Source organism: Quercus suber, unplaced genomic scaffold (assembly GCF_002906115.3).
Source record: "Quercus suber isolate HL8 unplaced genomic scaffold, Cork oak 2.0 scaffold_419, whole genome shotgun sequence".
In the NCBI taxonomy this organism is placed as follows: Eukaryota; Viridiplantae; Streptophyta; class Magnoliopsida; order Fagales; family Fagaceae; genus Quercus; species Quercus suber.
This window is the reverse complement of record NW_027069870.1, coordinates 255,311-325,264: the sequence shown is the minus strand read 5'-3', so window position 1 is coordinate 325,264 and position 69,954 is coordinate 255,311. Positions and strand designations below refer to the sequence as shown.

Here is a 69,954-nt window from a genome sequence, read left to right as displayed (position 1 = left end):
AGTGGCTACAGATGTCAGTTTGTATGAAGGTGTGAATATTGGTGTGAAAAAGCGTTTTTGGGCCGACTAATGAGAGAAAAAATATAAAACAAAACAAAGAAGAGAAATACTGAAGTACATACCTCTGATCGCGATACCAAGCTAGAGGATTTGGGGATTCATATATATAGAGGTGAGTTCCACTAATAAAATATAAGATATATAATCTTGGAAATTGAGAATTCGGCGAGTTCTATTTAAAATAGAATTTCAAATTATATTGAAGTTAAATTATTTATCTATACTGTTTATAAGACAATTCTCATTTTTAGATTAGATTTTTTTAGTTCAAAAATACCACATAAATCTTAAGTTTAACAGAGAAAAAATTTGAGGACAGCCTCGTAAAAATATATCTCTAACTCCACTTAAAATGTCTACAAAATAGAACACTCTCCTAGTAATTTATGTCTTCAAAACAAATTTATCCAAAAAACTTTTTTTTAAAAAAAATTATGACACTAGACCACTCTTCAAAATAGGACATTCTTTAAAATGCCTACAAAATAAGACACTTTTCACAACAAACTTATCCTTTTTTTTTTTTAATTTAATAATACTGTGATTTTTTTTTTTTTTTTGCCTCGTAGGCTTTTTTTTTTTTTTTCTTCAGAGGTGTAAATAGACATCTGAACGGGTCGTTTGGAATTTAAAAAAGAAAATCATATGTGAAATTCTAATCAATTAGCTATATATGTGTATAGAGATAGCGTTTATTTTTTTTTTTTAAATAGTTTTTTTTTTTTATACCTCTTAATTTTGTTAAAATACTACTGGTTACCTGATAGTCCTAATCCAACTAAATCAGCTATCTTATCCATATTTTGATATGCACATTGCTTGTGTTTTTTTCCCAACTTTGGAAGTTTAACTCAAATCAATGAAAGAAGTGATAAAGTAGTTGGTGATAAGAACAAATAAATTGTTTGTTCTTATCTAAAAAATTGAAATTTGGTGAAGCTATTTGACGCAATCTCAACCTCTAAGCTCAGCTTTTATTATATAGTATAGTATATGATTATTATGTTCTTTTGATTACAAGCTTCAATTGTTTTAAAAAATAAATAAATTTAGGTATTTATGATATTTTATAGTTTTCACAAAAAGACACGTTAGGCTTGTTTTAAAGTAAAATATTTTTCAAAAAATTTTCTCATTTTCAGGTGTTTGTTTGCATGTAAAATGTGACCAAACTTGTAAAATATTTACCGCTAACTTTAAAATCCGTTATAAAAAAATTTTAAAACGTTTTACCTTTAAAATTGATAAAACATCTTACAAAAGCACATTGTGACTTTCCTTAACCCATTTGGTAGCTAGCTCACCAGTCGGTGGCCCAACCCACCGCTCCAGCAACTAATGTTGGGGGTCTGGTAGCCTGAATGACAATAACCGATGTTAAAGTCCAGTGGTAAACACTGCCATTTCGATGAACGATGTCGGTCGTCCAATCATTAAAGATGTCATTACAGCAGCCGATGTTGGAGATTTGATAACTAGATACACTGTTCCTACCACTAATGCTGGAGATCCAATGGCCAGAGACACCACTTAGGCAGCAATTGCTATGTCTAGTTGTTGGACTTCCAGCACTAGCAACTTCGATGATTGAGTCACCAATTTTGGTGATTTGCTTGACAAATTTTACTTGTCATACCAAATACCTAAAAATATTTTACTTCAAGATAAACAGAGGGCAAATAATCTAAAAAGAATGCTCACGTAAAAAGTAAAAATTTCAACAACAATGTTTCAAAACTAGTCTCATATAGTTTAGTCGGTACTTTAGTTGACTATTTGTTGCATTAGCATAATTTTTGACACTATTTTGTTAGACTAAATTAATGTCAATGTGTGAAAGATAAACTATTCTTTTGGTCCCTAAAATTTGGTACCGGAATGATTTTGGTTCCACAAATCTAAAAAGTTCAAATTTCATTCTTGAAATTTCAAAAGGGGAACACTTTGGTCCCTCAATCTATTTTTCTATTCATGTGACTAATGGGATGCTAAGGCACCCCATTTTATATATAGGGGCCAAACTCAAACCAACCACATATTCAAGGGATTAGAATTGAACCCACCACATATTTAAAGGATCATAATTAAACTGATACCATTGATGGAAGGAACTTTTCCCCTTTTTGAACCTTGAAAGACTGAAATTGAACTTACCCCAAATTAGAAGCATCAAAAGTATAATTTACCCTAAATTAAGAAACCCTAAGCAATAGTGAAAATAAAAATCACACAACTACCAAGAAAATTAATCACATAAGAACTAATTAATCACATAAGAACTAACCAAATTTACACGGAAAACCTCTTTAGTCTAGAAGGAAAAACCAAAGGCATATCCAACCAATCATCTAATAAAATAGAGATTACAACCATGGTTTTAAAAAACCAGACCGAACTGGCCAGTCTAATTGGCTCAACTGAGAACCGAGTACTAGTCCGGTCTAGTAAAAATGCCCAAAACTAGTAAAAAGCCAGCTAAAAATGAGAACCGGAAGCAAATCTAGTTTTGCCCCTAGTCCTGTTTTTAAAACCATGATTACAACACTCAAGTTTATGTCTAAAACTTGACTTTGCAATAAATTAGGAAAATGCAAGAATAACTTTATGGGAATAAATACAATCTCATTGCAAAAAACTGGAACCTAGTGAAACCAATAACAATACAAGATCCTATCAAAAATAAATAAATAACACAACAAGATTTTTTGTGTTGAATTCTTCAACTTTATATAGTTACAACACTCATAATCCCCCTCCTAAGAAAACCCCCCAATTTATTATCCTCATGACATACACAAAAATCGGGAGGGAAGGTGGTGTTGGGGCGGCGCGGGGGGGGCATTTTTTTTTTTTGGCATAGAATGAGGATATATTATTATATATAAAGCAGATAAAAAACTACAATGAGTTTCAAAGTTGTGAATACACACCAAACAACACAAACTGTCCAAAACATTAAATACACCTAAAACAAAATTTAGGAAGTACGCAGATGACCAACCCCATCTTGACCCAAATGTACATAGTTATTCAAAAAGGTTGGGCATTTGTCATTTAAAATCTCTCATTGCTTCCTTCCAATATCAACTAGTTTATCTACTATTGGATTTGCCTATCGGTAGATATGATTAAGCGAGAGGTTCCATGTTGGCTGGCGCATTAGGTACCAACAACCAAAGATTAAGTTTGTAAAGAGTAAGAGGAAAAATAGTATTGGAATTCAGCCATTTTGTTACTAAATGCGAATCTGTTTCTAGTTGGATTTGACTCATTTGAGCATATTAATATATTATCTGTTGGCCTTAGCAAGAAGTAAAGCAAATTAGCAAAACAGATTGCCCAAAGTTCCGCTATAATACTATAGTAATGTCAATAGTATGAGTAAGAGAGAATGTAATAACCCAATTGCCCCGCCCCATTCATCCCTAACTATCCCCTCAACATGGCATTTTTTGTTTTTTGCCAAATATTCAGTTTTTGTAAAAACTATTACTGATAAGCCTATGCTTGAAGTTACTTAGGTATATAGCACTTTTGAAACTTAAGTTTAGCAAACTTGAATTTAAAATGAAAATCAAGTTTAGCAAACTCGAGTTCTAAATAGGTATAATATTTTCAATTAAACGATTCATGTGAGCAACTGTCTACTTCGAACTTAAGTTCCAAAAAACATTACATAACAAAATAATTTCAGACATAAACTTCTCACTAATATATATATATATTTTTTTTTTGTAAAAATTAATATTTGAGGGGAAAAAAAAATGCCCCCAACACCGAATGGTCCTGGATGACCTTTTGCACTACCAATAATATTTAATTTGAGGTATTTGGTGAAGGTGGGTTCCAACTTATTTTATGGCCTTACTTTTGCTTAACTCTTACTTTTATTATATTCTTATTTTATTGCTTCTAATTAATAACATCCAGGTGTGATATCAGTGAATAATTTTAGATGGATAACTCTAGTTTTTGTTTCTTATCAGCCATTTCTGTTTGGTTTCATTTTCATCACATGGGTCACGAAACAAAACACCTTCAAATTCGTAAAAATGTGAGTTATTTTGTTCTTCACAGACAAGAACGTTGACGGTGTTTGTCTTTTTGCGGCTTTGCATTTTGTCTGTTTGCAGATTTTGTTGATGTTATCGCTGTGTTTTTTTTTTTTTTTTAATTGTTGTTTGTTCGGGTTGGTACAGGAAAGATAATCTTAAGGGACATGGTGGAGTGGCGGCACACTACGTTACAAATTGCCAGTGTGAACGCGTCATTCTTAAATACTTTCCAGAGAGAAATTGATGCTTTCTTGCGTCAATTTGGCCTAAATTCAATGATACCCATCCTAGGTTTAAAGTTTGATGGTTGCTTGTGGTTAAAAGATTTTTAGGGGGAGTAGGGTAGTGGCACGTGTCCAACTGATCTAGAAAGACATTTGACACTTTAATAGAGAAATTATAAGATTCACATTATGGATAAGTGATGTGGTCCACCATTCCACTAAAAAACTATCACTTATTTAAAATTGTTAGTTAGAAAAAAAATTTAAAACAGAAATTAATTACTGACTCAGCAATTTTAAACAAGTGGAAGTTTTTTAGTGGAATGGTGGACAAATGACGTAGTTCACAGGAGACTTTATAATTTCTCCATTAATGACATAATTTTATTATGAGTAATGACATGTTTTAAATTTACATTAAATTGAAAGTTTAGAAATTTGGGACATTGGACTAGAAGAGAAAGAAATAGAGGAATTAGGGGGGGGGGGGGGGGAGGGGGAAAAAAACAAGAGGCGTGATCCATTGGATCTTGGACTTTTTTTATTTATTTATTTATATAATAGATAAATAGTATTTCAAACCTATAACGTTTGCTCCATAATGATATCTTTTTATCATCAGATCAATATACCAATTGATTTTTAGTGTATGCGAAAAATTGAACCCTAAATATCGTATTTGATAATAAGAGATTTTATCAATTGAACTTAATTAAACCTAAGCGTGATCAATTGAATCTTGAATTGATAAAATTAAAAAAGAAAAAAAGAAAAAAGAAGAAGAAGGAAATCATTAGATTATCTTGGTAACTTGTTTTCATTTTCGGTATCACAACTAATGTTGGTTTTGGACCACTTATAGCATTTACATTAGCCTCAACAAGTGTTTAGTTAAATTAAACCCCCCAAAAATCTTCTTTTTCTATTTTAGCAAGTCAATTTTTCAATGCATGTACATTAGAGTTAATAGTCTACTTCTAATTTATTTAAATAATTATTTTCTCTCTCTCCAAGCAACAATTTTTTTTGCTCCCCATGCTTTCCCCAATTTCAACCCAAAAGCCATATCAACCCGTGGGGTCAAAAATGATGGAAGCCTTTAAGGAGGTTCCACGGATCTAATCGTCAGAACTAATTTGTTGATGAAGGGGTAATCCATAATAAGAAGACTGAACAAGTAAGATTAATGGTTGAAATGAAAAAATCTTGTATATTTATATAACGCAACTAAACTTTTGCCAAGATTACAAACAAGATAAGCCTAAGCAAGAACACTTTTCTTTTTACTCTAACTCTCTCTCTCCCTCTCCCTTTTCTCCTTCCACCCTCTATAAGTGAGAATAGGTTTATTTATACCCTCAGCTCATCCTTCTCCTTAATGAATTACTAGGCTGAATGTCAGCAAATCCTTATCCCATCAGGTGTCTTTTTCCCTAATTTCATAATGAAAATGGACTTTTGGAGCATCCGCCACTACTTAGGCCGATCATCCATAATTAAATGTAGCTTGCATTAAGTGAGAATACCTAATTAATGCGAAAATGATTGTTACTTGGATTCCATGCCACTTTGCATGGCCCCCTAGTTGTATTATGGGTAATTCCTCCCTCAATGGCTTTCTGGGTAATTCCTCCCTTGGCGGCTTTCCAGGTCAAGAATAATCGGGTGGGACCTTACCTCAGTTTAGCAAGTTTTCGCTATCTTTGCTCGGGTGTAGTGGATCCAAATTGACCTAGTGTTTCCATTTATCCTCGCCACAAGAACCTTCTATAGGCCCAATACCTCGGGTCGTGACCTAAGCCCGACATCTCAAGCATTACTTGGGTTGTTATATGGGCCCAACATCTCATGCCTAAGTCGGGCTTCAAAGGCCCAACATCCCTGGCTTACTTAACTCCTTGGTGGAGGGGATCATCCTCCCACACAACCCAAATCCAACGCCAGCAACCTAGATTAGCCCAAATCAAACATCAATTGATCAACAATCTATGAATCAGATCACACCCTCTGCCATTGCCAATCTCACACATCAATGGTACAATTATCACCATCCGTACCATGGTACTACATATAGAGCTTATGATAATCACTGATTAAAAATCAACAAATCGACAATCAAACCTAAATCGCACGGCCAATCACACAATTGCTAACCACAGTTGTTGCAGTTGCATTGATCTTCAGCTCTTGCACTTCAAAATTACATTTCTCAAGATTAAAATCATGTGGCACTTCGTGAACTAAGTTTAATTCTTCAGTTAGATTGCCAATGAAATTTTCACCACTCAACTTATCTTTATAAATTGGCATCAATTTCATTGGAATGATCATGACCTTTGTTAACAATTTTTTGTCCAATAAAATCATACTCTTCAGGGATTAGAATCATAGGGCATTTCATGCCCCCAAACTCTAATTCTTGAGTGTTGGTGGATCTTTCCGCAGTCTTTTCTTCATACTTTGATGATTGACCACTTCTATTTTGGTCTCGACATCGAGTTACTTCATAGAATTATTTCCATAGCATCTCTCTTCGTTCATATAAATTTTGAATGATGAAATTTATTCTATAAACTTTGTATGACTCAAAAGCATCACTTGAATCTATAGGTTGGTTCAACATAGCCATATTTTCTTTAATTCGATTCTCTATAGCTGCATTTTTACTTAACATTGGCAAAGTAATTTACAAGCGCAGTTGATATGATTTTTGCCATAGATTACGCACATTTCTCCATCTAGACCCATGCTTTTAGTTGAATTTTCTCATTCAACGACTTGTTACCAGTATGTGTTCCCATTGAGGTCGCCAATTTGTTTGAGCACAAACCAACTTTTATTTGATGTTGCTCAAAGTGATACAAAGTTTCTCGAGGTTAACGACTTGACTTTGCGAAAGAGGACATGGGTTCGGTTCGGTAACACCTAACTTGATAGGACTTTTTGTGAACTGAATCATGAGAGACCTATTAGGTAGTATTTGTACCCAAAATTTGTACCCAAAATTTGAACTCCACAAATTTTCTCTTAAACTTTATAGTTTAGTGGCATAATTTGTTTTCACCTTTAGGAGAATTGAGTTCAAATATTCCCTCCCCATTGCTGTCTTGAGGTTTCGTGAAAATTTAAATTATGCCTTTAATTTTGCTAAATTTATAATGATCAGTCCACAATATTTTCATAATAAATTTAAAGTAATGATTTGTGAAAATAATAATTTATTTCTCGAAATTTGTTGTAAAAATATTGTGAAAATAATATTTTTATAAATTATATATCGCATATAAAATTTAAAATAATAAATTTGCCCCCAGACTCCAACAAAAGTATGGCAGGCTCGCAGCCAATACACAGTTACTTCCAAGCTACAATTCACAGTCCCTGGATGCAGCAGTATCTTAATATCGAAACAAGAACTGCCATCTCGTAGAAATTTGATTTTTATTTTGGTTTTCTTAGAGGAAAAAATAATGTTTCCGCAACTGAATCCTTAGGATTTTTTGGCTGCTGTCAGCATTTTCTTATGGATTTTGCCCAGGAATAAGGGGGTGTTTGGTACATGTATTTGAAAACATGTGTGGGTGAAAAAGTATATAAAAATTCGTATAATGTTATTTAAAAACTAAAAATAGTTTGTCTACCTAAGGAGAAAATGGGCAAATGCCCCTTTCAAAAAAAAAAATTCAGTATTTTGCCCAATTTTTCAAACTAATTAGAAAAATACTAATCTTTTAAACCTCAATTTTCTTAAAATTGAGTTATAAAAAAAAAAAAATCTGAAACCGTATAACGGCGTTTTTAAGGAGCCTATAGTGACATTTTAAGGACCTATAGTAACATTTTGTAACTCAATTTCCATAAAGTCGAGTTACCTGCAAAATTTTTTCTTTTTTTACCTATAACTTGATTTCATTGAGATCAAGTTACAAAACGCTACTATAGGTCCTTAAAACGTCACTATAGGGCTTAACTCAATTTTTAGAAAATTATTTTAAAAAAAATGACATTTTTTCTAATTAGTTAAAAAAAAAAAAAGGCAAAATATTAGATTGAAAATTTTTTTTTTTTTTTTTTTCCGTTTCGGTTAAAAAAGGCACTACCTAATAGCCCCTAAGTTTTCAGAAGTCATAGTTAGGTAAGTAGAGTGATTGACACGACATAGCTTTAGCCCTTATCAAATAATTTTTGAATAGAAAGTTAATGCAAAGTGTCAATTCGAACTTTGCATTAAAGAAATACAAACTACTCTGGCTCTCCTGGCCTTCGGTTAATGATAAGTCTTAGTCTACACTCTTAAGCATGGTAGGTGGATTTCAACAAATAATAAATGAATGTTAAATTTTATTTTTTATAATTATTTGTTATTGAGAAGCACAGGCTTGTAAAGTTTATACAATACAATTTGTAATGTCCCTACTAAAGTTATTTATGTTTGAATATTTTCTATGATTCATGATATATTAGTTTGTAAAATTTGTTTAATAAAATTTGTAATATATTTAACATTATTTTTTTTAAATAAAATTGTTAATGTTTTTTATTGCTTCTAATCAAATTTTGTTACATTATCAAAAAGTATTTTTAGTTTGATAACTCAGTTTTCTTGAGATCTACGTTTTTTAATTTCATGGTCATGATCAGATCTTGATCTTTTACTTACCAATCAAAATCCTAAAACCTAGCAATATCTTAAGATTGAAACATAAACTTCCACTCATAAAACATGTTTTTTTTTTTTAATCGAAAAGCCTCGGATCGGAGGCTGTAAAAATAATTAAATAAACACAAAAAATTTCACCCCAACACCTTTTGCTGTTTTTACTGTGGTGCGGATAGGCTAATACAAACATCAAAGCCATTTGGTGATTATTTTACATTATTTACCTGAAAATAAAATTTTTTTGCTAAAAATATTGTAAATAAAACTAAAAAGTAGCTAAAATAATATAGTATGACCCATCAATAGTATCAAAAAATGCAGTAAACCTATAAATAGTAGCAAAAATAAACTGAATAGTAAAAAAAAGTTGGCTTTTTAAGCCATGCCAAATGCACACTAGGCCCTTTTTTCTATCCAATTCTTCTCCGCTTCCACAGTTAAGCAGCTTGCCATAAAATAATATGGGTCGTTGTGATTAAATTACATTATTTATATATGGGTCTATCATTGATTTTTTGTGAAATAATAATCCAATTCTCAATTGACATATGTGTAGGTTGGGATAAAGTATGCATCCCTAGACTTATCGTTCTTCCACACTTCCTCTTTAGATAAAAACGAATAATGTTTCATGCAGCAATCCAAATAGTTAAATCCAGCTGTTGAATTTACATTCGGTGAGGCATATTCCATCAAAATGCAAAACAGATTATTATATTGTTCACCAAAAGGCACAAAAACAAGCCTACATCGGAGGAGGCATTTTGCAAAATATTTTGCAACTTGCCACTCAATTCATAATTTTTTTTTTTTTTTAATCTTATTCTTTCTCTCCTTCTCTCCTCTGTAGTGTTATTTTTATAAGATGAATTGTAAAATTAAAATTAAAAAAAAAAAAGAAAAAGAAAAAGGGAGATGTAAAGTGTGTTGATAATTAATGTGATTATATAAAATAAATAAAGTGAGCTTTCAGTGATATAAATGCATTTTTTTTTTCAATGCTCTTAAGATTAAAACAAAAAGGCTCTCAGGCTGATAAAAATGAGTTTTACTATTCTTTTTTTAACTAATATTTTCTGCAACAACTTCTGTGTCTGTTGTTGTGTTTGCTCTCTTTTTTTTTTTTTTATTAAAAAAAAATAATGTTTGTCTTGGTTGGTACAGAGATAAATCTTTAAAGGCCAATATTTGGTTAATGTGAACGCATCATTAGAGGGCAAGTGAAATTGTGAATGCATGATTTTCACTTTTTCAGAGCATAGTACAAAGTGCTAGTGTGTGTGTGTGTGTGAAAGCGTCATTTTTAAAAGCTTCTTGGTAGAGAAATCTTTTTTTTTTTTTTTTTTTTGAATACTGGTAGAGAAATCTGACAGCTCCATAATTCATGAAGTCAATTTGGCCTAAATTCAATGATACCAATTCTGCGTCATAATGCTTCGCAACTCTAACTTCCGCTAGCAATTTTAAAGTTAGCGTGTTGTTGTATGATCGTGTGTTATAAAAAAAAATTCTGCGTCACAATCAAAAATAAGTTTGGCATATGTTTCGATGTTTCATACTCTATCTTAATTCTGGTCTAAAGTGATGGTAGATTGTGGGGCAAATTTTGCCAAACAGCACATTTCCGGAAATAAAATAGATGGATGGCATGCGCTCAAACTTAATTAGTAAGTTAGACTGTTTTTGAAAGTCGAGTTTGCTAAACTCGACTTTGGGCTGGAATATGAGCACTATAGTGGCGTTTTTTAAGTGCCTATAGCAGCGTTTGTAAAAAACGCCACTATAGGGTACCTATAGTGGCGTTTTGAAAACGCCACTAAAAAAAACGCCACTATAGCATCTATTTTCCAGCCCAAAGTCGAGTTTGGCAAACTCGACTTTCAAAAACAGTCTAACTTACCAATTAAGTTTGAGCGCATGCCATTCGTCTATTTTTTTTCCGGAAATGTGCTGTTTGGCAAATTTTGCCTAGATTGTGGTTATAAAATTGTCAGTAGGAGAATGGCACGTGTATAATATGTTCAAATAATTTGAAAAGACATTTGTTCTTTTACTTTAGTCACGTATACATATTGCTTTGCGACTCTAATTGGCGTGATGTTGTAGGTTCGTGTGTTATAAAATAAAATTCTGCGTCATAATCAAAAATAAGTTTGATACATGTTTCGATGTTTCATGTCTAAATTCTGGTCTAAAGTGATGGTAGATTGTGGTTATAAGATTGTCAGTAGGAGAATGGCAGGTGTATAATATGTTCAAATAATTTGAAAAGACGTTTGTTCTTTTACTTTAGTCACGTTTACATATGTCAGATCTGAAAATAGTAAACATACCTTTTTACTTTTTTTTAATCTCAATTTTATTTATAAAAAAAATAAAAACCTCCAAAATTTGATTTTTTTTTTTTTAAATAAGCTTTTTTTTTTCTTACTTTTAACAAATAAGCTGCCAAAAATTAAAGGATTTCAAACATACACTAAAAAATTTTGGAGGCAAGAAGAAATAAAGAAAAGAAAAGAATTGTTAATGAAATAACCACTTTATAAGTATACGTTTTTGTGTAGTTGAGAGGCTAAAACTAAGAATTTAGTCTCTAGAAGAGAGTTTCACAAATACACACACTTAGATAAAGCTAAATCAAGGTTATCAGACCCGGATTAAACCGTGCGATCCGATCAAGTTAACTGGGAATCAGATTGAAATCCTATTTTTTAAGCATAGAGAACTGGGCATGCCTATTAATTCTGTGAACCCCTTAAACTGGGTTTGGACCCCACGGTTCATACAGAACTAGTGGCATGAACTGTGTGATCTAACCTCGGTTCAAGCATGCCTCTTAAATAAGAAAAAAATCAGAAAAGTGCGCTTACTAGGTTTAGAACCTAGGCACGGTCAGAGTTAAAGTTAGAGCCTAACCACTCAGCTAAGCTTGCAAGTTGATGCTTAACAATAACCAAAAAAAAAAAAAAAAAAAAAACTTGAAGTAAACTTAACACTTTTTTTTTTTTAATTTTATAAAAACAACTTAACACAATTCTATTCTACTTAATTAAATTATCCATCTCTTACAAGGAAAAAATATATATAATTAAAATCCTTCAAAAATATTCAACTTTACTTCAAAAATTAATTATAAATTTTAATGTTTTCATGGTTATTATTTTATTTTATTAACTTTCTTATTTAATTATTAAATAANCCCTTAAACTGGGTTTGGACCCCACGGTTCATACAGAACTAGTGGCATGAACTGTGTGATCTAACCTCGGTTCAAGCATGCCTCTTAAATAAGAAAAAAATCAGAAAAGTGCGCTTACTAGGTTTAGAACCTAGGCACGGTCAGAGTTAAAGTTAGAGCCTAACCACTCAGCTAAGCTTGCAAGTTGATGCTTAACAATAACCAAAAAAAAAAAAAAAAAAAAAACTTGAAGTAAACTTAACACTTTTTTTTTTTTAATTTTATAAAAACAACTTAACACAATTCTATTCTACTTAATTAAATTATCCATCTCTTACAAGGAAAAAATATATATAATTAAAATCCTTCAAAAATATTCAACTTTACTTCAAAAATTAATTATAAATTTTAATGTTTTCATGGTTATTATTTTATTTTATTAACTTTCTTATTTAATTATTAAATATATGCTTGAAAATCATTAAATTTCCCTCACATATATAGATATATTAGTCAATTTTGCTAGTTTTATAAATTTAATATTTATATTTAGGTTTTAATTAATTATTAAAATAATTATGACGTCATCACTATTCGATCTTGGTCAAACTTCAATTCGACCTTAAAAATCTTAAACTTCTCCTTTTACCAGTTCTTTGAACAGTTCGGGTATGAAAACCATGCCCTAAAACATAGAGTAGGATTTCTATTTTTGATTTAAAAAAAGAAAAAAGAAAAAAGAAAAAAGAGAGAGAGAGATGGGATTGATTATATAAATATGTTACTTAAGCTAAAAACTACCATTTGAATCACTTTTCTAGTGATTCCGTGGGTATTCCTTGGAATTCTAAGTGTGTTTTGAAAAGTGAACTTATAAGGCCTTTTTATAGTGAAAAAAATGGGGTGCAAGGCCAATTCGAGGCAATGTGGTATCGATCTAATCATAGTTTTTTGAGATAAAAATGTCCTTATGAACCTCCATCAACCTTAGCCTACTTGCACGGGCTCAATAACTAGCGCATGTAGGAATCAAAGCCTACACACCCAAAGCTAAGGGTTTTCAGAGTGTTTTGTATGTTTTGAAAAATTAGGCTCATATTCATCTTGCTTGGCAAATATGCTTTACTATTGGGATCCCAAAGTCTCATCCCCAATAGTTTCCAATTCTGCTGGACTATGCACCACCCTGCAACTATGATATAACTTCACCTGCATCTTTCCCAAGCGCTCCTAGGTAAATACAAGAAGTCACTCCCTGCAACTCCAAGCCAAAATATGCATATTTTTTCCACCACAACGGCTCACGCACAAAACAACATTGGCATTTTGCACTACCTGCACAAAATGAAATAATGCTTGTCGAGGAACAAGGGTTTAAGACGAAAAGGATACAAGATGGGGTGTCTATACATTATTTCCTTTTATTTTCTTAATTTTGCCCTATCCGAAGCCCGTGTAATATTTTATCGGAAATTTGAAGAAGTGTGAAATGGAAGGAAAAAAGTGTGGCCTACTGAACTCACCCATGGGCCCAAGAAGTGGATTTTGCCAAGTAGGCTAAAAATGTTTGCATAACTTATGAGCATATTAGCAAGCCCATTTATAAGCCATGAACACAAAAATAACACTTGGAATAATTTGTTTTATATCCCTTTTCGGCCTAAGCACCTTAAGTCATGAAAAGCTCCCTAGCCGTATTTAACGATAATTGATGAAGATTGTCAAATTTAGCAGGCTCTTAAGGGATCAATTCTTCTATAAAGGCTTGACAAAGCTGATTTAGCTAATTTGATTATCCAAATTTGGTAGCAAACTAATGTTGCAATGTTAAAAAAGCCCACTTTTTAAGGTTGCCAATTTTTCAAAAATCTAGCTACCAAGAACTTTGATCATTACCTAAAGATGGATACTAGACATACCTCTTATCTACTATTATGCCCTGTCCCAAACCAAGTATTAATTGAACTTCATCTACCTCATCTACCACATTTATACTTCTGACTTACGCCACAACCTCTTATTATAAGAAGTTGCAAACTTAAAGCGTGTTTGTGTGTGGGGTAACACAAGTAGTACTCTCTCCCTCTCTCTCTCTCTCTCTCTCTCTCTCTCTCTCCATTTGTTTTACAATGACAATTTGTTGCCCTTATTATTATCGACTGATTTTTTTTTTTTTTGAGTGATTAAGGAACCTTTGAGTGATCCTTGACATATACTACTAGCCTCCTTAATTTAAAGAAAAATTCTATATCTACAACATTTTTACATCAAATCCTATGTAACAGGTTATTACGAGTTGTTATTGGTGGAGTAGAAAAGTAATTTCAGTGGTAGGTTTAAATTAGAACTAATAACAACTAACCACCTATGATTTTTTGTGAAAATACTATGAAAATGTTGTAAACGTAACACCTCTCTAATTGAAAAGATCAAATTGAGTAGTCCCATCTCTTTTGAACTTGGGTCATGGGTCCAAAACCTCATTTGCTTGCCATCTCAAATCGACCCCATTAAAGGAAATAATGATTTTTGGAAGTCTAAGACAAGGGGGTTTAAATGTGATTGGATAAACTAAGGATGGGGAATTAAATACTTCTTCACTCAAATCACTGAACTGATTGTGGACTTCATAACTCAAATCACAATTAAACAAATGCATTTTTAACATTCATTTGTAAGAAAGTCCAATGCTAAGAAGCTACTATGAATGTACTCACAGAAAAGAGACAAGAAATTGGGGCAAAGTGTCTTTGTAGTCAATGCTATAAGTCTTCGTTTGGATAAAATTATTGGAAAAGTTGGAGCATAAAACTGTGGGAAGGATAGGAAAGTTATCTATTTTTCATCATGTGTGTTTGGTATAAAGAATCGAAATGTGGTAAGATAGAAAATATATATACATTGAAAGAGAAATTGTATGTGTAAGGACACAATTGGGCTCCTAAGCCCAAAAGGTGAAAGGATCTAGGCCCAAAAAGTCTAATATAATGAACTTGTAAAAAGTGGGTCAGAAATCTAGACTTTAATGAGTTGGGTGACAATTATAATGGATCCAAATGACAAGAAAGGAAAGATAGATTGGTTTTATTCAAAGAAAATTGTCCTCGGCGCAATTCGAGGAGAACAATTCTTGTATATATATCTTTTGAATTTGGTTACAAGTCATATTCTTATTCTTACAGTGTTTTTCTCTTAATTCTTGGATCCCCCTCAATTAGGGTCTTCTTTTGCTTTTATACTATCCTCCTTCTTTCATCTCCACCCTCCATGTGTAGACCAAGTTGCTAGCTTTGATTATTGTCCCATCAGCACATTCCTGAAGTCTCTGGAAGTAGTTGTAAGGTTAAAAATTACTGTTCTGGTATCACTTCCACATTAATGTGGTTAGAGAGTTAGTTGCAGAGCATTCAATGCGGTGATAGCAGCTTTCTCTCTTAAATATTTCGTAGCTTCCCTTTGTCTTGTTTCTTCTTGATACTTATCCTTAATAGTGGAATTATCCGGAACATTAGTCTTGATGGCAGACCGCACCTTTTGACCTCTGCTTTGCTCAGCCGAGGAAGCATTCCTCCTCGAACCACCTTCTTAGACCATCATGACCAGACCCTTTTCTTTGTTCACTAATGCTGACTTCCATTACAACGTTTACCCGTCTTCGGACTACTAGGCATCCTCGGACCAAGCCTCCAGCCTAATATATACTATTGGGCCTATCATCCCTACAGTATGTATCTACTATTATACCCCTATTACATAAGAAGTAATTTTTCTATTAGTATACAAATAAAGGACAAAGTTTAATTACAAAATTAGTTATAAATCAATATCTTTTTATTGAAGGTGAATTTTGACAAATTTACTATTGAATTACATTTTATTCTTATATCCTCCATACTTGCAAAATTTCTAGAAAATTAAATATCAATAATTTGTTTAAATTGTAAGTTTTTATAGTTTAAAATTATGCATAAAATATAATCTTAAAGATTATATAGTAAATAATATCCAATTGATACAAAATTTGACATGTATATTAAGAACAAAAAGAACAAGTAATCTAACGGTTAGATTTTTGAAATATGTAGTTGATAATACCGAAAAAATTACCAGTGAGTCACACGTTGCTCGCACGCTCAAAAAGTCACCTACACAACAAAAGAAAGCATCGGTGTGGTGCCGGCCAAATACCCTCTGAAGGTTAAGTTAGGACCTTTTACAACTCCAGAGTGCTAGAGAGAGTCAATTATGCGTACCTCGATTTGCTAGGGTATTGAGGTTTTAAAGTAGTAGAGGGTTGACATCTCCTTCTTGGACTAGAAGTCTTTTCCTTATAGGAATTTCTGTAAGTGTATATTACGGAATCCTTTCCTTGTAAGAGAAGAACACCAATCGTAGGATGCGAGGCATTTCCTTATATATCCAAGCGTGGAGGCCAAGGCAAGTCCATATCAGAACTGTCGGCTTTATTCCATTCCCTTCAACATTAATGTCGTTATCTTATTTATAGCGTCATCTTCTATGTTTAATCAAATCCTGCCAAATAGCTAATGGAATCCAACGGAAGCTGATGGCTTCAACCACAACCGTCAACTTAAAGCCGTCAGCTATGAGTATATCGTCAGCTTACGTCCCTTGAGCAAACACTATTTTTCTTCCCTTACCAGTAGTAATGTTAATGATATTGAGTAAAGTTGTAACCTTATACTATAATCAATTTTGTAATTAAGCTTTTTCTTATAATAAATATCTTTTTCCATTCTTATAAATAAAAAAATTATTAAAAAAAAAAGAGATAATGTCATTAGTTCAATTAGTGGAGATGAACACATACGAAGACAGATTTATTCTTTTTTGGGCTGATGTTTCTTATTTCGTCCCACATGGTAATTGACTTTGACACCTTCACTAACTCTTTCAGTCTAACGACAAGTAATATTTGTAAGCGATCGGTGTATTAAACAAAGTCCATACGATAAGACAAATTTCCATAGGAAAACCAAGACCAGGACTTGTGTCTTGTCCTGTAGTCGCCAAAAAAAAACCTCAATGCTTTCGAAACTAGGCTCAGCATCTCTGTCTCATACAGTCATGCTCCAAAAGCTAACCCAACCCAAGCTCTAACAGCCATTACTGGGCTTATTTGGACTGGACCATGCTCCTAGAAACTGTACCTACGTAGAAGCCCATATTCATACTGGAAATGCAAACGATTTAGTTTATTATGAACTATTGCTGTAAACGAGCTGGCCCAATTAAAAAAAATTTAGAATTGTTTTATATAATTTTTTTTGAACAAAAGTTGAACTTAACCTCATCATCAAGTTGATTAAAAACAAAAACCTCTTCAACAAGATAGATTGTATATTTAAATTTGATTAATTTATTGATGAATAAGTTTAGGTTTATTCACAAATTACTTGTGATTAGCTATTTTTTCCCTGCATATAGTAAACATGTCTAATACTTTTTGCCCCTTAAAAATTTATACCACATAACTGAATTATAGTTTAAAATTATATTATTTAAGTTAATTAGATAGAATGATTATTAAAAAAATACTCCAAAATCCAGAGGAATAGACTCTAGTAACCATTCAGTCTTTAGAAGTATATATAATGTATAAACAAAAGAAGGGTACAAATATGTTTCAATATATTTTACATCAATCATTATGTTTCAATATATTTTATATCAATCATTTATCAAAATGAAATTCAAGATATATATTTTTATTCTTGAAAATAATATATGGTTGATTCTATACTAAATTATGTAGGCAATTTCTTTTTCAATGTACAAAATGGTAGTCCCAATAAAAACTAAAAACAAGAAGAATAAGCAGGAGTACAATTACTTTATATAGAAGTTGATGGGTTGTTAATCTTTTTATCGCCGACCAACAATTTGGCAGAATTCAAAACAAAATGGTGACGAATAAAAAAAAAAATCCACACTAGTCCTCAGATCTACTATGCATCCATCTATTTCAAAATTTTTAAGGAAAAAGAATTTAACATGAAATATATTGATAAAAAATGAAGTGCCACACATAAATATATAAATAAGAGCAAGTGAGAACCTTTGGATAGAATAAAAATGTAATATCCCTTGAAAGCAACCTCTTCGTTTGAATTTAAATTTCGGTAGATTAATAATTTTTTTATTTATTTTATAAATATATAAATAAGAGCAAGTAAGAACTTTGGATAGAAATAAAAATGGAATATCCCTCTAAGGAATCCTCTTTGTTTGACCTTAAATTTTTGTTGATTAATAAAATCTTGTTTATTATATAGTTTTTTTTTTTTTTTTGAAACCGTTTATTAAAGAATTTTATCTGCATGAAGCACCTCTAATTTAGAAAACATCATCTTAAAAAATTTGTTTTTAGAAGAGTACCACAAGTTATAGGCTAAATCATCGGTTTTAAACTTCATTGAATAAATTGAATTACTGTATGCAGATTCTTCGGAAAAAAACCAAAAAAAAAATCTTTAGCCCTCTATCTTTGCTTCCCTTCATTTCAGTTATCTAAGTGTAAAGTTTATTCAATTAAGTCTCTCCATCAACTTCCATTAAAATTAAAAAAAATTTAATTTTTCAATCATTAATTAGATTCTTTTAATGTAAAAAATTTGAAGAAAATGATTAAAAATTTGGACAACTAACCTCAACATTTAATTGATGTAGATGTCTTAATTAAATAAACTTAAAATTTAGATTATTGAAATAAATGAATGCAAAGTTGGACTAAAATAAATATATTTTTTTTGGAAGATGACGTTGGCTTTCATTCATTTAACTTAACTGAGTCATGATACAACACATTAAGAGTTGGTGGAGGGGCATCCTCCATCCAGTGCATATCTTCCCTTACATGTTTTGCATACCGAGCCAAAAAGTGCACCACAGAGTTTGCACTCCTATTGACACATCTGAATCTTACCCATCTAAGACCTTGAGCCAGCCATTGGATATCTTGGATAATATGGCCAAGTCGTGACTAGTTTGCTCTTGAAGACGTGAGAGCTTTCATGATCGCTGCGTTGTCCCTTTCCACGATCAACTCTGTGAAGCCTGCATCAATAGCAAACTCCATAGCCTTTCTGCATGCTAGTATCTCAGACTCTTCACTATTATTAACTGTTGGACCTCTTGCGGACATCGAAGCCATCACTTCTCCCTTTTCGTTGCGAATGATTGCCCCAACGCCTGAACAGTTCAAGTCTGAAAAAATTGCGGCATCGAAGTTTAACTTTAGAGCTTGATTCAGAGGGGGTTGCCAAACTCTTACAGTCGCACCAAAGTGACTCGTTGGAGGTTGAAGCTATTCTTGTGCTTGATGAAACTCATCCAAGAACTCCCTAGCCCTTTTATTTAACCACCTCGGATCTTTCACTTTACCCCCATGCGCCACCTCATTCCTCTGGTTCCATATCAGCCAATATTGAACTAGGAACAACTTAAACTCGACTGTGGATAGTCTAGTCGTTATCTCATGGAATAATTCAAGTGTATCCAGTTGGCCTTGACAACTTGTTTGCAGTCTAATCAATCACCCTGCCCATACATCATTTGCAACTACACAATCCCAAATGACATGGACCCCTGTTTCAGGCACCCCAGAGCAGAGCATACAACCATCTTCTCCAATAATTTTCCTTCGCACCAAATCTGCCTGTGTAGGCAGTATATCTTGGCAGGCTCTCCAACTAAACACCTTGATTTTGTTAGGCACATTAGTTTTCCACAATGTTGTCCAAATTTGGCCACCAATAGGTCTTGTGGACGTCTCTACCACATTTTCATTTTTTTGGATATGTCTTGCCACATGGTAACCCGATTTAACCAAGTACACCCCCCGTTTATTGTGTTGCCATACTATTGCATCCGAACTGTGTCTGTGGCTCAGCGATATTCTTAAGATAGCATCAACATTGTCCTTGTGAAACTTTTCAGTGATTCGCTTTCTTCTCCACCATTTCAAGTCCTAGTCAATAAGCTCTGAAACATGCCATTCCCACTCCTCTTCACTTGGTGGGTGAATCACACCATTTGTTGGGTGATTTGGGATCCACCTATCTTATAGGACTCTAATATTTGAACCATCCCCAACTTTCCAGTAGCACCCTTTTAATAGGATTGGTTTGGTTGCCATAATGCTCTTCCACACATAGGAAGAGGTTGGTGGGTCTGAGGCTTCCAAGAAGTGACTCCGTGGAAAATATTTGGCTTTGAAACATTTGGCCATTAACGATTCTTGCTCTTGTATTAACCTCTACCCTTGTTTTGCCAACATGGCAAGATTGAAAGTCCTTAGATCACAAAAGCCCATACCTCCTATCCTTTTGGCTTCTGTTAGTTTACTCCAACTCTTCCAATTGATTTTTCTCTCATCCCCCACCTGCCCCTACCAGAATTTTGCACACATTGAGTCCAATTCATCATATAGCTTCTTGGGTAATTGAAACACCCCCATGGAGTATGTAGGAATAGACTGAGCAACTACCTTTATCAACACCTCTTTCCCTGCTCTAGATAACATCTTCCCCTTCCAATCCTAAAACTTTTTCCATACCCTATCTTTGAGGTTTGAAAAGGAGAGATATTTTGTTTGGCCTATTAACGTAGGCAAGCCCAAATAAGTATCAAACTTCACCACCTCTTTGACCCCCAATAATTCTTTGATCCAGTTTGTCTGCTCCACTGGTGTATTGCTACTAAAAAACACAGAAGATTTCTCCACGTTAATACATTGTCTGGAGGCCCTAGCATACACCTGCAAAATCTCAACAATCTCCTGAACCTCACGTTGGTTGGCTTGACAAAATATCATTGAATCATTTACAAACAATAAATTAGTAATTCTTGGAGCTTGCCTACATATAGACACTCCTTGTATTCTCCTTTCATTTTCAGCTCTTTGTAATAGTGAAGAGAAGCCCTCTGTGCATAACAGAAACAAGTAAGGTGAGAGAGGATCTCCTTGATGGAGTCCTCTAGATGGAGTAATATGGCCATATGGTTTCCCGTTAATCAGAATAGAAAAAGTAGATGTAGTAACGCAACACATCACTCTATCCACCAAAATCTCAGGAAAACCCATCTTAACCATAATACCTCGAAGGAATTTCCATTCAACTTGGTCATAAGCCTTACTTATATCTAATTTAAGAGCAAGGGACCCCCTTTTTCCTTTTTTACGACCATTCATGGTGTGTAGTGTCTCATATGCCACCCAAAAATTATCTGTAATAAGTCGGCCGGGAACAAAGGTACTTTAGGTTGGGGAGATTATATGGGGGGAGGATTTTTTTCAATCTATATGCTAGAACCTTGGATATTATTTTATAGATGACATTACAAAGACTGATAAGATGGAAATCAGATATTATTTCAAGGGCTTTTATCTTAGGGATTAGGACAATATGAGTGTGATTTATATTAGGCACCATATGACCAAATTTTAGAAAATCTAACACTGCATTGACTATTGTATCACCCACAACATGCCAGAACTTTTGATAAAAAAGAGCATTCATACCGTCAAGTCTAGGAGCTTTTGTTGGTGCCATTTGGAATAATGCTGTTTTGATCTCTTCCACACAAAAGTCACTGCCCAATGCTTGTTGCATGTCAGGAGTAATATTTGGAGTAACAATATCCAGATATTCCTCTATTCTTTCACACGTACCTGCCGTAAACAACTTCTAAAAATAATCTTGAGCCACCCCTGCAATATCCTCCACCTCTTCCACCCACTTGTTCTCATCATTTTTTATGCTTTGAATATTATTTCTTCTTCTTCGTTGGGATGCTTTGGAGTGGAAGAACTTTGTATTCTTATCTCCATGTTTCAGCCAAGAGAGCCTAGCTCTTTGTGCCCAATAAATCTCTTGCTTAAGGAGTAAAGCATCGAGATTCCTACTAGCCATTAGAAATTTTGCTCTGCTATCCTCGATAAGATCAGTTGAATTCAACACTTCAAGCTGTTTTTGAAGCTTCTTAATCTCCTCTGAATCGGGTTGGGCTTTGGAGGAACCCCAAGCTTGTAACTCCGTTGCACATGTTGCAATTTTTTGCTTTGCCAAGCCCAAATCCGAAACATTAGCACTATCCGTTTCCCATGCTGTTTTGATCACTCTCTCACACTCATCAGACAACAACCAAGCTTCCTCGAACTTGAATCCCCTTTGACCCTTATGTCTTAACTTCTTGCGGCCTTGAACTTGCAGAAGAAAGGGAAGGTGGTCTAAGGCATGAGGAGGTAGATGGGTTACTGAGCTAAATGGAAATCTCGCTCTCCTACCCATAGTTGCCATAGCCTTGTCCAGTCTCAATCTAGTGTTTGGGTCTCCAGGCCTTTTATTATTCCACGTGTATTTGTATCCTATAAATCCCAAGTCTTGAAGCTGACAATGGTCCAAAGCATCACAAAATGCATCTATTTGGCTGTATTGGGGCTGTCTCTTGCTCAACTTCTTTGTGGAGTTTTGGATTGCATTAAAATCTCCTATACAAACCCATGGGCCATCCACCACAGATCTGATATAGTGCGGAAGCTCCCAAGATTTAACTTTCTGACAAGCTTTAGACCACCCATAAAAGCCTGATAAGAACCACCCAAAGCCGTCGTCTTCCATGACCTTGACTAATATATGATTTGCTGTATAGTTGATCAACTCCATACACACATCGTTCTTCCATATTAAAGCTATACCTCCCCCTAAGTTCGGATTCTTCATCGCAATATGGTTAGGAAACAGTAAGTCACCACAGAAATAATCAAAACTCTCCTTATCTAGTCTTGTCTTCATCAAGAAATAAACCATGGGAGCTTGATCCCTCACTAACTTGCGAAAACTTCGAACTGTCCAAGGGTTCCCAAACCCTTGGCAGTTCTAGCTTAGTAGTTTCATTGCTTCCGGCAAGGGTGAACAACCACCCTCACCGATACCTCAGCTTCACCCTTTCCATGTGATTCTACTCTACCTCTTTTTCTAGTTTAATCTTCAAACTCTCTGTCATAATCGTTACCCACTGTTTCTATAATCACCTGTTTCCCTAATACTGAATGGTGCTCTCCACTTCCTTTCTCCCCAAGCCCATAATCCTTCCTGCAAATCCTAGTCCATGTACCCTTGGGCTTTCGGTCAATTAGCCTATCTTGCATGGGAACATCCACGTGAATAGTGTGGGTGGGGTCCTCCATGATTTTCGCATTTAAGTTGGCATCCGTACTTCCCCTGTATGTCTCCTCCACTTCAGTGCTTTCCTTATTTGACTTCATGCCAGCTTTCAATTTCACGTTTTCATTGCTTCCTCCCATATCATTGTTTTCAATTCTTTCCTTATCAGTCCTCATTATTGCCTTTAATGCAAGATTTTGTAACTGAACATCTGTTACTCCCCTTGATTTCTTGCAGTCACCATTCTCGTGTTTCTCGGCCTCCTTAGGGCATCCATTGTTAAAAATCTCCACCACCATCTCCCTGGATTTACTCGCGGGCCTGCCTTTGTGAACATCCTCTCAGTCTTTACCTTCCTCCGGGCTTGGCGTGTGATCTTGCTTTGCATTACGTTTCACCGGTGACCGATTTCATCCCTCGATGGCTTTCAACCAATCCCCAAACTGAAACTCTACCTCTACCCCTTGCTTTGATGTGGTAAAATAGCTGGCGCAATGGCGTAGATCATGCGCCAATACACCACAGTAGTGACATAGCACAGGGAGTCTCTCATATTTAAAAGTTACCCAATGTCGCGCGCCATCCATACATGCTAAAAAACCTTCTCGCCTTAGAGGTTTTGAGATCGGTAACGCTACCTTCACTCTTATAAAATAGCTAGGGTCATCCTGCTTTTGCCTTCTTTCTACCTCCACTACATCGCCCAACCTGCCTCCCACCTCAGTAGCTACTTTGGGTGACACCATGTCAAAGGGTGCACCCCATATCTGGACCCATAAAGAGGCATGGTTTAGACGGACATTATTCGCATTCATGCCCTTTCGCCATTCGTGAGTAAGAGCATTTGATTATCAAAAGACCAGGATCCTCCATTAAGAATCCGTTCCAAATCAAACTCTGAGTTGAATTTGAATTGGAAGAGATTTGATCCCACTTCGACTGTCTGCACCTTATTGTCCAGTCCCCAGGCTCTCCTTAATGTGTTTTTTGCTGCCCTCTTATTATAAGGTTTGCATGTGAGAAATTTACCAATTAGGCTTAGAGTGCAGCTCTCAATCTCAGCTCGTCTGCCTTCATCAGATATCTCAATTGTCTCTTCTTCATAAATAGTAAGTTTCATGTTTTCCAAGTAATTTATTATGTCGTCAACCATGAGCACCTAGTAACGTTGTCCCTCTATAAAGTATACAAGGTGTATTTGATGGATAAAAAAACAGAAGAGTAGTACCCTTAGGACTAGCCAAGGGAGGGAGGGACTTGTTTAAGAAAAAACGAGAGAGAAGCTCCTATAGAGAGGAGAGCTATTAGGAAGAAAGAAAAGTTTCACACTTTAAATGACCTTTTTGACTAAAATAAATTCTTGTGAGACACAGAAAGTGAATTTTGCATTTTAGCCTAAAAGTTATATATTTCTTTTATTTTTTTAGAATAAATATTTAAAAATAGGGTAAAATTTCACTATCATACCATAAGGTTTGGGCTAATACCAACCAGGTCCAAGATATTCCAAAATTGACTAATTTGGTCCCTAAACACTGTTAACATTCCGTTAATTTCTCCCTCTTCTCTCTGTCCCTCTCTATTACTCATTTCTTCACTCATCTCTATCTAACCTTAAATCAGCCACAACCATTCAGATTAGCCACAACACCAGCCGCGACCTAATTTTACCCATACCAAAAACCCAACTAAATCCACAGCAACAAAACCCAAATTCAATAAAGCCATAGCAAACCCACCACCACATTGGAACCCAAAACCATCCCCATTGCAAAATCCACCCCATATTGGAACCCAGTACCATCATCGGCCATAAAACCTAGCCAAACCCACATTAATAAAACTTAAATTCAAAAAATCCATAGCAAACCTATCACCACATTGAAACCCACAACCACCACCACTGCAAATCCATCTTAGATTAGAACCCACCACCACAATCGAAAACAACCGCTAGCCACATAACCCAAATGATAAACCTCAAAAACTCACAACAAACCCATTGCACATTGAAACCCACCACCACCGAAAACCCACGACAAAAGCCAGGACTCATCATCAATAGCCCACAACCATCATAAATGACTACCCACAACCATGACCACTACAGTTGCTTGAGAGAAGAAAGAGACAATGAAAAGGGTGAGTTAGAGAGAGGAGAATGGGTCAAGTTGAAGAGAGAGAAGAAAGGCATGAGAGAAAAACAGAGGCATACAGAGAGAAGAGAGGTCTAAGAGAGAAAGAGAGGAACGAGAGAGTTTTTTTATTTATTTATTTTTTATTTTATATATATATATATAAAAGATAGAAATTTTACTCTAATATAATCTAATTGTATATGTGTGTGTGAAGTTCCTTCTTGAAAACTTGAATTTCAGACTTTATCTCTAATAAGCACTTGTACTTGTAGAGTAATTGTCACACTAAGAGTATGTGATAGCGAAGAACGAGAGAGTTAGAGAAAGAAAAAAACACATTTGAGAAAAATAAATGTAAGGGATTAAAATTTTTTTAAGAATCAAATTGATCACTCATCACTTTTGAAATATCTTGAATTTGGTTAATAATAGTAAAAACTTTGGAGTATATTATTAGAATTTACCATTAAAAATAATAATAATAAGACGTTAAAACTTAGGGCGACAAGGATGAGGAGGCTTGGCCTTGGCCCCCCTTGGGCGTTGTCTCAACGTAAAACGTGGACCCTGACTTTGATCTTCACAAAGTGAAGCTTCTTAGCTCCCTTCCTTTCTCCAACTCTTCCCGACAATAAACAACTATCACAGGGATTTGCGAAAAAACCAAAGCCTTCACCACCAGTCAGACGTGGCACATTCTCAAGGACTCCTTATTTTAGACATCTGCGATCTACCCAAACCCAAACTCAAACTCAAACTCAAACCCAATCATTTTCAATTCTAATTTTTTTTATATATATACATTTTTAAAATTTTAATTAAAAAAAGAAAATCCCAGACCGAGACTGGTTGGTAGATGTAGTTGTATTCTAATACGCCCTGTATCGGTCTTCTTTTTCTTCTTCATCTTTCTCAGGTACGATCTTCTCTTATGTCTCAATCTCTCTTAAAAAAAATTAACAACGTTTCACCTTATCCAATCTCGCCTTTTGTTTTAAGCAATCTCTCTCACATTGAAATTATTTCATTCTCTTCTCTCTGAATTCTAGGGCTTGATAAATGGTGGTTTTTGCGTGATCGATCGGCAAGAGTGAATTTTTTATTTATTTATTTTTCTGTGTATTTATGAAATGGCGAGTGGCGGAGGAGACGAAGAAGCCGATGCGGTGCTCAGCGACGTGGAGGAGGGAGACGAGCCGGTGCCGATTTCGATAAAGAGTCCAAGCGCGGAGGATGTATCGGTGGAGAGGTTTCGGGAGCTTCTCGCCGAGCTCGATCGGGAGAGGCAAGCGCGCGAGGCGGCGGAGAGTACGAAATCGGAGTTGCAGGTTTCGTTCAACAGGCTGAAGGCTTTGGCTCACGAGGCGATCAAGAAGCGCGACGAGTGGGGGAGGCAGAGGGACGAGGCTCTGCGCGAGAAGGAGGAGGCGGCTAGGTTGAACGAGAAGGTGACGGCGGAGTTGGCGGAGGCGAACAAGGCGAGGGACGAGGTCTCGAAGCAAATCGACGAGTTGGTGAAGGAGAGAGACGGTTTGAGATCGGAGATTGGGAATTCTAACCATATGCTGGCGACTGGGATTGAGAAGATATCCGGGAAAGTCAGTAGCTTCAAGAATTTCGCGGCGGCCGGGTTGCCGCGGTCGCAGAAGTACTCGGGGTTGCCGGCGGTGGCGTATGGAGTGATCAAGCGGACGAACGAGATTGTGGAAGAGCTCGTTAAGCAGATTGACGCCACGGCGAAGTCGAGGAATGAAACGAGGGAGCAGATGGAACAGAGGAATTATGAGATTGCCATTGAGGTTTCTCAGCTCGAAGCCATGATAAGCGGGTTAAGGGAGGAAGTTGCGAATAAAACTTCTGCTGCTGAGGATTTGGAAAAGAAGTTATCTGAGATTGAAGGAGAGATGAAGGAGAAATTGAGTAAGATGGAGAATGAAGGTTCGGAGTTGAGGGAGTTAGTTAATGAGTATGATGATAAGTTGAGGAGCTTGGAATCGAAGATGGAATCGCAGAGGCCTTTACTGATTGATCAGTTGAGTCTTGTGTCGAGAATTCATGAGCGGATATATGATGTGATTAAGATGGTTGATGTCAACAATTTGGACCAGTCAGAGTTCTCGGACTCGTTGTTTGTCCCACAAGAAACGGACACGGAGGAGAACATACGTGCTGCTTTAGCAGGGATGGAATCCATATATGAATTAACCAAAATTGTTGTTGAAAAGACGAGGGATTTTGTAGAGGAAAAGGGTCGTGAAATCAAGAGTTTAGATGAAACGGTGGGTCGATTGGTTAAGGAAAAAGAGCATATTGGATCCTTACTTAGGAGTGCTCTGTCTAATAGGGTGACATTGGACCCATCTTCCAAAACGAATGAGTTGTTTCAAGTTGCAGAAAATGGTTTGAGAGAGGCCGGGATAGATTTCAAATTCAGCAAGCTTCTCGGGGATGGAAAGTCTCGTAATGACAATGTTGATGCGATGGGGACAGAGGAGGATGAAATATACACTTTGGTAAAGTTTTTCTAAGTGCTAGTTTGTGTTTAAGGTTTTGGTACTTTTTTTCAAACCCTATTGTTCCCTTGCTGAGATATTTATATGCTTTACTTAGGCTGGTGCATTGGAGAAGATTGTCAAGGCATCTCAGCTTGAGATCATTGAGCTGCAGCATTCTGTGGGTGAACTAAGGTACTTACTAGCATTCTCAATATTATATAGCTGCACATAGACTTTAAAATTTGCATCTTCACCTATTGTAAAGCTGGGTCTAAGGGTCCCTTCAATGATAGTCAGAATTATAAGCACTTGCTTTTTTCCTGACCTGGTATCATTCTGTTTTTCATACTGCTTCACTGTATGAAGGGCAGAGTCAAGTTTACTTAAAGAGCATGTAGAGGCTCAAGCCAAGGAGCTCAACCATAGAATGCGTCAAATAGAGGAACTCGAAGAAAAGGAGAGAGTGGCAAATGAAAGTGTAAGTTATTTATGTTTTGTTTACAGCTCACTAATGTACTGTTACTTTCCATTCAATTTGGCAGCATTTGATATCTGGTGATGATATGGACCCAATTTCTATGTTGGTTGCTTCTAGTTCTAGGGAAACAAGACCTCCTAATTTCATAAATGGATTACTTTGACGGAGTCCAGACTTCCATGTTAGACTAGCTAACAATTTATTCAGAAATTTATGATTGCTCTTTATTCATTGTCAGCATCTGAACTCAAAGTAGACTTCCAAATTGATAAAGATAAATAATAACTTCCTAAAATCTATCGATAAATCTAATCATAATCCAAACCAATCCAGCTAATCATAATCCGAAATAATTTATTTGAATAAATAAAACATATCACTACCATTATTGATCCAATAATAATTCAAAAAAATTAGGCACATAACAGCTGAAGTATGAAATTTTCAAACTAATTTGCACCACTCTATAATTCTGTGCTGGTTGAAACTTAGAACATGCTTGTGCCTTTTATATTTGGGGATATTTGATCTCAACTTGGCTTATATATATTGTAGATTGAAGGGCTCATGATGGACATTGCTGCTGCTGAAGAAGAAATTACAAGATGGAAAGTAGCGGCAGAGCAAGAAGCTGCTGCAGGCAGAGCTGTTGAACAAGAGTTTGTGGTGCAGGTATTCTTGCTTATTTGGCCAGAAAAATTTCTTTTTGTGTTAACATTGATATGTAGTTTGTCATTTCTAGTACTAATTTCTTGTTGGTCAAACTATAGTCAGTCCTCCAACAATGAGTGTAATTACAATTCCATCCCTTTACATATAATTTTGTTGATTTTGTCCCTCAACTTCCAAAATCAAGTCAATTTTATTCTTTTTGGTAGAAAGGAAACTTCATTAAAGAAAACTAAAGGTTAACAAACATCTCAGGACAACACCTGTTATGATACAAACCAGAATGATCAAAGTCTGCAAAAATCCTGAAGTCCATAAGAGGACTGTCATACAAAATAAAATCTAAAGATTGCTGCTTTCCCATTCTAGCTAAAATCCATCAGCACACCTATTTGCATCCTTGAAGCAGTGACGAAAACGAACCTGGGGAATTTGGCAAGCCAACTGCTTGCAATCATCCATAATGGTAGAAGTAACAGAATTAGTTTGATTGGGGTTAACACGTCAATAATAGCTTTTGCATCCAGCTCAATATCAACAGCTAGAGAGTTTCGATTAATGCATAGAGATAAACCATCCTCCATGGCCCATAACTCAGCTATAAAACTAGATGTGATTGCAATGTGTCTAGAATACCCAAGCACCCAGTTACTATCTTCATCTCGAAAAACTCCTCCACTCCCAGCTGTTCCCGGATTCTCCAAGGAGGATCCATCAGTATTTAATTTCATCCACCCTCTACTCAGTTTCTCAAGGAGGGGCCTAGGAGGACACTTGGTAGATGCCAAGTCCTGCTTGTAGAAGGTTTGTCAAGCCTTCAACAACAGGTGTGGTAGTCACTATCATATCATCCAAATGGACAACCGATAGTGATGCCAAAGGGGAGGCCAGAATCCCCAATCACGGTAAAACCATGAGTGGCAATCCAGGCTTACAGATGAGGAACTAACTCGGCTATCGCCACATTTGGTTACCCGAACGTGAAGCCCCTGACTTCGTGACTTGAAAGATTCATAGCAAGGCAAATTTTCTAGAAAAATAAACTCACCCTGTATTCCATGTGAGTCAGTTGACTTTTATTAGACCAGACCGACCCAAAGAGAGGAACGTGCCCACTTAGTCAAGTAGAAGGGCCAACTGGTTCCCATTTAATTGGCTTCAAAACATAGCAGACCGCTTCTCTAGCATCGTGAGCACAGTGGACAAAATCCAAAGCTTTTTGAGAAATTTCAGACTTAAGGTAACAAGGAAAAGGTTTGTTCTGGAAAACAACAAATTTTTTTTTGCCAGATGACCCAAATGGCAAAGAGAAAAATGAACTTCCAGGGGGGTTTGGTTTGAACCAAGGTAACAGTTGGATTTGGTATTTTTAGCTTACCAATTTGAGAGGTCGCAAGAGAATAAATTATTATCATTCCCAGCAATGCCCAACTTAATCCATATTGGCTTTATTACTTCACAATCTTGGGGAGCATGAATGATTGTCTCGGCCCCTTTCAGACATAGAGGAGAGGACATAAAGTATCAGTGGTCACCCCTCTTGCAACAAGACAGGAATTAACCCTTATTCTGTTATGGAGACACTTCCAAACGAAGAATTTTATTCAGGGGATCATTTTTATTCTCCAAATCCACTCTCCCTCAAAAGAAACACTATCATTCTCCATTGCCAATTTGTATGCACTTTTTTAAATCAAAATTTCCATGCGGATTGTCAGACCAGACCAGTCTATTGTTGCTAGTGGCAGCTTGAATATCCATTTTGACATTAATAGGTAAGTCCAACGACACGTTAGACTAGTCCTAACCACCCACTTTAGCATCTTCTTTCACCTTCAGATTTATTTACTTCCAAAAGGAGGGGACCTTGGACAGAATTCCTCAATGGTTCAAGATTAGACCATTTGTCATGCCAAAAACTAAGATTGCTATCTCTCCCAAGAGTCCATCTAACTCCTCACTGGAAAGTGTTCGTTCCCTTCTTAATGCCTTTCCACACTAGCGAGCAAGGTAGCTTGTTATTTCTGGAGTTGAGCCTCTGGTGAGTGCGGTACTTCCTCCTCAACACTAGGGAGCAAGGAGCATCCTGTTCCAAGTGATATCTCCAAATCAATTTATCAAGGAGAGCATCCTGTTCTGGAATTGACTTGATTTTAAATATTGAGGGACTAAATTGGCACAATTAATAGTTGAGGGACCTTGAAAATTGGAGGACGAAATTGACACAATTAAATGATTGGGGATGAAATTGAAACTGTGGCAAATATGTAGGGACCAAAGTTGTAGTTTGGCCATTCTTCTTCATACACATATTCTTATGCTATTTATTGAATCTGTTAATCAAATATTCAAACAGTTACTTATAAAAAAAAAGAAAAAAGATATATATATATATATATTCAAGCGGTTATAGAATGAGGTTTCTTGAAGCAACTTTGAGGGGGATAATGGCTTAAAATGGTTGCTAGAATTATTTCTTGAACAAGCAATGAAATTTTTGTTTGTTGTTTCTCTCTCTCTCTCTCACTCTCTCTCTCTCTTACTGAATAATTTGGAGAAAGTCAAAGAATAAACTGAGATCTAGAAAAGCAATATATGTTGAGGGACGAGAGAATTATTTCTAAAGACCTTGGGGGTTTTGTAATATGTAAGCATAGACATTAAAGGTCCGTTTGGATTGAGGGAGAGGGAGGGAGAGTAGAGTAGAGTAAAGTAGATTTAGCACAAAATTATCTTGTTTTTAACTAACTCTACTTTACTCCCCTCTACTCCCCTTCCTTTCCCCCTCCATCCAAATAGGCCATAAGCTGGAAATTCAGATGTACTATCATTCATTGTTACATACTAATACATACATCTGAGGCAGCCTCATCATTTGTCATTATAAAATTGTGCTCATGAATAATATGCTTATTTTGTAGTTGCAGTTGCTCTATATTTTAAAGCAAAGTATATAAATTTCAACTTATTTACTACATTCCATCTCTTTTCTAAGATGATTTATCTCAATTTTATTTATTTTTTATTGGTAAGTTACACATGTATGAAGTGGGTCTTAAACCCATGAGCTTATCCTTCATCCCATTATTGGAGGAAACGGAAGTGCCAGTTGAGCTCATTGGCCATATTCCATCTTTTTCCCCCCTTTTTTATATGGCATAAAAAAAAAAAAAATTAAAAAAAAAAAAAAAACCTCATCTTTTTCCCCCCTTTTTTATATGGCATAAAAAAAAAAAAATTAAAAAAAAAAAAAAAAACCTCAGATGCAAAATACCCCTTAATTACTGTAAGGTTCATCACCTGCAATATGTATCATCCTACGGGCACTTTATCATGCCCCTATATTCCCCACCCCACCCCCAAAAGAGAAAATGAAAAGAAACAAAATGTTATGAATATTTCTCTTACGGTTGGATTAAATCTTATGCTCTAAGTGGTAATGGCTTTGGTTGAATTATGGATATGTGCAGTTGTCAGCACTTAAGCAAGAGCTTGAAGAGGCTAAGCAGTCCATGTTGGAGTCAGAGAAGAAGCTCACATTCAAAGAAGAAACAGCCACTGCTGCCATGGCAGCAAGAGATGCAGCTGAGAAATCATTGAAGTTGGCAGATATGAGGGCATCTAGGCTGAGGGATAGATTAGAGGAGCTTACCCACCAGCTTGAAGAATTTGAAAACCGGGAAGACTCAAGGAGGGGCCAAAACAGGCCTAGATATGTATGCTGGCCATGGCAGTGGCTTGGACTTGACTATGTAGGTATCCGGCGGCCAGAGACAGAACAACAGGGTTCAAATGAAATGGAGCTTTCTGAACCTCTTCTATGATTATACTTTTTCCCCTTTCTGTGTAGTTGTGATATTTCAAACTAAAATAGTAAAGAAATTGTAGCTTATAGCAACTTCATTCTTTAAGATTCTCCTTTTTGTTGTAATTTGGTGTTGACTGTTGATTAATAATTTTTGCAAGGAAGCAGCTTCCACCAGCTTGTTGACCAACTTAATATCAGAAGCCAAAAACTCTAAATCATGATCTTGTAAAAAATAGGGTCAACAAGTTGATGGGCTGGAATAAAATTACACAGTATATAAAACATGCATTGGTAACCCTAATTTGTATTTTGATGTTGACAAAGGTGTGCGCAATATATACCATCACTTTTTGAACAATTCAAATGCCCTTTCAACTACATTCCTAGTAACATATGACAAAGATTACACAGAATGAGATAGGATTTGAAGTTAAGAATTTGTGACCTGCAAATTTTGGCTACAAATCTCACCCACAAAATTTTGAATAGCCTATTTTATATTACCAAACAAATGAATTGCCGAATTCCCCCTTTCAAATTACAGCTCCCCCTAAATTCGGCCTCAAAATAATTCATTCAAACGCATTGTAGGAGAACAAACATACAAGCATGAGACAAGCATTCTTGATCATCAAACAAAAATTCATCTTTATTTTCTAAGCTTTTCCCAAATTGAATTTTCTTTTTCAGATTATCAACTTTTTCACACAATGTTCTCTTTCTTCTTTTGTATTTCTCAATCAAAGAGTTAGACTCACATAGACTATTGTGTAAAATGTGGTTCTTATTTTCAGAGTATTTCAGCATGTGAACGAACATCCTAGCACGTTTCTTGGATTTAATTAACTCTAAGAGTTCACTTTTAGAATACCCTTCAAACATACTCATAGAGTCATTATCACAAACACCTAAACATACTCATAGAGCATCAACCACTACTGTAGGAGTAATGGTATACTCTACGCCTCGTATCCAACTCTTGACTAAAGTGTTGGAATCATAGACGAGGATCGAGATGTTCGAGTAGAACTCTTGAATCAAGGTAGTAGGTGGAGGAGGATCAGAAATATCTACCAAGGGTAACCAGCCCCTACGCTCTAAGTTTGCCCTAATGGCAGGATCCAACTCATCTAGAATGACAAACCGCTTAGACCATATCTTACGCCTAAGGTTTAGCTTCTCAAAGATTTCCTAGTTTTTCTCACGAGGAAATTTCTCTCGGTTAAAAGATGGAAGCGAAGGAGTAGGTGAAGGGACAGACCTATGAGCCCTAGTCTTCCTAGGCATGATGCTAAGGAAAGGATAGAGACACAATAGAAAACCAAAAGAGAAACAATAAAAACCAAGGCAGATTGCAAGTTAGCACAAAAAAAATAGAAAAAAAAACTATATGATGCATGAATAGTTAAAATGTCACGATGCATGTACTAATGCAGTAAACAAAGTTCAATTACACAAAATTGGCTCGAGCATAGAGTTTCTAACCAAAAACCCCAAAAATTTGAAAATCACTTGAAAAATTTTGAAGCACATTGATGAATTAAGCATTACAAAATACAATACATAGATTATAATGCCTAATTGCATCCAATCAACAAGCCAATTTTATCAATTACAACCTAATTGAACAAAATCCCCAATTCGGAACAATTATAAACCCTAGAAATTCAATTCTCCACAAAACCCAAAATTGATCAAATTAAACTATGAAGAACATGTTTATAGCTTGTCCCCATAAAAACCCATTGATCAATTTCACAAAATTGGGCTTGAAAGATCAAAAATCCCAAAAAGAAAAAGGTCCAAAAATATGAGGAATAATGCATGATAAATGCATGAAAAATGCAAATAAACTCAAAAATGAGGGGCAAAAGAGACTTACCGGCTTGAGGAAAGAGAAATCTTGCAAAACTTTGGAGGAAAACGACAAAAAAATCGCTGTAGATCCTTGCCTAGTCGGAGAGAGAAAAGAAAGTTTGAAAAACTTTTGAAAAAGTAAGTTGAATCAGTCAAAGAGTACTGTTTAAAAAACCTGATTCACGACTTTCGATTGATCGAAAATTACTTTCGATCGATCGAATCACTCTGAAAGTTTTAAAAGGAATTTTAAATATTTTCGATCGATCGAAAATCATAATGGATCGATCGAAACAGGCAGCGGATCACAGTATTTTGAGAAAAATTACAATTTGAAAAACTCAAACCATTTTTTTTTTAAAAAACGCCTCAAAGCATTAAAATCAATGAAACACAATGCATGAGTATGAGATAAAATGGAATGCTTTTTCAAAAACCTAAATTTGTAATCCCAGTTTCTCCAAGGAAAGTTTCAGCCAGTTCTTCCTTTAATTCACAAGCAAAAAAAATGTTTTACGTAATACTCAAGGTATTTTCAAACATGGTTGGTCAGACCAAAAACACACACAATAACATGTACAGTGTTTAGCAAAGAGTAACTTGTGTAGTGTGTGCAAACTAGCAAAAGCTTGAGATATATGTGAGGTGATATGTGAATAGCAATCAATCACAAAGTCTACAAAATTCATCACATAGAATTTAAAAGAGACTATAACCTAAAGAGTTACATCATATAACTCCCACATCTCCTAGAACATAAGCTTGTAATCATGTAAGTTTCTTGAATTTTGCCTCATAGTTTGTGAAATGGCATCAAGCCTAATAGTACACACCAATTTTAATTATGTGAGATGGCATCAAACCTAATAGTACACCAATTTTACGCATTAAGCAATTAAGCCGAGACATCACCTTATGTTCTTTTTATGCATGTGCTACACTTTCTCGAGCACAAAATCTTATGATATGCATTAAGGTGTTCATGATTGGCTAGTGAACAGTGGTGAGATGGTTATTTATGCTTTCTCAAAAGGATTAAGTCCAACAGTCAAATAACATGTGACTTCAAGATCAAGACAAAGTGATCAAAAACCATAAACATCTTTCCCACACAACATGCACTACAAAGTTTCAATTAGTCAAGTACAATAAAAAGCTCATCAACGCTAAACAAGGTACATAAGACATGTTATGTGTAAATAAATTGACCAACCTTGTTTTCAAAAACCAAGAAACATAGTGCCATAACATATTTTGCTTTTCTACTTTTTTTTTTTTTTTTTTAAATTAAAAGAGAAAACAAATAAATCCTAGAATGAAATGCATGAATGTAATGCAATGCAAGTCCTAGAACAAAAAAAAAAAAAAAAAAAAAAAAAAAAAAAAAAAAAAAACAAAGAACAATGGTCATAAAGGAATGAGCAATGAAGCATAAGGACCATGTCAGAAAGACTCAATTAGATCGAGTCTTTTGCATCCAAACCTTTTAGATGCATCACGAGCATTGGAGTTCTTATTCACATTCGAGTGATTTCCAACTCCAGGATTGGAATAAAGGTTCAACGCCTTTACCAATTCACCAATAAGTGCATAGGATCTTGTGCTTGAGCAACAGGCACCTTTGGTTTGTTTGCTCTCTTAGCAGCTTGAAGCTTGTAACATTTAGGACAAATGTGTCCAGACTTCCACAATAGTGACAAACCCAAGCAGGTTTACCATGTGTCTTGTCCTTAGAAGGGGTAGAATCCTTAAGTTTAGACTCTCCTAAGATCAACCCTAATCTTCCTAGGCGGTGAAACTTCTATGGTTTAACTACCTCACTCACAGGGAGCTTAACAGTTTCACTCACAACNTTAAGTACTAAGATTCTAATTTAAATCCACTACTAAAATGATATTTTTGCCCAATAACAATCAATATTAACTAAGTACGTAGAATTTATTGCAAAGTGTTATAAAATATTGTGAAAATCACATTTTTCAAGTTTTTATAATTAGTTTTTTTTTTAATTTTCTCTATGAAGTAATTTTTTTCCCAATGAAAATAATAATAATACTAATACTAAAACTACAGATTAAAAATATTTTAAAAAAGGGGAAAATAGAATTAAATGAAAAATAAAAATAAAAATAAGAATTTATTAAAATCAAACCTATGTAATTCACAATTTAAAATAATAATAATAAAAAACTACAGATAAAAAAAAAATTTAAAAAGGGCAAATAGAATCAAAGGTTCCAGAAACAGTATATTCTACGAGGGTGAAAAGGTAACTCAACCATGGTTCAGAACTTAAAAATCCAGCTATCCATTAGTAAGGATGGTATAGCCACGACGGACAGTTCAGATTAACGATCAGAAATGAATCCAACGACTGGGAACAGCTGACAAAGAACACTGTCTAATTGGTTAAAGGCTATTTCGGTTTCTCTTTCTCCTCTGCACCACAACCGTTTGCGATTTTCGCATCGTAGCAAAAGGAATTAAAATTTAAAAAAATTAATCCAAAAAAAAAAAAAATCAATCTATCAAAATATTAAATTAGGGTTAGAATTAGGGTTAGGGTTAGGGTTTCTTGGAGTGAGAGAGATCGATGAAATGGAGATGGACTATGTGAGTGAGCTCCCTCATTCTCACATGGATCGGCGACCCAGAAAGAGACCCAGGTTAGCTTGGGACCTCGCTCAACCCAAACCAACAAGGTACAGTTTTTTCTTCATTTTTTGCTTTCTCTAATTTTCTCAGTTTTTTTTTTTTTTTAATCTTTTCAATCTATTCATTTCTAGGGTTTTTTTTTTTTTTTTTTGGTTCTTGAAATATTTGGATGAATGGGAATTTTGTTAGGGAGGTTAATTTTCTTGGTGATAATTATTTACTCTTTTTTTTTTTTTTTGCTTCTGGGAATTTTTTTTTGATTTGGGAATATATCAAGAACCAAAAAAAAAATTGAAATTTTTAGGCCTATAAATATGTTCAATTTTTATTATTTTCAAGGAAATATTCAATGAAGAACAAAATGTATGAATTTGCTGATCTTTAAGTTTTCTTGCAAAGTATTTCCTGGAAAATTTTCCAACCTAATGGGTTTTTTTTTTGGATACCTAATTGAGCAGATAGGAATTTGCATTATTTTTGTTAAATATGTCATGTTTTCTGTATTGGTTAATGGTGTAATGTGTGCTTTCTTCTTTTTCTTTTTTATTTTAATTTTGCAAAGATTGATTTTCTGTTTGGTTGATGAGAAATAGAGAGGTGAATAACTTAAAAAGAATAGTGGTTTAAGGTGGGGGGTGTTGTTTTATTAATTATTTTTTTTGTTTGGCGGAGTTTGAATATATGGCTGTGTGTAGGCTGAGTCAGGAATATATTGTGGGCAAGATTTTGAGAGTGGGACAAGCTTTGGACCTTCAAGGATACTACCAGACCATGCTAGTCTATTTGTAAAGGGATTGGCTCAAAAAGGCTCTCCCCCATGGCGTGACGATGACAAAGATGGACATTACTTGTTTGCGCTTGGAGATAATTTGACATCACGCTGTAATTACGCACAATCACCATTGAAAAGCTTTTGTTACATTCTATTATCTGCCCAAAGCATGATAAAATTTTCCACCAAACTATTGATCACAAGTTCATAGTCTTTTGTTATTTTCTTTACATGGCTTTCTAAAACTAAATTTATCTTCACTTTTAATTGTTAGTTATGAATGTGATTTATGAGTAGAAAATTACTGATATATGAATAGGAGGATAGTATTTAGGGTAGTGGAGATGATATGGAATTGGATAATAGATGGTTTATTTTCAGGCATTTTGTATAGGTTTTAATAGTTTCTTAGTGTCGTCAGTTCTCTGTCTTATGCAATAGGAGTCTAAAACAGTCTTCATATTCAATCATCCTCCCCCTCCCACCCCCCCCAAAAAAAAAGACAAAAAAAAGGAAATTCATCCACCCCAAAGAGTCATTATGCCTTTGGGATTAATCTCACCCAATGGATTTCCTTTATATTTATTTAATTTTTTCTTCCTGTGCCCATTACACAATACTCTATCAGTTTGGTTTAGTAGTTCTTGCTCTGATTAGGTCGTTCCTGTGTGTGCTTTCCTTATTGCAGATAAGATCCACAGAAAGATTGGTGAAGGTTAGTATTTTTTACTCTCTGTTAGTATTCTTTTCTTTTTTTAAGTTGAGTTTCTTCGTACCATGCGTTCCTCCTCCAGTATCCCTTTCATTCTGCAGGCACCTTTGGTCAGGTTCTTGAATGCTGGGATAAGGAAACAAGGGAGATGGTTGCCATAAAAGTTGTGAGAAGTATTAAGAAGTACCGTGAAGCAGCAATGATAGAAATTAATGTGCTCCAATTTTCTGTCTTTCAACTTCAATTACGGACAATCGCATTTGAATTTCTTTAGCAGAAATTTACATCTGAGCATATTTTCCTTGTTTATGTGATCAAATTCCATTTTCTTTTAGAAAATCGATAGAACTATTTTTCGTTACTTCATACTCTATTTCGAGTACTCCATGTAAAATTTGGTTCAAACAAATGGAAACTATTTCTCATTTAATTTTTTGCTAGATCTTAGAGATTTAAGATCGAGAAATTTAATGGTTGTGTTATGCAAATTGAAATTTGAAACAGACGAGGAATCTACTCTGAATTGCTATATTCAATATTAGTTACATCAAAGGCCTGTATATTAGAGAAATTTAGTAAGCTTCTTGTATTTTTCAGTTGTCATGTCTATGACCACAAGTTTCATCATTTGCACTGTATGTGTGTGTAGTTTTTGTGTTTAATGTGTGGTGTGTTTGTGAACGGTTTTAGACCCCTTAAAACAACCAGATTAACCTAGTTAATTAGCCAAGTGATTAACTTAGTCAATTTAAGCAATTCTAGGTTATCACAAACATACAATCATATCAAAAGTATAAAGCAGCGGAAATATAAAAGACACAATGATATGATCACCCAGGAAACCACACGGTAAAAACCTGGGGAGGATTTGACCTAGTTATCCTCAAGGTAAACCTGAATCCATTATGCGAAAGAATCGAAGTTCATACAAAAGGACTTATAAGCTCCCCACTTGACTTCCTAATGCTACCAACCAGTAGAACTTACTAACACGACCACGTGCAAACTCCGAATTCACAGACTCCTTCTTTCTTAGATTCTCCAATCAGCTACAAGCACCCACGCTTGATATTCTTTAAACTTCAATGGTAGCAATCGAGTTGATCATCAAGATGTTGAAGTAATCTCTACCTTGAAAACCCTAAGTTTTGTGTAAAGGAAAGCTCCTCTAGATCTCACCAGATTTACACAAAACAGCAAAGTATGAGCAACAATACAACTGGAGCAACTCTCAAAACGTGGCTAGGGTTTTTCTTTATATACCTAGGGTAAAAATAGAAAATCCAAAACATTTAATGAGTTAGGGCTGAGCTGAAAAATTCTGCAGAAAAACATTCTGCCCGAGATTCGATTGATCGAGCTAGGCCGAAATGCACCAATGCATCTGCAGCCTCTCGATTCCAACTTTACATGAAAGACCCAACTTTGAGCAAGCCTAAACAAGACTAAACAACCTATTTTGATCATGGTTTGCCAACAATACAAATTAGAGTTCTAAATACATAAAATTCTAAATCTTTAGAACCTAACAAACTCCCCATTTGGCAATCCGTGACAAAACACAAACACTAAGCTCAAAGTTTACAATTAAAAAGCCCTTTACAAAAATAATGCTCATAAAACCAAAATTCAATCCTAACTACTATCCCTCAGTTGCAAGTGTAGACAGCAGCTCAATTGAATCAACCTGTTTATTCCTGAAATACTCAACAAACGCATAAACGCATGTGTGACAGAAAATAGTATATAAACAGGTATAACATTCTTGCATGATTCACACAACACATAATAAAGATATATATCAAATGAATAACTCATAGAATATAAATCAATAACCAGTTAATCCAAAGAAACAATAATCAAAAGGAAAACATGTATATTAATCAATGTTACTCCCCCTAACATGAATATCCCAAAAAAAAAAAAAAATGATATACAAGGTGAAGCGCCTAAATACAATCTAACAGCTCCACTAGCTCCTCAAAAAAAAAAAAAAAAAAAAAAAAAAAAAAAAAAAAAAAAATGATGCATCACGAGCATTGGAGTTCTTATTCACATTCGAGTGATTTCCAACTCCAGGATTGGAATAAAGGTTCAACGCCTTTACCAATTCACCAATAAGTGCCATAGGATCTTGTGCTTGAGGCACAGGCACCTTTGGTTTGTTTGCTCTCTTAGCAGCTTGAAGCTTGTAACATTTAGGACGAATGTGTCCAGACTTTCCACAATAGTGACAAACCCAAGCAGGTTTACCATGTGTCTTGTCCTTAGAAGGGGTAGAATCCTTAAGTTTAGACTCTCCTAGATCAACCCTAATCTTCCTAGGCGGTGAAACTTCTATGGGTTTAACTACCTCACTCACAGGGAGCTTAACAGTTTCACTCACAACCTCACTCGCAGAAGGTTCAGAAGAAGATGAAGGAACAAAGTTTGTGGAATTTGGTGCAGAATCAAAGATGCTTTCAACATAACCTAAACCAGATTTATCAGAAGGATACTTTTGAACATTCAACATATGATCAAGTTTAGAACTAGTAGATCTAGCAACAGATAAATCATGTTCCAAGGTTTTAACTTTATCAAGCAAGAGCATGTTCTCAGATTTAACATTGTTCAAAAGATCATTAGCATTAAACAAATTAACAAGCAAATTCTTCTTTTCAAGCTCAAGAGATTCAATTTTCTTCAGGCCAAGTTTAACATTTATAGCATTCTTTGCAACAATTTTGCAAAGTTTATTGTAGGTCTCTTGAAGATCTGCATCCTCAGAGAGTTCCCCATCAAAAGGGTTTTCTTCAACAGATATACTTTCATTTACTACAGCAGTAGCAGTGAAAGCAATGAAGTTTCCATCCTCATCACATCCAGACTCATCATCAGAAACCTCATTATCACTAAGGGTTACAGTCATAGCTTTACCCTTAGATCTCAAGAATGTAGGACATTCAAATTTCACATGACCATACCCTTGACAGCCAAAACACTGAGCACCTAAAGGATTGTTTGAAGATTGACCAACTTTTTCTCTAGGGTTTTCAAAATTATTAACCTTAGTGGGATCATTCTTCCTAAAGTTTCTAGGTTCAATAGTGTTTGTACCTCTTGCCTTTCTATTGTTATTCCTAAGAAAGTTTCTAAAGTTCTTGGCAAGATAAGCAATCTCTGTAGCAGAGAGCTCATCATCAAATCCACCAAGATCAACATCATCAACTGACTAGCCATTGATTTGGATTTGTTCACTTTGGGTAGGTCAGACTCATAGGACTGAAGAGATCCTACAAGCTCATCAACAGGGATGGTGTCCACATCTTTGCTCTCAATAATGGTAGTCACTTTGGGTCTAAAGTTTTCAGTTAAAGATCTAAGTATCTTCCTAACAATTTTAGGTTGATCATAGATTTCACCCAAATTAAAAGTGGAATTAACTATATCATTTAATTTAGCATAGAATTCATCAAAAGATTCATCATCAGACATTCTAATGCTTTCAAATCTAGAAGTCAATTGCTGCAATTTATTAATCTTAACTGCCTTTGTGCCTTTATGCACAGTTTGGAGGATTTTCCAAGCAGTGTGAGCAACCTCAACATTAGAGATTCTCTTAAATTCCTCCATAGAAACAGCATTGAAGATGGCATTCATAGCTTTGCTATTGAAGCCTGCTGCTTCTTTTTTAGAAGTTTGCCACTCACTCACAAGAATAGTGGGCTTCTGCCATCCATATTCAACGGAATTCCAAACCCTCTCATCAATAGATTTTAGGAATGCTTTCATTCTTACTTTCCAATAAGCATAGTTATTCCCATCAAAGTGAGGAGGAACAACAAGAGAGTATCCATGCTCCATGACAACAGGGGTCAAGGATCAGCTCAGAGATCAAAAAATCTCTAACACGAGAGCTACCTGTTCTGATATCACTTGAACGGTTTTAGACCCCTTAAAACAACTAGATTAACCTAGTTATTTAGCTAAGTGATTAACTTAGTCAATTTAAGCAATTCTAGGTTATCACAAACATACAATCATATCAAAAGTATAAAGCAGCGGAAATATAAAAGACACAATGATATGATCACCCAGGAAACCACACGGTAAAAACTTGGGGAGGATTTGACCTAGCTATCATCAAGGTAAACCTGAATCCACTATGCGAAAGAATCGAAGTTCATACAAAAGGACTTACAAGCTCCCCGCTTGACTTCCTAATGCTACCAACTAGTAGAACTTACTAACACGACCATGTGCAAGTTTCGAATCCACGGACTCCTTCTTTCTTGGATTCTCCAATCAGCTACAAGCACCCACACTTGATATTCTTTAAACTTCAATGGTAGCAACCGAGTTGATTATCAAGATATTGAAGTAATCTCTACCTTGAAAACCCTAAGTTTTGTGTAAAGGAAAGCTCCTCTAGATCTCACAAGAGATTTACACAAAATAGCAAAGTATGAGTAACAATACAACTGGAGCAACTCTCAAAACGTGGCTAGGATTTTTCTTTATATACCTAGGGTAAAAACAGAAAACCCAAAACGTTTAATGAGTTAGGGCTGAGCTGGAAAATTCTGCAGAAAAATATTCTACCCGAGATTCGATCGATCAAGTCTTTTTTTTGATCGATCGAGCCAGGCCGAAATGCACTAATGCATCTGCAGCCTCTCGATTCCAACTTTACATGAAAGACCGAACTTTGAGCAAGCCTAAACAAGACTAAACAACCTGTTTTGATCATGGTTTGCCAACAATACAAATTAGAGTTCTAAATACATAAAATCCTAAATCTTTAGAACCTAACAGTGTGATTTTTGCAGTCGGTTGACTGGAGGTAAGGTTGGTTGGGTATGGCAAAGTTGGTTATGTTCTGTGGGGGATATTTTTTGGTGAGTGGGAAGAAAAAGAGGGGGAAAAAAAATGAAGTCTAAGTTCATATGAAAAGGAAATCTGGATGTCTTGGCTTAAATGATATAGACTGGGTTTGGGAGCTTTTGGTTATAGGTTTGCTGGGTTTGTGATTGGGTGTTGCAATGGGATTATGGGAATGTTAGGTTCATGGGTCCTAGCTTTGGGTTGCGGAAATTGAGAGGGAGATTATTGATAGTGGAGGTTAGTGGTAAGGGCATGAAACTGGGGGGTTTATTTGTTTTGGTTGGGTTCATCCATAGCATGAATTGGGTTTATTTGTCTTTCAAAGTGAATTATTGGTTTGGTTTTATAAAATTTTGAGTGTGATTTGACTGTAATGGAAATTTGATGGTGGGTTTAGTTCTTTTTAACTTAAATGCATACCTAGTCAGAACCCTGTTCTCTGAGTTGATGTTGTAATTAGAGTGAGGCTGTCTTCTAAAGTTATGTGGAAAGATTGTATAAATACTACTAACTGCTGCCCGAAATGCAACTCACTTATAATAATTTCTCGAACAAAGTGGATTTCTTTTAATCTTCATGGGGCATCCTAGTATCCTACCCCTTTCTTTTACTGTTTTTTAGTTTTTTAGTTTTTACTTATAATAATTTCGTTTGGTTGTATCTCAAGAGGATTTTCCAATATCCTTGAGAAATAGACTATAAAATGCTCCTGATTCAGGACACAAACTTGATGGTGACCCCAAGTGAATTTTAATGCCAATTTCAAGTTAAATATTCATTGGCCCTAATTCAATTGTATAGTATCTCAATAGAAGGGATTTGTTTTATCAAGTAGCAAATTAACAGGATAAGATGCAAGACTGTCTACTTTTTGACTTCTAAGTAATTATAAGTTTATAAGTAAATTTCAAAGATGATGGAGTAGTCAGCTTGACACCAGACTACTCCAAAGAATCATGAGAAAAATTCTTAGCAGCTTTCTTGAGATAACTGATATATTAGGCAGCTGCTGTAATAGGCTCACATGCAAGTAGATTAGAAATTGACATTCTTACAGTCAAACTATTAAGCAATTTATACAAATAGTAATTTCTGGTTATGACTAGAATGAATTCTATGCTCCTGTATGAGAGAATTAAATCGCAACAGGAAAAATTAGGCGAAACTCAACTTTGCTCCAGCAGTCTTTGTTCATGCTCGTATATGGCCCTATCTTTATCAAACAATCTTCTAAACCACTTGTTGGCAAGAAATATAAGACATCCAAGGGAATGTTATGAAATCAGTGGAATTTAAATGCTTTAGAAAATCTCTTTTAGCAGCCTTTTTTTTTTTTTTTTTGGAAAACTATCTTCTGCTAGATGGTGACCCACAACATGCACTTTCTTTTTTTTAAGGGCGCACTCGCAGGTCTTGAAAAAAGTGAAGCATTCTTGCAAGTTGCAACTGATAGGCCACAAACTGAATGACCTCTTGTGATTAAACTAATTAATTAATTAGCCAAGTTATTAATTAATCAATTTATCATGCAATTGCGTGGAAGCACAAACAAATCACCAAATAACTAAATATGCAGTAGAAATTAAATGACACAGTGATTTGTTTACGAATGGAGAAAAACCTCGCGGCAAAAACCCCACCGGGTGATTTTTAGGTCACCACTCCCAAAACTCCACTATTATCAAATCAAGCGGTTACAAGTAAAGGAATCCCAAGTACCTTACCAATCTACAGTTGAACCCTTACCCCAATACCCAATTGGACTTGATCTGTAGTGACAATTTCCCTTTTGATGCACAGCTCCCAAGTACGTGACTAACCAATGCACGGATCCCAGTACGCGATTTCAAAACACCAACTAAGGAGGAGAGGTTGGCTGCAAAGTTCTTCAGTTCATCCTACACGATGAAGATCAGGAAGATGCTTGGTCACAAAACCCTTTGGTGCAAATACACAGCAACTTCTTCAGAGAAGATGAACTAGGTCAAGAACTTCGTCTTTGATCACAATTTTCTTGAACAGAGATTGCTAAATGCTTTTGCAACTTGTGTACAATTTGATGGCTCTTAAAACAATCCTTTTATATGTTTAGGGTTAGAAGAAAAGAAGGCCCAAAAGCATATTCACGGATCCCAAGGAAATCAGATCAGAAAATCTGATTTTATAAATCTCGACAGATAGCAGGTGTCGAGGTAGCTATCGAGCAAGTGTCAAGCTTTAATGAATTTGCACTTCAGCTTGCTTTTTCTTGGACAGACTTGATGACTTCAACACTTGACCTTGAAACCTTGTTTCTTGAAGTATTAAAAACACCTAGAACTACCCAATTACAAGTAGAGTGCGTTTTGTCAAAGGATTTAGCCAATTTACATAAATAAGTGACATATGTTCTTAACAAGTGAAAACACATATGTCCTAACAATCTCCCTTTTTGGCAATCCGTGACAAAACCAGAACAAACAAATGAATATATGAGAGAAGTCATAAATCACTCAACTCATATTCACTTGTTGAATACAGTAAAATCTATCCTAACACAAACTCTTGAAAAACTTTGTAAGAAGAGAGTTTATGACAAGTAGACTTTGACAACCTGTATTTTTGAAATACTTTAAACAAAACTCATCAAGGCATCTTGTGTGAAACATAAATAATAGATTGCATACAAGTATAAAGAACATGTGTATAAAAATAGAGAAGAAACAACACATGAAGAGAGAGGTGAAAGAAACATGCATCTACATATAGAGAAAATAAGTACAATGTATGTAAAACTGGTCAAAAGACCTCATATACAAGATCAATGTATCTATAAAGAATAGAAAAGAAAAGATACATCAAAACCTCACTACATCCCTCAAAAATATCAACACTCCCCCTATCAAAAATGTCCTATACTAACTCTCCTCTTAAGATGACTACTCTCATAACCCAAAACTACTCTCCCTTTTTGTTACGAGTGACAAAGGGTAGAGTGTCATGTAGACATCTCATCAGTAGAGCTAGCATCTCCATCATTATCATCCTCATAGTCTGAAGCCGGTGGAAAAAGTGGTGAAGGAGTAGCCTCTGGAGCAAAACCACCTATGGTCGCCTACCGTCGTGCAATACGACTAACACGAACATTCACCTGATACAACTCAGAGGAGAGTGTATCGAGGCGAGCATCCATGTGCTGCAGCTGCGCCATAATGTCTCCAAGAGATACATCGCCTGTAGAGGAAGAAGGAACAGATGTAGATGGAGCTGATCTGAATGGAGCTGAACGGGAGGGAGGAGTGGAATCCATCTGTCGTGACCTAAACTAAGCCTCACTACGTTTTACGGTAGCGGCATCTATGGCACATATGTGTGTGAAGTGGTCGGACACAGGAAAGGGAATAGAAAAATGGCGTAAAATCCTCTTGATAACGGAAGGAAAGATGAGCTTATCATGGGATGCTAAATCAAGATGAACATCTATGATAGAAAGAATAAAATGAGAAGGAAAATCTATAGTAAGATGCTCAAGAAGAGATAACAAAAATCCAGCACGAGGCTCTGTGATGGAGTTGTAGTGAGTGAGTGGATGGAGTACAAATGTCATTACCATGTTAAGAAATCTAGGACCTTTAGCAAAAGGTCTACATGATGTGTACTGATGCTCACCCCAATCAGCTGGGCGCTGACAAAAAGCAGAAATGAGCTCATCTTTGGACACAGTCCTCAGATGCTTACAAGAAGGATAGTCATGAAACTCTATCCTAGGAACCTTAAGCACATCCGTAACTAACTGCGGTGTGACAGGGATGCTGCGATGTGACAGGGATGCGCGTACCTCGAACGCAAGTGAAAAAGAGAGGTACTGAATGATCTATCCCATGCATGTTGGAGTAAAACTCCTGAATCAGCACGAGATGACAAGTGACTGGGATGTCACACAGTAACTCCCATCCCCTACTGTGAATGATAGAGGGAAAGTCAATGTCGGCGAAGTTCGCCAAAATGACTTGGTGTTCTGAATGAACACCTCGTCGAGAAAAGTTCTCCGAAAATGCCTTGTGGGCATCTCCATCATGGAACCGAAGGTTAAAAGGAGTAGACTTAGAGGAAGAGGAAGCTCCAGAATGCAGAGGGTTCTGAGCCGGAGTGGATTTACATTTAGGTGCCATAGACACTACTAACGTAAAAGAATAAGAAAGAGATAGAGAGGGAGACAATAAAAAAAGACCCAACACAGTTCACATATATCAAATATATTGAACAAGAAGTACGTATGCATGGGAATGCATGAACATGTGACATGCAAATTGAAAAACATCATGGGCTCAGCCCAATCCAATCCTACCAACACACAAACATAGAGCATACATCTAAATGCATGTAAATATCATTCTAATGCACATGAAATGCAATGTATGACATTTTGAAAACATTTAAGTGAAAACCCAATCCAAAATTTCAAGAAAAAATCACTAATTTTGAAAAACCCCAAAAATTTCCAAAATTCTCAAAACCTAAGTTTCAAAACATGAAATGCATGAGAAAGGAAGGGAAATAAGATCTTACCAAGTGATTGAAACCAAGGGAAGACCGAAAATCAAATGGGTTTGAAGATTTGAGTGAGAAAAGGGTGTTTGGGAGAGGAACCGCCTCTGACAGATCGAGAGAGATCGAGTGAAATGAGAGAAAAAATCGCGACTGAGCTTATATAGACACCTTAGTAAATCTTGACAATTGAGGTGTCGAGAGGTATCGAGGATGCTGTCGAGTAAGGTGTCGAGGAAATGGCTGTCGATAGCTGAAGGTATCGAGAGGTGTCGAGGTATAAGAACCAGTTTCAAAGAACAGAAGCTCGATCGATCGACCAGGTATCGAGGAGGTATTGAGGAGACAGTGACTTTCTTGATCGATCCATCAGGTGTCGAGACAGGTGTCGAGATTGCGATAAGAAAAGGCTTGAGAAGCTCGACAGATAACCAGGTATCAAGGAGGTGTCGAGCCAGCAGTTAAAAGCAATTTTTCGAGAAGTGAAAAACACAGCCATGAATGCAATCCAACATACACCTCAACCATTGATCCAATCAACATATAAAACTCTCAAAATCATCTCTCAACAAAGAATTATGCACATGGATCCTCAAAAAAAAAAACACACACACACACACACACACACTAAACAAATCTAACCAATTTTGTTTTTCGAAAACAAGTTAAGACAGTTTAGTGAGCATAAATTAGCACATGTAAAACCTGTGATGGCCAAATCACATTATACCTACACATGTATCAGAAGTAGCAAAGAATATTGCATGTTGTGTGTGAAAAACATCACAAGATTGCATATGTGTATACATGTTATGACGATTTGAGATATGAGAAAATAACTTTAACTCACACACAATCATAACTGTTTGATGGGGATCATCACCTTCGAGGTACATCCTATAACTCCTACATCTCCTAGAATACACGCTTGCAACCATATTTAAAACATTTTTGATCTTTTTGCTTTTTATTTTCTTTGCATATATATATATATTATTTTTATTTTTATTTTTAGCATATCATACATGGGCATAAAAAGAGAGAAAAGAAATACCCAAGATGTTAAGCATTTGACATCGCACTTTTGCTATGCCGAAGCATACGAATATCTTTGACACTACACTTTTGGTATGCCGAAGCATACATGTGTCTTTGACACTGCATTTTTGCTATGCCGAAGCATACGGGTGTCATATTATGATTGGCGAGTAACAGTGGTGAGATGGTTATTTATGCGAAGCATACGGGTGTCATATTATGATTGGCGAGTAACAGTGGTGAGATGGTTATTTATGCCTTTCTGTTAGGATTTTCTAGTCCTACCTGTCAAAAAGAGTGATATGAGTGTTAAGTTTAAGAGATAACTTAATTTTACTCATCACAAACAAGAGCCACAAAGCTCACTTGCTTAGTTGTGCATAAAGATGCTCATCTAAGCTACAAGAGATACAAATTTTAGAAAACTCTGTTTCATTGGCCATCCAAGGTACACAAGTACCAAAGTACACAAAACACACACTGTTTTTGTATTTTTCTGATTTTTCAATTTTTATTTATTTTTATATTAAAAATAAAATAAACAAAATTAAAAGTAAACACACAAAAACATGTTAAACAAAGTAGAGCATAAAACTAGACTAACTCAACAAAAATGCAAAACACACAAGCAATGCAACAAACAAGAACCGGTGGTAAGGGGGAAGAATTGAAACCGTTCAAGTTCGAAAGGAACATGAGGGCTTTCATAAGATCTCTAAGAGGAGTAGGAGAGGATTGAAGTTGATTTTGGCTTCCAGATGCTATCATGCCATTGCTCTGTTGAGTGGCTAGCCACTTATAGCAATTTGGTCGAGTATGACCGATAGCTCCACAATGATGACAGAGATGTTGCTTCTTTTGTTTAGACTTTTGAGAGTTAGCCTTCTTATCCCTAGGGTTATTAGCATCTTTCTTATCTTGCTTAGGGGGTGCTCCTAAGATAGATTTACCCTTGTCTAAGTTCTCACTAGCTAATTCAGTTTTAACATTAGTGTTCTCAATATCAGTATTATTAGCAGGAAAAACAAAAACAGTAGCACTAGTAGAAGCAACATGAAAGGAAGAAAGATCATACCCTAAACCTGTTCGATCCGAAGCATATTTCTGATTACTAAGCATCTCATAAAGCTTTGCACTTGAAGTCCTCTCCAATTGAGCTCTGACTTGAGACAGCTCTGCTTCAAGCTTTTTGGTCTTCTCAGCCAAAAAGTTGTTCTCAAATCTCAGTGCTCCAATAGTTTGATTCGCCTCATCAAACTTTGTGGACAACTCTTCACGATCAAGTTCCACATCACTAAGCTTCTTGGTGGCCAGCCTATACAATTTCCCATGCTTCTCAGAGAGCTTGTAAAGCTTCTCATAGGCTGAATGGATATCATCTTGATCATCCATCTTCTTAAATTTGGACTCCACAAGTTCTTCTTCTTCAACCACTTCTTCAACAATCCCTTTAGTAGGATTGACTATGGCAGTGAAGGCATTTAAGATTCCGTCATCCTCATTATCGAAATCATCTTCAGGCTCAGTGTCACTCAAAGTTGCAGTAAGTGCCTTACTCTTCTCAATGCTCTTGAGATATGTTGGGCATTCATGCTTCATGTGACCGAATCCATGACATCCAAAACACTTTGGTCCTGCAGGAACAGTGTACTGACTGCCATCCTTAGCATCCTTCTTCCTTTTGTCGTGACTCTTAAACTGAGAAGAACTGGACTGTCTGCGGTCCTTGTCGAAGTTCCTCCCATTGGCATTCTTCATAAACTTCTTGAACTGCCTTGTAATGTAGGACTTTATCTTGGAATCTTCATCATCAGAAGACTCATCTATATCACTGCTCTTTGCCTTTAAGGCCATGCTCTTACTTTTACCCGTTTTGCCAATCCTAGATAATCCTAGCTCGTAGGTCTGCAAGTTTCTAATCAGCTCAGTTAAAGGAATTTTGTTAATATCCTTTAATTCTTCTATTGCCGTAATCTTGGCATGGAATCTCTCAGGTAGAGATCTGAGCACCTTCCTTACAACCTTGGGTTCAGGGATGGTTTCCCCAAGATTGAAGGCTGAGTTCACTATGTCCTCCTCCATCTTAATTTCTTCAAAGCTTGTAGTGAGCCTTTGAAGTTTTGAATCTTTGACAGCCTTTGTTCCTTCATAGGTTGTTTGGAGGATGGTCCAAGCCTCCTTAGCAGTTTCAGTTGAGGATATCTTCTTGAACTCCTCATTGGCGACTGCGCTAAATAGGGCATTTAACGCTCGGCTGTTGAAGTTAGCCGCCTTGATCTTTGCGTCATCCCAATCGGCCAGTTCTTTTTTTGGCTTAGTCCAGCCAATCTCTACAGCTTGCCACACCTTCTCATCTAAAGACTCCAAGAAAGCTCTCATGCATACTTTCCAGTATGCATAGTTAGTGCCATCAAATAAAGGAGGTATGATTAATGACTGTCCTCTATCCATGACAAACAGGGGTCAATGGATCAATATAGCAAAGATTAAACCTAATCAAAGTGTGCCTGCTCTGATACCACTTGATAGGCCACAAACTGAATGACCCCTTGTGATTAAACCAGTTAATTAATTAACAAAGTTATTAATTAATCAATTTATCATGCAATTGCGTGGAAGCATAAACAAATCACCAAATAACTGAATATGTAGTGGAAATTAAATGACACGGTGATTTGTTTACAAATGGGGAAAAACCTCATGGCAAAAACCCCACCGGGTGATTTTCAGGTCACCACTCCCGAAACTCCACTATTATCAAATCAAGCGGTTACAAGTAAAGGAATTTCAAGTACCTTACCAACCTACAGTTGAACCCTTACCCTAATACCCAATTGGACTTGATCTGTAGTGACAATTTTCCTTTTGATGCACGGCTCCCAAGTACGTGACTAACCAATGCGCGGATCCCAGTACGCGACTTCAAAACACCAACTAAGGAGGAGAGGTTGGCTGCAAAGTTCTTCAGTTCATCCTACATGATGAAGATCAGGAAGATGCTTGGTCACAAAACCCTTTGGTGCAAATACACAGCAACTTCTTCAGAGAAGATGAACTAGGTCAAGAACTTCATCTTTGACCACAATTTGCTTGAACAGAGATTGCTAAATGCTTTTGCAACTTGTGTACAATTTGACGGCTCTTAAAACAATCATTTTATATGTTTAGGGTTAGAAGAAAAGAAGGCCCAAAAGCATATTCATGGATCCCAAGGAAATCAGATCAGAAAATCTGATTTTATAAATCTCGACAGATAGCAGGTGTCGAGGTAGCTATCGAGTAGGTGTCGAGCTTTAATGAATTTGCACTTCAGCTTGCTTTTTCTTGGACAAACTTGATAACTTCAACACTTGACCTTGAAACCTTGTTTCTTGAAGTATTAAAAACACCTAGAACTACCCAATTACAAGTAGAGTGCGTTTTGTCAAAGGATTTAGCCAATTTACATAAATAAGTGACATATGTTCTTAACAAGTGAAAACACATATGTCCTAACAGCAACATTGTAGCAGCAGAGTACTACAGGAAATATTGCATGGGCATTAACCACAGTTTACAGTAAACAAAAGAAAGGTACACAACACATTGATCCTGTTTTCTGGACAAGATATGGTATAAACTTCCATCATGATTATAGCACCTCATGAAAAAATAATCCTTTAATCCTTGGATGGGATGGTTGGTATTTCCTTACACCATTGATCCCATTCTATCCACTATGTCATGCCTTGTACAGCTATCACTTTTTTGGCAGTTGACTAGATTCTATTATTTCTTCTTTTGCAGCTTGCTTGGACCTGCTACAACTTCTATCAGTCAACACCAACAAAATTGGCCGGAGAGAATCCCATCCCATCTAAATACTTCTCCATAGACCACACCTATGAGTACCCCTTCCCAACTTAGAGGTCCATCCCCCCCAATCTTCCCCAAATTTCAAAGCTACCACCCTTCTCCACAGCCTATTCTCCTCTCTCCCAAAGCGCCATAGCCATTTTCCACGTAAGGCTTTATTGAATGTGGTTAACTTCCTAATACCCAAACTGCCATTAGCCAAAGGCATGCATGCCTTATCCCAACCCAACAAATGTGTCTTAGTGTCACCCCACAAGAAGTCCCTTTGCAGCTTCTCAATTTTGTTTGCCACATGTGTAGGAATGGTGAAAAGAGATAAGAAGTAAGTAGGGAGACTAGATAACGTGCTTTTAAGCAATGTTAGTCTGCCACCTTTTGACAAATACAATTTCTTCCAACCTGCTAACTTTCTTTTAATTTTTTCTAATATAGGGTTCTAAACAGAGTGGGCTTTATGGGACGTCCCCAGCGGCATACCAAGGTAAGTTATAGGCATAGACCCAACTCTACAACCCAATATCTCTGCCAAAGCATGCACATTATTTACCTCTCCTATAGGAACCATTTCGCTCTTAGCTACGTTCACCTTTAAACCGGTCACAACCTGAAAACAAAGAAGCAACAATCGAATATGTAGGATTTGCTCCGCCACTGCCTCACAGAACAAAATGGTATCATCTGCAAACAGCAAATGCGAAACACATTCCCCTCTGCCCCTCCCACCATCTGCCCTAAAGCCACTAAGAAGTCCTGCCCCCTCCATTCTCTTCACCATCCTACTAAACACCTCCATCATAATTAAAAATAACATGGGAGACAGCAGATCCTCTTGTCTTAAACTTCTAGAGCTACCAAAGAAATTAGTTGGAGACCCATTCACTAACACAGAAAACTGCACTATCGAGATACAAGTACGAATCCAGCTGCCCTATTTCTCCCCAAAACCCATTTTCTTTATCAGCTTCAAAAGAGCCTCCCAGTTCACATTGTCATATGCTTTCTCAATATCTAACTTATAGATCACCCCAGGAATCTTACTCTTCATCCGGCTATCCACACACTCATTGGCAATGAGAACTGAATCAAGGATTTGTCTACCACCCACAAAACTATTCTGAGATTTAGATATCAGTTGATCTAGCACCACTTTCAAACGATTAGCCAAAACCTTGGCCAAGATCTTATACAAGCTCCCCACTAAACTAATAGGTTTGAAATCTCGAATGTTGGAGGCATTATTGTTCTTGGGGATTAAAACTAAAAAGGTAGCATTTAGAGATTTCTGAAACTTACAGTGTTGATAGAACTCTTCAAAAACTGCTAACACATCTCTTTCTACCACTCTCCAACAGTGTTGGAAAAAGGCCATAGAAAAGCCATCTGGACCTGGAGCTTTATCCCCTTCCATATCTCTAACCACTTGTATCATCTCATCCTTCTCAAACCTCCTCTCCATCCAGCCCCTCTCCGCTTCCTCAATTTGATCAAACTCTAGACCTTCCACAAAAGGTCTCCACTCTTCAGTCTCTTGATACAGAGTTTTATAAAATTGTACTACTTGAGCAGCCACTTCTGCTTCTTCCTCATAAATCACCCCATCCACTTCTAAGAAACTCATATGATTATGCCTTCTATAGGAGTTAGCCAACTTGTGGAAGAACTTAGTATTATGATCACCCTCCTTAATGCAAAACATTCTCGATTTTTGTCTCCATGAGATCTCCTTAAGAGAAAGAAGATGCTCTATTTGTGATCTCAGCTCATTTTTCTCAAGCATCTCTGTTTCAATAAGTCCAAGAGCCTCATCCTTAGTGTCTAGCGTCGCTAAAACCCCCACTAATTCTTTCTTCTTGTGGTCAACATTACCGAATTCTTGGCGATTCCACTTAATAATGTCATCTTTCAGAGCTTCCAATTTTTTGGCGAACACATAACTAGGTGTACCCAAGAAAGAATGACGATTCCACCATGAATCAACTCTATCAACGAACCCATCCATTTTCAACCACATATTTTCAAACCGGAAGGGACTTTTCCCCCTCGCCATAACCCCTGCCTCCAAAAGAATTGGAAAATGGTTTGAAATAGGTTGTGGTAGAGTCCGTTGGATCACATCTGGAAAATGTTACTCCCAGTCATGTGACACTAGAGCTCTATCAATCCTAGACATGGATGGCTGGTTCATACCACTGGACCATGTATAACTCCCTCCCTCCAAAGGCAAGTCTATCAAATTAAGATCCACGATAAATTCAGAAAACTTTTCCATAGCCGAGGTAAGTCAAGATCCACCCCTCCGTTCGCTAGGAAAGTAAACAACATTAAAATCCCCAAAACAACACCAGGGAACATTCCAATACTACTGAATACCAACTAACTCATCCCATATATAACCCCTCAAGTTGTTGTGATTTGGGCCATACACCCTTGAACAAGCCCAAATAAAACCATCCTCCATCCTTTTCCATTGGACCGACACCGAGAACGAACCCACTAGAACCTCTAACTTTTCTAAAATCCTTCTATCCCACATAATCAATACTCCACCAGCCGTCTGATCAGCATCTAGAACGGCCCAATCCACATACGGACAGCTTCACAAACTATACACCATCTGTCTATCAATACGGACAAGCTTTGTTTCTTGAAGGCAAATAACATCACACTTTCACAAAAATGTCCACTTTAAGGTTGGAGTGGGGGCTAGAGTGAAATTTTGGACAGACAGGTGGTGTGAAGACCTTCCTCTCCGGTTGGCTTTTCCAATCTTGTACACTTTTGCTGCAAACATGGAAGCTTCTGTAGAATCTTCTTTGTTGTGCCAAGGAGAGGAGAATAGGAGAACTTGGGATGTTCGATTCATTCGGGGTCCTAATGATTGGGAAGCAGATGTGATGGATGAGTTCTTCTGATTCTTGGCTTCCAATCAACCCCTTGTAACTGAGGGTGATCGTATGAGATGGAAATTGTCTAAGAAAGGGGATTTTACTATCCGCTCTTTTTATCACAAGTTACATGGTTCTTTTCCCATTGTCTTTCCTTGGAAAGGCATCTGGAAGGTTAAGGCACCTCGGCGTGTCTCTTTCTTTGTGTGGATGACTTGGAGGAAATGGAATCTCAAATTGCAATAGCACTTTGTCAGTTGGAAATGATATTCCCTCCATTTTTTGATGTAATGATACATTTACCTGTTCACCTAGCTAGTGAGGCTATGATTGCTAGACCTGTCCAATAAAGGTGGATGTACCCGATAGAAAGATACTTGCAAACACTAAAGAACTATGTTCGTAAACCTGCATATCCAGAGGGTTCTATTGCAGAAGGGTATTTGATAGATGAATGCTTGCCATTTTGCTCAAGATACATGGGTATTTAAAACTCTTGCCCCCTGTTGACTATTGAATTAGATCATATAAATAATGATTAAGTAAATCTGACTTTTAGATGAGAGTTTACGTGAATAGGAGTTTCTCTTTTCATGTTAAAATTCTTTTTGGTGAATGGTGTTTCTTTAATCAGCATGTTTTATTTAGATATATGAACTCTATTGTGCCTTTTTTGTTCTTTTTGAAGTTGTGGGTATCTTGAATTTGATATTGTGGAAAGGTGTGTAGATATATTTGCTGGAAAATTAACAAACTTTTGGTATCATTTTCTCTTTTTCAGAAACTTAAGGGCGCCCATAATGGCTAAAATACAATAATTGACATATTGGCAATTTGTATGCGGTCCCTAATCTGTTAATTTTTAGGTTTGAGTTTAGAGATCAAAGAAAGTGTAATTATAGCAATATACAACTTTTGCTATACATCAATATCATAGCATATCATCTCAACAATTGTGAATTTTTGTGTGTGTATATATATATATATATATTTTGCATGATTGTGGTTTTTTTTTTTTTTTAAAATAAAATAAAATCTTATTTTGAGGGTTAAGAGACGCCTTAAATAACCTTATTTATCAAGGGTTGTAAATATAAATCTTTTAAACCTTGGTAAAAGGATATTTTAAGGGTCTCTTGACCCTTAAAATAAAGTTAGAGCACTTGTTTTGAGGGCCACAAAGGCCTTCAAAATTTTCTATTCGACGGTATATGTTTCGAAAGTTATCAAGGGTCAATTGGACTCTTAAAATAATTTTTTTCAAGGTTTTTTAATACTTTTTTTAAGGGTTTTGACCCTTGAAAAAAGTCAGATTTGTTGTAGTGGTAGTTGCCAAAGTCTAGCGCAATTAAGGTTATTGATTTTGGCAGCACAGCTTATGAGCATCAAGACCACAACTATATTGTCTCTACTAGACACTACCGTGCCCAAGGTTATTCTTGGTATACTAATGTTTTGACTGCTCTTTTGCCAGTTCTTCCTGTTCCATATCTTGTTGAAATTTATGGGTATAAGCTTTATATGTCTTTCCAGGACTTGGATGGAGTTATCCATGTGACATATGGAGTATTGGTTGTATCTTGGTAGAACTGTGCTCTGTATGCCTAACATCTCAGATCTATGTTGAATTGTAAGCTAGATGGCTGTACTGTGCAAGTGTTACAAATGCTGATAAAGAAATGCAATTGATTGCAGGGAGAAGCTTTATTTTAGACACATGAGAACTTAGAGCACCTAGCCATGATGGAAAGGGTTCTAGGCCCATTAGTGCATTCCCATTGAAGGACTTCCATTGATTATATTAGCATTTTTATGTTTATAGAAAACAGTAGTTCATCTATGTAGGATTCATATCCCGTGCAATACCCAGGGTATTGCGTGGTGTGCAATAGTTTCAATCCCAGCCGTTTATTTAATCCAATACATAGAAAATTGACACCTAATAAGGATAGGTCAGCAATCCACGTGACACCCCTTTCTTTGCTCTTTTCTCTCTGCCTTTCAGTTACCCAAAAGAAAAAAAAAACTCTCTCTTTCTTCAGATCTTTCTCTATCCAAAATTCAAAAACTCTCTCACACCATTGCTCAATATCCATGGCTACAGCAAGCAGCCACTGCGTCCCACACCTCCACTACGAGCGGAGTTCCGGTACGTTCCTGTCTCTCTCCTCAGCCGCTAGAGGTGCTATCGTAAGTGCCACCACCACTGGTGGCTGCTGGGTCCTCCTCTCTTTCTCTTTTATTTTTCTTTTTGTTTCTCTTTTTATTTGCCTTTTAGAAGTGACTAAATCCCTTAGAGTTTTGTTTAGTGACTGGGTTTCCTTTTGAGTATAAAGCTTGATGATCTGCTTTGGGTTTGAAAAATTGGGGCTTTTGGGTACAGTCGAATGTGTATTGATTAAGTATTTGCCTATAGTTGTTGTGTGGTGTTGTCTTTGACATCAGTCCAAAAATTATGTTGCTTGGTCATGAACTCATTATTTATGCTAAAAATCATTATGCAATTTCTCTTTTTTTTTTTCCTAATTTTTTTTTTAGTTATCTGTTCCTTTTCTAAATTTGGATTGACTATGCAGATGGATATTTTGCTGGTGGATAACATATTTTGTTTCTTGTTTTTAAAGATATAAACTGTGGCTCTTTTGGTTTCTTGTGGAAAATATTTGCATTTTTGGTTGCTTGAATTGTTACCAATCATGCCTAACAAGTTTAGCCCAAATTTTTAAGTTTATATGTTAAGGCCTTCCAAAATATTCTGGTGATGACATTTTGGTTCAAAAGAATGTTTGAAATTTTGGTGATGCTATTTTTTCTTTTAATAAAAAATTGTCAAATATTTCTAGTTGAACTTTAATTCTTCTTGGGCATTTCTATGTTATAGAGATATGGTATTCATTTATTAACTTTAATTCTACTTGGGCATTTCTATGTTATACAATTATGGTACTAATTTAGACAATAAAGCAGAAACTGCAGTTGGATTTAGGCACAATTGAGCTTATGAACAAGAGTTTGTTTATGCACTTTTTTATTTTCCATTTATTGTCGTAAAAGGTTATATGGAGTAATAACTAATAACTATGGCTCTTGTTTTCTTATTAACAAGATAAAATATTAGCCTCGGTTGCAATGAAGTTCAATGTATCTTGCCAGAAAAATGTTTTGAAGCGTTTCATGAAGCATTGAAGCCATGTATCTTGCTGTTAATAGGCTAATTTTCAGTATCAATGAAACATTGAATATATTCTTTAGTTTTGACACTTAGTTTTCATGTTCATTTACAAAAACTTTTACATGGATTTAGAGTACAAACCAAGAAGAATGTAATAAAATATAGTTATTCTTTTATTGATATTGGTTTGAGAATGTAATTGATTGTGTGCATTTTATTTCTAATTTCTTGTAATGCTTCAAGTTGAACAATTTTGATGATGCCTGCACAGTCACAAATTGATGGAAGAGTTTGATCCAAAAATAAAAAAAGCTTTAAGGATGAAAAAAGAACATTTTAAAGTTTAGGGACAAAAACAAAACAAACTTTTGGTAAAGTTTAGGGACCAAAATAGCTTTCCCTTTTATTTATTATACCTTCTGTAGAATTCTTCCTTGAGATGTAATGAGATTACTCAATGCATTGAAACGTAGGTAACTTAGCTTTGCTGTGTTCTCCTATATAGGTTATTGGATGGTAGAATTTATACAATTATCTTGTGTGATAATGTATACACTCGTTACAGGGATTATCTTTTCAAAGCTTTATATGAATGGTTTACATGCTGCTTGAAAGGTGAAGATGACATGGACTGAGTTCGTGAGTGAAGTACTAGTAGTTGGATATTCAATTTCTATGAGATGTTGATTAAGGGTATAACTTTTATTGGCAAATGTATTTGGCATGTAGTATTCCTTCTAAGGTAGTGTATTTTGGACCAAAAGTAGCTTAAGGGAGGGTTATTTGCATTGTATTTTTTTTTTCAAGAGTAGTCATCTGTCACTTGGTGTTTGGTGTGCAAGAAAGGCAGGGATGAACTGGATAATAGGAAATCACATTGCTCAATTGCTAGATCTTCCTGTTAAATTGTAATCCTGGTGCCATCCTGTGGAAGGGAATTGATGAGTCAGCAGCAGTGATCAAGTTGGCTTGGGAGCTAGTTTGTGTTCCTAATGGGGAAGGTGGTCTGGGATTGAAGAGTATGTGTGAGGCGAATAAGGCTACCATACTGAATTACAATTGGAATTTGTTTGCCAAAATTGGATCTATGTTGGTAGCAACCTAAAAACATGCACATTCATGGAACCTAAAAATTACGTTCACAAATTCTACAAGGATGCAAGTTGAAGCTGAAGTGTAATGAATAAGATTATGCCAAAGCAAAATACTTCCATTCAAAACAATTTTTGAATCATACAAGTGGCTACTAAAGGTAAGTGTCGAAGTTTCTACATATATCCAAAACATGTATTTTTCTACAAGATTTCACCAGAATGGTAGAACTTGTATAAAGAACTTATACAAGAGTGAGAACATGTGGTCTACACTAACATAAAACAATCTAAAATTTAGCACTAATCCCCCTTCACCGCCAACAACTGCCTTTTCTTGCTCTTGGTGGTAGAACAATTAGCTCATAAGGATTGCCATTATATAACCATTAATTAACGGAAGTCAGGAGTTTCTTATTTATATGTTCAAAGCTTTCAGAATCTAGAGTTAGGTGTGAGTGAGTTTTCCAACTATTCCCAACTGATCAGATGTTTAAGAGTTTATGTGAGTCTGTTGTAATTCACGGAGTTTTGTCACGAATAGCCAAAGGGGAGATTGTAAGGTTGAATTTAATCAACCATCTAATTGGCTTTATTCCGTGACCAATTTGCTTGTAATTTAGCACTTAGTAACCCTGTATTTAGGTGGGAAAATTGTAAGGGTAGTGTGTGAGAAGATGTGAAGAAAAGCTCAAGAGTGTGCAAGAAAAACAGAGTCTCGCGACTAGGACTCGCGGGTGGTTCGCGACTGGCAAGCCGCGAAAGGCAGTCACGTGAGAGGCACTGGGAAGCTGAAGGGTCGCGCCAGCTGTCACGCTACAGGACAAAATTTCCAGTCTGGCCAGGCCGTTACGTCCGACTTGATTTCGCGACTTGGCCAAGCCGCCGAGATCAAGTCGCCAACTTGCCCTGTTTGGCAAAAACTGACGTTTTGCATTCCCTTCTCACACTACTATATATAACCCTTATACCCATCATATTGAGAGAGCTTCCAAGAGAATTTTGTGAGAGAAAACCTTAGAGAAATACAAGATTGATTCATCCCCAATCTTCATCTAAAGAGACTCTACAAATTCCTCTACTCTCTTCCTCTCCATTGTCATACCCTTGAGAGGTCATTTACCAAACCTTGTCTCACCACACCCACGTCTGTGAAAGTCCATTTGGTGCTTTGGGAAGCAGTTTGGAAAGAACCAATATACATTGGTTGATGCTATGGTCAAGTAGCGGAATCCGGGAAGCTAGAGAAGAAATAGGTTCGGGTAACCTCGTTGGAGAAGAAGCTTGGAGGGCTTAGGTACTTGGGTAGATTAGGCTTGGAGGGTCTTCTGCTGTTCATGTATCCCAACTACATTCTTTAGTGGATTATTTGACCGCTTGGAGGGCGGGGAGAGGTTTTACGNTTTTGGTTGCTTGAATTGTTACCAATCATGCCTAACAAGTTTAGCCCAAATTTTTAAGTTTATATGTTAAGGCCTTCCAAAATATTCTGGTGATGACATTTTGGTTCAAAAGAATGTTTGAAATTTTGGTGATGCTATTTTTTCTTTTAATAAAAAATTGTCAAATATTTCTAGTTGAACTTTAATTCTTCTTGGGCATTTCTATGTTATAGAGATATGGTATTCATTTATTAACTTTAATTCTACTTGGGCATTTCTATGTTATACAATTATGGTACTAATTTAGACAATAAAGCAGAAACTGCAGTTGGATTTAGGCACAATTGAGCTTATGAACAAGAGTTTGTTTATGCACTTTTTTATTTTCCATTTATTGTCGTAAAAGGTTATATGGAGTAATAACTAATAACTATGGCTCTTGTTTTCTTATTAACAAGATAAAATATTAGCCTCGGTTGCAATGAAGTTCAATGTATCTTGCCAGAAAAATGTTTTGAAGCGTTTCATGAAGCATTGAAGCCATGTATCTTGCTGTTAATAGGCTAATTTTCAGTATCAATGAAACATTGAATATATTCTTTAGTTTTGACACTTAGTTTTCATGTTCATTTACAAAAACTTTTACATGGATTTAGAGTACAAACCAAGAAGAATGTAATAAAATATAGTTATTCTTTTATTGATATTGGTTTGAGAATGTAATTGATTGTGTGCATTTTATTTCTAATTTCTTGTAATGCTTCAAGTTGAACAATTTTGATGATGCCTGCACAGTCACAAATTGATGGAAGAGTTTGATCCAAAAATAAACAAAGCTTTAAGGATGAAAAAAGAACATTTTAAAGTTTAGGGACAAAAACAAAACAAACTTTTGGTAAAGTTTAGGGACCAAAATAGCTTTCCCTTTTATTTATTATACCTTCTGTAGAATTCTTCCTTGAGATGTAATGAGATTACTCAATGCATTGAAACGTAGGTAACTTAGCTTTGCTGTGTTCTCCTATATAGGTTATTGGATGGTAGAATTTATACAATTATCTTGTGTGATAATGTATACACTCGTTACAGGGATTATCTTTTCAAAGCTTTATATGAATGGTTTACATGCTGCTTGAAAGGTGAAGATGACATGGACTGAGTTCGTGAGTGAAGTACTAGTAGTTGGATATTCAATTTCTATGAGATGTTGATTAAGGGTATAACTTTTATTGGCAAATGTATTTGGCATGTAGTATTCCTTCTAAGGTAGTGTATTTTGGACCAAAAGTAGCTTAAGGGAGGGTTATTTGCATTGTATTTTTTTTTTCAAGAGTAGTCATCTGTCACTTGGTGTTTGGTGTGCAAGAAAGGCAGGGATGAACTGGATAATAGGAAATCACATTGCTCAATTGCTAGATCTTCCTGTTAAATTGTAATCCTGGTGCCATCCTGTGGAAGGGAATTGATGAGTCAGCAGCAGTGATCAAGTTGGCTTGGGAGCTAGTTTGTGTTCCTAATGGGGAAGGTGGTCTGGGATTGAAGAGTATGTGTGAGGCGAATAAGGCTACCATACTGAATTACAATTGGAATTTGTTTGCCAAAATTGGATCTATGTTGGTAGCAACCTAAAAACATGCACATTCATGGAACCTAAAAATTACGTTCACAAATTCTACAAGGATGCAAGTTGAAGCTGAAGTGTAATGAATAAGATTATGCCAAAGCAAAATACTTCCATTCAAAACAATTTTTGAATCATACAAGTGGCTACTAAAGGTAAGTGTCGAAGTTTCTACATATATCCAAAACATGTATTTTTCTACAAGATTTCACCAGAATGGTAGAACTTGTATAAAGAACTTATACAAGAGTGAGAACATGTGGTCTACACTAACATAAAACAATCTAAAATTTAGCACTAATCCCCCTTCACCGCCAACAACTGCCTTTTCTTGCTCTTGGTGGTAGAACAATTAGCTCATAAGGATTGCCATTATATAACCATTAATTAACGGAAGCAGGTTCGTATATTGGGAATAGCATCCATTTAATCATGCCATTCAACCTAACAAAATAACAAAGAGTGATTTCAATGATAAACATATATCAAAATTTCAAACTGTAAGGTTGAATTTAATCAACCATCTAATTGGCTTTATTCCGTGACCAATTTGCTTGTAATTTAGCACTTAGTAACCCTGTATTTAGGTGGGAAAATTGTAAGGGTAGTGTGTGAGAAGATGTGAAGAAAAGCTCAAGAGTGTGCAAGAAAAACAGAGTCTCGCGACTAGGACTCGCGGGTGGTTCGCGACTGGCAAGCCGCGAAAGGCAGTCACGTGAGAGGCAACTGGGAAGCTGAAGGGTCGCGCCAGCTGTCACGCTACAGGACAAAATTTCCAGTCTGGCCAGGCCGTTACGTCCGACTTGATTTCGCGACTTGGCCAAGCCGCGAGATCAAGTCGCCAACTTGCCCTGTTTGGCAAAAACTGACGTTTTGCATTCCCTTCTCACCACTACTATATATACCCTTATACCCATCATATTGAGAGAGCTTCCAGAGAGAATTTTGTGAGAGAAAACTAGAGAAATACAAGATTGATTCATCCCCAATCTTCATCTAAAGAGACTCTACAAATTCCTCTACTCTCTTCCTCTCCATTGTCATACCCTTGAGAGGTCATTTACCAAACTCTTGTCTCACCACACCCACGTCTGTGAAAGGTCCATTTGGTGCTTTGGGAAGCAGTTTGGAAAGGAACCAATATACATTGGTTGATGCTATGGTCAAGTAGCGGAATCCGGGAAGCTAGAGAAGAAATAGGTTCGGGTAACCTCGTTGGAGCAAGAAGCTTGGAGGGCTTAGGTACTTGGGTAGATTAGGCTTGGAGGGTCTTCTGCTGTTCATGTATCCCAACTACATTCTTTAGTGGATTATTTGACCGCTTGGAGGGCGGCGGAGAGGTTTTACGCCGAGACTTCGGTTTCCTCTTCGATAACACATCGTGTGTTGTCCGTGTGTTTGCATCTTCTTTCCCTTTACCTTTGCCTTATATTTACTGCTGTGGATGTGTTTATATTTGCTTAGATTGTTCTATCAATTCTGTTATAAGCTTGTTATCATATTCCGCACATTAATTGTTTGATATAAAGCTTGAATTGGTATTTTTGTTATTTGGGGTCTAAACGTTCAAAGTGTTTATACCCTTTTTGAACTTTCAATTGGTATCAGAGCGGGTGCACTTGTTGTGGTTTTAATACCTGAGTGTGATCCTTGACCCCTTGTTGAGATGGATAGGTCTCAATCTCTCACTGCTCCGCCATATTTTGATGGTAATAACTATGCTTTTTGGAAAGTCCGAATGAGGGCTTTTTGTGTTCTATGGATGAAACTGTGTGGGATGCAGTTGACATAGGTTGGACAAAGCCAGTGAATGCTAAATCCACTTGGGACAAGGCAACTCTTGCGGCAGCTAATGCAAACAGTAAAGCATTGAATGCCATTTTCTGTGGTATCTCTCCAGAAAATTTCATAGGATCTCTCATATTACTGTTGCTAAAGAAGCATGGGAGATTCTGGAGACGACATATGAAGGAACCAAGAAGGTGAAAGACACTAAACTTCAAATGCTGACCACTCGCTTTGAGCAGCTAAAGATGGATGAGGATGAGTCTTTTGACTCCTTCTATAGTAAACTAAACGAGGTGGTCATTGGAAAATTTAATTTGGGGGAAAAGACGGAAGAGTCTAAAGTTGTAAGGAAGATCCTTCGGTCACTACCAGAAAAGTTTTCGTGCTAAAGTTACAGCCATTGAAGAGAGCAAAGATCTTGATGAAATCAAGGTTCAGGAGCTGGTCGGTTCTCTACAGACATATGAGTTGTCTCTTCCTTCAGCAAAGAAGAGCAAATCCTTTGCTCTTAAGACAATTGATGAGAGGATAGGGTCTCATGAATCTTCGGAAGAGGATACAGTAGATAATGATGTGGCGTATCTTGTAAAAAACTTCCGGAAATTCTTAAAGCTCAAGAATAGTGGAAAATTTGGTGACAAAAGAAAATTCCAGAGTGCCGAAAAAGAGAAGAAAGTCTTCCGAAGAAAAGATGGTAAAGATTCCCAATCCTCACAAGGAATTACATGTTTTGAATGTAATGGGCATGGGCATTTTAAAAAGGAATGTCCAAACTACTTGAAGTCGAAGGGAAAGGTGTATGCCACCACTTTAAGTGATTCGGACTCATCAAATTCTGATTCTGACGAGAGCTGTGATGGAGAAGGAAATTTCTCCGCATTCATGACCATCGCTCATGTGGAATCCTCAGATGACTTGGATACACTTGTGAAGGAGCTTGGTGAACATTCTGATTTGGAATCTATTGGAGTTGTAGAGGAATCTGAAGCTGAAGAGGATGAAGGTACTTTGAGTATTCAAGAGAATTACACTTTACTTCTTGAGAGATCAGGTGAGTATGCAAGGGTTGCAAAGACGGCGGTAAAGAAGATGAAAAGGGCTGAAGAGGACTACAAAAGTTTACTGTCTAGATATAAAGAGGCTAAATGCGAGATTGAGACACTAAATGGAGAGTTATCGGAAGCTTACACCAAAGTAAGATTCCTTGAGCAAGAAATGGTGCAAGCGCAAGCCAAGATTGAAAGGGTCTCCTCTAGAAAGCTGGAAGATGTTATCTCGTCTCAAAAACATTTTTCAGATAAGTCCGGAGTGGGGTATACCGGAGGAAGTAGCTCATCAGCCAAAGCTATCAAAGAAGTGAAATTTGTGAAGGCCAAAGAGCCTACTGTAGAAGAAACCATCCTGAGAATGTTAAGGCTGAGAAGGAGAATGTGAGTGAGCAACGGATGGTGAATAAGCCCCGAAATCAATCTATGGGCAGATACGAAACCAGAGCAAGATCTCTCTCAAGACCACAATGGGGGCCTAGAACTGAGTATGTGTGTCACTATTGCGGACTACGAGGGCATACTAGACCCAACTGTCAAAAGCTGAGAGCAGACAACAATGCAAGCGCACCTCGGTCACGAGGAAGAAGGAATGACAAGAGGTCTTGGGTGGTGAGAAACCAAGAAGTCAAAACAATGATCCAGGAATGACGGACGTGATGAAGATGATCGGTGCCTTCACCACCTGCTTGGAGAGCTTCAACAGGAGGTTTGAAAGTCCTAACTCTCGTACCCGATCCATCAAGGATATCACCCTAAACGCACGTGACGTGTGGGTGACAAAGGGTACTCATGCATAAGCATTATAACATGTCCATGCATCAATTCTTCCTATGATTTGTGGATAAGATTGGTTAGTTGCTTTGTGTTTGAGCATTTGTTTAATTTGTGGTTTGTTTTGTTTAAAATGTTTTTATTCTTTTTGTTTTTGATATTTCTTCTACTGTTTTGTGTCAAAAATCCAAAAACACATAAAAAGTTGAAAATCCAAAAAGTTTGATCACTTTGTTGAGTTTTGTCTCCAAGCATGTTTTGCCCTGTACCTTTGTACTTATGGCTTTGTGCATTTAACGAGCTTAGCTTGTCTCTCATGCACTCATATTTTGTGGAAGAAATTCTGAAATCTATGTGATTGTTGTAAATAGATCTTCAACCTTGTCATGAATGATTAGTGAATGGTTTTGTTGATCTTGAGACATGCATAGACTCATGCCTATATATCTTCCACTTTTTATTTTATGCTTTAAAAGAGCTCTCTAAATGTAAATCTCCAAATGAAAAGAGATATAGAGCTGCAAAAGCCTGTCGCACACACTAGTATTTGACTAGAAAAGGGAAAGCGACCAAAATAAAATGCCGAAGACTTCGGTTTCCTCTTCGATAACACATCGTGTGTTGTCCGTGTGTTTGCATCTTCTTTCCCTTTACCTTTGCCTTATATTTACTGCTGTGGATGTGTTTATATTTGGCTTAGATTGTTCTATCAATTCTGTTATAAGCTTGTTATCATATTCCGCACATTAATTGTTTGATATAAAGCTTGAATTGGTATTTTTGTTATTTGGGGTCTAAACGTTCAAAGGTGTTTTATACCCTTTTTGAGATTGATGCCTGAAATTTTCGATATTTCAAATTGATAAACAAGCCTTTGGCTTTTGGGCATCATACATTTTCAATACAAGTCGCTTTCCCTTTTTCCTAGTCAAATACTAGTATGTGCGACGGCCTTTGTAGCTCATTATCTCTTTTCATTTTGAGATTTACATTTGATGAGCTCTTTAAGCAATAAAAATAAATGAGTGGGAAGATATATAGGTACAAGTCTACGCATATATCAAAACCAACATGACTATTGACAAATCATTTATGACAAGCTTGAAGATCGATTTAAACAGTCACATATAGATGTCAAGATTTTTCCCACGAAGATATAAGTGCATAAAGAACAAGCTAAGCTCGTAAATGCACAAAGTCATAAGTACAAAGGTACAAGGCAAAACTCACATGTGATATGTGCTCAAACATGTACGATCAAACTTTTTGAATTTTTCACTTTTTATGTGGTTTTGGATTTTTTACTCACACAAAACTAAAACAAAAAAAAAAAAAAAAGATCAAAACAAAAGCAATGCATATAAATTAATGCAAAATGCACAAATGCATGAAGATATGACATTTGATGCATGAAGGGTCCTACAAAGATCGAAAGAATTAGATCAAGGACCAAAAGAGCAAAAACTCAACCATAGGAACCATTTCTCATTCAAACGGAATGATTGTTTGGAATGAGTGTCTCAAGAGAAGTGAGATGAGGGTTGAAAGAATGAGAACTGGAGATGCACATAGTCAAGGAGTTAAGAGCATTAAACATTTTCTTTAACAACATGCTATTTTCACTTAAAATCGGTTTACTCCTTTTAGCACAACTTCTAAGAAGCTCAAGTTTCTCTTTTCTTTTAATTCTTTTAAGAGTATGAAACTTAGAGCAATAAGGTCTTAGATGACCAAAAGCACCACAATGGTGACAAACAATGTGTTTAGGTCCACTAGGCTTTTTAGGAAGGGATCGAGCAACATGTTTTTATTCTCTCTTCAACTTAAAACATTGAGGTCTTATGTGACCGATCACACCGCAATGGTGGCAAGTTGGAACAAACTTAGATCCATCCAAAGTCTTAGGTTGAGACCTAAAAGGAGGCTTTGACTTAATAGCCTTTCTCTCCACCTTTTGGTTTCTTTTATGTGGAGGAATGTACACCGATTTGTCCTTAGAGGTAGAACACACATTAGGCACAAAATCGGATACCACAACATGATTGCAACATATTTTTGAACGGTTTTAGACCCCTTAAAACACACAGATTGCGTAGCCTAGATTAATTAGCCAAGTTGTTACTTAGTCAAATTAAGCAATTCTAGGTTAAAACAATCAAACAATCATATCAAGAATAATAATGCAGCGGAAAATAAATAACACAAGATATGATCACCCAGGAAACCACACGGTAAAAACCTGGGGAGGATTTGACCCACCGATCCTCAAGGCTAACCTGAATTCACTATGAAAGAATTGAAGTTCGTACAAAAGGACTACAAGCTCCCCGCTCGACTTCCTAATGCTACCCACCAGTAGAACTTCCTGACACGACCACGCGCAGGCTCCGAATCCACGGACTACTTCTTCTTGAATTCTTCAATCAGCTACAAGCTCCCCGCTTGCTTTTCTTTAAATTCCAATGGTTGCAACAATAATGATCTTCAAGATGTTGAAATAATCTCCACCATGAAAACCCTAAGTTTTGTGTAAGGAAAGCTCCTCAAAGATCTCACACGAGATTCACACAAAACAGCAATGTATGAGCAACAATACAATATGGACACCTCCAAAAACGTGCTAGGGTTTTATTTATATACCTAGGGTAAAAACATAAAACCCTAAACGTTTAATGAAGTAGGGCTGAGTTGGAAATTCTGCAGAAATTCAACCTGTGCGATTTTCGATCGATCGGTCTATTCTTCGATCGATCGAGCCAGGCCGAGAGTCCAAGTACTTCTGCAGCCACTCGATTCCAACTTTACAATTTAAACCAACTTTGAGCAAGTCTAAAAAGACACCATACAATGTTTTGATCATGGTTGCCAACATTACAAATTAGAGTTCTAAATACATAAAATCCTAAGACCTTAGAACCTAACAAACTCCCCTTTGGCAATCCGTGACAAAACCCTAATT

General features: G+C 36.2%; 3 protein-coding genes and 2 long non-coding RNA genes across 6 annotated transcripts; 4 read left to right on the top strand and 1 right to left on the bottom strand.

Moving 5' to 3' along the window:
* Positions 1 to 21,887: 21,887 nt before the first annotated feature.
* On the bottom strand, positions 21,888 to 23,009 carry LOC112036673 (uncharacterized). The gene has a single exon (XM_024069508.1). It carries the CDS (start codon positions 23,007 to 23,009, stop codon positions 21,888 to 21,890), a length of 1,122 nt encoding a protein of 373 aa, XP_023925276.1.
* A 3,090-nt stretch (positions 23,010 to 26,099) lies between these two features.
* On the top strand, positions 26,100 to 33,077 carry LOC112036659 (uncharacterized). 2 transcript variants are annotated; one of them, XM_024069488.2, is made up of 6 exons: positions 26,100 to 26,420; positions 26,554 to 28,017; positions 28,115 to 28,191; positions 28,366 to 28,477; positions 29,033 to 29,149; positions 32,617 to 33,077. In XM_024069488.2, exons 2-6 carry the CDS (start codon positions 26,635 to 26,637, stop codon positions 32,968 to 32,970), a joined length of 2,043 nt encoding a protein of 680 aa, XP_023925256.1. In that variant the 5' UTR covers positions 26,100 to 26,420; positions 26,554 to 26,634; the 3' UTR covers positions 32,971 to 33,077. The 2 variants fall into 2 exon arrangements, with proteins under 2 accessions (XP_023925256.1, XP_065617643.1); XM_065761571.1 differs by lacking the exon at positions 26,100 to 26,420 and having other exon boundaries at positions 26,427 to 28,017.
* Positions 33,078 to 37,409: 4,332 nt separating this feature from the next.
* Positions 37,410 to 39,256, top strand: LOC136061379 (serine/threonine-protein kinase AFC2-like). The gene is made up of 4 exons (XM_065761562.1): positions 37,410 to 37,424; positions 38,162 to 38,348; positions 38,927 to 38,953; positions 39,052 to 39,256. Exons 1-4 carry the CDS (start codon positions 37,410 to 37,412, stop codon positions 39,222 to 39,224), a joined length of 402 nt encoding a protein of 133 aa, XP_065617634.1. The 3' UTR covers positions 39,225 to 39,256.
* An 18,199-nt stretch (positions 39,257 to 57,455) lies between these two features.
* Positions 57,456 to 57,888, top strand: LOC136062483 (uncharacterized). The gene is made up of 3 exons (XR_010624210.1): positions 57,456 to 57,563; positions 57,655 to 57,719; positions 57,817 to 57,888. It is a non-coding gene; the product is annotated as an uncharacterized LOC136062483 (long non-coding RNA).
* Positions 57,889 to 57,983: 95 nt separating this feature from the next.
* Positions 57,984 to 60,646, top strand: LOC112036649 (uncharacterized). The gene is made up of 2 exons (XR_002885702.2): positions 57,984 to 58,270; positions 59,859 to 60,646. It is a non-coding gene; the product is annotated as an uncharacterized LOC112036649 (long non-coding RNA).
* The last annotated feature ends 9,308 nt before the right edge of the window (positions 60,647 to 69,954 follow it).

Excerpts from the sequence above, each read along its gene's own strand:
- LOC112036673 (XM_024069508.1), bottom strand. The coding sequence starts at position 23,009 with ATGGTTTATTTCTTGATGAAGACAAGACTAGATAAGGAGAGTTTTGAT.
- LOC136061379 (XM_065761562.1), top strand. Across the intron at positions 38,349-38,926 it reads AGATAATTTGACATCACGCT|ATAAGATCCACAGAAAGATT; the intron begins GTAATTACGCAC and ends TCCTTATTGCAG. Across the intron at positions 38,954-39,051 it reads CCACAGAAAGATTGGTGAAG|GCACCTTTGGTCAGGTTCTT; the intron begins GTTAGTATTTTT and ends TTCATTCTGCAG.
- LOC112036659 (XM_024069488.2), top strand. The coding sequence starts at position 26,635 with ATGGCGAGTGGCGGAGGAGACGAAGAAGCCGATGCGGTGCTCAGCGAC. Across the intron at positions 28,018-28,114 it reads AGGATGAAATATACACTTTG|GCTGGTGCATTGGAGAAGAT; the intron begins GTAAAGTTTTTC and ends TGCTTTACTTAG. Across the intron at positions 28,478-29,032 it reads AGAGAGTGGCAAATGAAAGT|ATTGAAGGGCTCATGATGGA; the intron begins GTAAGTTATTTA and ends TATATATTGTAG.